The 72089-nt window shown below is 42.1% G+C and overlaps 1 protein-coding gene across 4 annotated transcripts; it reads right to left on the reverse strand.

The window, feature by feature from the left end:
* Positions 1–1399: 1399 nt before the first annotated feature.
* On the reverse strand, positions 1400–35012 carry LOC112261709 (protein kinase C eta type). 4 transcript variants are annotated; one of them, XM_024437281.2, is made up of 14 exons: positions 34962–35012; positions 25214–25277; positions 18821–18974; positions 18608–18642; positions 18118–18200; positions 17295–17424; positions 17045–17178; positions 15508–15642; positions 15236–15409; positions 13908–14062; positions 10510–10648; positions 9647–9835; positions 2309–2455; positions 1400–1985 (listed from the first exon to the last, which is right to left on the reverse strand). In XM_024437281.2, the coding sequence occupies exons 1-14, from the start codon at positions 34995–34997 to the stop codon at positions 1839–1841; spliced, it is 1722 nt and encodes a 573-aa protein (XP_024293049.2). In that variant the 5' UTR covers positions 34998–35012; the 3' UTR covers positions 1400–1838. The 4 variants fall into 4 exon arrangements, with proteins under 4 accessions (XP_024293049.2, XP_042185942.1, XP_024293050.2 ...); XM_042330008.1 differs by having other exon boundaries at positions 34976–34994; XM_024437282.2 differs by lacking the exon at positions 34962–35012 and adding an exon at positions 34587–34610.
* Positions 35013–72089: the final 37077 nt, after the last annotated feature.

Raw genomic sequence — 72089 nt, forward strand, 5'->3', positions numbered from 1 at the left:
TCTGACTTCTCTGCCACCAGTTCCACACTGGATGATGAATTCACCTCTCAGCAGGATAATAACCTAAACCACAAGGTCAAATCTACACTGGAGTTGCTTACCAAGAAGAAAGTGAATCTTCCTCAGTGGTTGAGTTACAGTTTTGACTTAAATTTACTTGAAAATCTATGGCAAGACTATAAAATGGTTGTCTAGCAATAATCAACAACAAATTTGTCAGAGCTTGAAGAAATGAGAAAATAATTTAAAAAATGGGCAAATATTGCACAATCCAGGTGTGCAAAGCCCTTGGAGACTTACCCAGAAACACTCACAGCTGTAATCACTGCCAAAGGTGATTCTACATAGTATTGACTTATGGGTGTGTATACTTACGTAAATTAGATATTTCTGTATTTCATTATTTTTTTTTAAATTGCTACAACTTTGTCATTATGGCGCATTGTGTGTAGATGGGTGGGGAAAAACATACATTTACACATTTTTCAATTCAGGCTAGAACACAAAAAAGGGGTATGAATATGGTTATGAATACTTTCTGAAGGCACTGTAAGTCAACGGACATTGGAGAAAATTTTCCATCACCTTCATGGTTTTACAGCCTTGAAAACAGCTTTCACTGTGCTGGCAGCCTGCAGCCTGTCTACCAGCATGTCTGCCCACAAACAAGGAATGTCTCATTGCAGATAAATTCTGTGAGTGTGTGAGAAAGGGTGGGTCTGGGGGGGAAATGAATAAATAGTATTCATTTAACTGTTGAAGGACTGTGATCACATAGAACAGCTCTGAATCAGCAGTTCATTCAATTCAGAAGAAATGTTGCATCATCTCGCACTGTTGACCAATGACAAAAGATTCCTTCAGAAAATTAGGTATAAAAACATTCTCATTAGAACATGCTTTCATAAACCATCTTAAATGCAGAGAACAAAGCTTTAGCAATGTACCATTTTGACAGGGCACAGGGTGAGATGTATTCTTAAAAAGCAGAGACAAAACAAGTGGTAAGACAATGTCTTCCTCTCTCCCTTCCTCTTCTCTCTCTCCACATACCGCATCCCTGTGTTTGAGTTTAGGGGGAAAGTGTCTGACATGTATCTGCTCGAATGAGTGAGTGAGTGAGTGAGTGAGTGAGTGAGTGTGTGTGTTTGAGTGTGTGTTCTCCGTAAAGGACTTACGTCACTGAGAAACTATTTCACACAGCCCCCTCTGCAGTCCTTCCAGTATTAACGAGCAGCTCAGTTGTTCTGGGAAACCTTTGCAGTGATAATTACGTTACCCTTTACTCTGCCATCGTTTGTGCTAGAGTCACAGGCAGTTTGGATGAATAATGATCCCAGCATTGAACAAAAGGTATGCCAAATTAATAAAAGACACACACAGACACACACACTTCCCATTAGTTCAAAAAGTGCTTGTATTCATCTTGAAGTACCTGTAGGCAAATTCATCTTTCCATATCAGGGGACAAATTGCCATTAAAATTGCTTTGCATTGCCGTCAGATACTGTAAGAGCATTACTATGCATTAATACACAAGGTTACAAGTCAAGACTGTCCCATGTTTTCCAAAGATGAAGGGAAGGATCGTCGAAAAACAACATCTGACTAAAATCTGGCCTCATTGAGTAACCTCTCTCTCTCTCTCTCCACAGAGAACCAGACAGTCATATACCACAGTGACGAGGGCTGAGTCTAAACTGCCTTTCAAAATTAGAGATACAGGCTAAGGCAGTGCCAAACAGTCAACTGTGCCAGTGAACTAGCCAGAGCTAGACACATTGTGATCCTGTATGGCTCCAGTCATCTGGAGGTGCAGGGGGGTCACACAGGGCCTCCTAGTCATCCAGCAGCTCAGGAGAGGTGAAAGAGAAGTTGTGGAACTCGTCCTGGTTGACAGAGGGAAGGAGATCCTCAATGGGCGTCAGGGTGGGCTCCTCCTGGGTGAAGTCTGGGTCAAAGTTGTTCACGTCCTCTGCAGTTTTCTGGAGTGTTGGTTACACAGCATAGGGGGTAATGTTACAATAACACAAAAGATGGGTGAGAGGTTCTATAAAGAATTTGGGGTAACTGCCAACAGATACCACCTTCATAACCCAGGTCACTACTTACCATAATACAATGAATAAGAGAGGAAACTGGGTGTGCATTGTAAATGGTACAATAAGACAGAAGGAGGTATTACAATTCAACAGTAGTGTCTACTGTAAACAGTTAGTATTGACATCATTGTGTAATTTGTCAGGTGCATCAGGTGTGTGTGTGTCTTACGATGCAGGGTTGTGTATCAGGTGTGTGAGTGTCTTACGATGCGGGGTTTGAAGGGCGGCTCCTGCTCCCTGCAGTTCAGCTTGTCCCAGTTGATTCCAGTGAAGAAGACGTGGTTAGTCACAGCGTTCTCCCCACCCTCCGTCGCCACGCAGCCTAGACGCCGGGCAGGGTTCTTAGTCAGGAACTGAGGAGAGCACAGAAATATAACTGCATATGAGAAGTGAATAAAAGTACAATAAAATTATATAAATGTGTGTTAATGAAAGGGTGCAATAATATATCATTTGAGTGTGGCTTATAATTAGACTTTTGAGAATTGCATCAGCTCTGGTTCGAACTTGAATAACATCCCATCCACCTCCCTGACACACACATACACACAAAGGTCCAGTAGCACCTTCTTTTCCAGCTCATCTTGGCATCTGGCAAGACACAAATGTGTTTTGAAAATTCTATTAATCTTAAATGTGAGCCAACAAAACCAAGCAACCATTTCCTGGACTTAAGACGTGGACCTATCACATTCTTCTGTCCAACATCTGAAGTTGGAGTGTAAGAGCATTTGAGGGGAATTAACAGTAAAAGAAAACACAACAAACCAACATTAAAAACACATTTCCCAAAGGAGCGATTCCAGACGAACAAATGAATGTATATTGGCCAGCCTTGTGTTGGCGGAGGAGTCTGAACACACACCTTAGGGCTAGCAGTGGCATTCCCACTCAGCCAAAACTAATGAGCAGCCCTCTCTCTCCCCCAGGATGAATGAGACCAGATTCACCCCCATTCCACCTTAACATTAATAGGTCTTGTCACACCAGACCTAAACACAGTTAACGAACAGAGACTAGACCAGAATTAAAGCAATATCTAATCTAAGTAACAATCTTAATCACCCCAGTGCCATCTTGTTATTTTCCACCTGAACAAAGCAGCTCACAGTGAAAGAGGAAAAGAGAGAAGATGTAGAGAAAGGAGGAGACAAGCAGAGGCTAGGAGAGCATAGTAGAGGATCAAAGGAAATGGGTCAGTCAGTTCATGATGAGCCAGAGAGAATTGCACTATGTAATTCTGTCCTCCTCAACTGACCACAAAGTTGAAATTGGGCAATCCTATTTGAGTCTATCATATTTTCCACTAGCTCTACCGGGGCTGTGCGATCCATCCACTCTGCCAGGCCTAAGAACTAAACTCTGCAGAGAGACACCATGCAGGGAAAAAGCCAACTATATCAAATAGAGAGATATGCAAAGTAAGGCTTCACGGATCTACCCGAACCCGATATCTGACCCGACATTTTGTCGTTATCCTATGATCCTGGGCCGGATCCTGCTCAGTGGTCACGAACCTCAGATCTCTGTGAAAATATGTGAAATACTGACCCGGGATCTGAGGTCGGTATTATATTTGAAGAGTTCCTAACTTCCGAAACAACATTAACAAAAATTTCACACATTGACATTTTATTCTCTCAAAGGACTACATCTTTCATCAAACCAAATGTGTCAATATTATTTTGCAACAAAACATCATATTCACTTTATGAAAATGAGCCACTGTATGTCAGTGACGTGGGGTAAAATAGGCTACTTGTTGTAGGAGAGGAAGAGGACGACGCAGAGGGAAAGAGTGATAGCCCGTCGATATAAAGTGAGTTAATGAACCATTGAGACATTCTTTATTGATGTGAAGAAGAAAATGAATGAAAGAGTACAAGGAGGAAAACCCGACTGGGAAATCCTCTGTATGGGCCTCATTTATGCACATTGTGGATACGGAGGGGAAAAGACGGCCGCCCATATTTTCAAGACCTGAGCTATTTAATTTATTTATTAAATTTACTAGTTATTTAGGTTAGCTAAGTAATTTGTTTAGGCTATCTTGCTATTTTATTTGAGTATTGTCTTTGTTTAAAATAACAGTTGGTTAACTAATGTTGAATGACTCAAGTCAAGTGTGATATTTGTCAGCAAAGACGAGTGACTCATTCATGTGCTAGTTGTGGCTTTCATCTAAAATAAATAAGTTATTCTATAATACAAAGTATTGATACATTCTTTCTGATCGTCTTTAATAAAGAACATTTTTGACCAAGTTAATGGCGCCGGACAGGATGTCTGCCGTTTTAAGGGCTCCTAACCAACTGTGCTATTTTGTTAGTTTTTTTGCGGTGTTTGTAACATGTTATGAACATAAAGTTGCTGCTACCGTCTCTTATGACCAAAAAGAGCTTCTGGACATCTGAACAGTGATTACTCACCTCAAACTGGACAATGATTTTCTTTAATGAGTCTGACAAAGGATATACTGCTTTCCGGAGAACAGGTCCACATCCCTGTCATTTGCGTGAAGAAAAGGTGGAGATACCGAGGGAGAAGGTCGGGGTGCCTTGTTAGGATTCGAAGGCGAGTGAGTAAATCGACATTACCATCGGTTCTATTAGCCAATGTGCAATCACTGGAAAACAAACTTGATGATCTACGGTCAAGACTATCCTACCAACGGGACCTACCAAAGGGACAAAAACGGTAATATCTTATGTTTCACAGAGTCGTGACTGAATGACGACACGGATAATATAGAGCTGGCCGGTTTTTCTATGTATCGCCAGGGCAGAGTAGCTACGTCTGGTAAGAGGGGAGGGGGTGTGTGTCTATTTGTCAATAACTGCTGGTGGGCGATGTCTAACGCTAAAGATTTCTTGAGGTATTGCTCACCTGAGGTAGAATACCTCATGATAAACTGTAGACCAACCACACTATCTACCAAGAGAGTTCTCATCTGTATTATTCGTAGCCATCCACATACCATCACAAACCGATGCTGGCACTAAGACCGCACTCAAAGTGCTGTATAAGGCCATAAGCAAACATGAAAACGCACATCAAGAAGCGGTGCACCTAGTGGCCGGGGACTTGAATGCAGGAAAACTTAAATCTGTTTGACCTCATTTTGACCAGCTTGTCACATGTGCAACCAGAGGGAAAAAAATCAATCTAGACCCCCTTTACCCCACACTCAGAGACGCATACAAAGCTCTCCCTCGCCCTCCATTTAGCAAATCTAACCATAACTCTATCCTCCTGATTCCTGCTTACAAGCAAAAACTAAAGCAGGAAGCACCAGTGACTCGCTCAATACGGAAGTGGTCCGATGATGTCCGATGATGCTACAGGACTGTTTTTCTAGCACAGACTGGAATATGTTCCGTGATTCATCCAATAACATTGAGGAGTATACCACCTCAGTCACCAGCAATAAGTGTATTGAGGACATCGTCCCCACAGTGACCGTACGTACATATCCCAACATCGACGGGGCTGAAGTGGAGTGGGTCGAGAATTTCAAGTTCCTTGGTGTTCACATCAACAACAAACTATCATGGTCAAAACACACCAATACAGTCATGAAGAGAGCACGACAACACCTTTTCCCCCTCAGAAGACTGAAACAACTTGGCATTGGTCCCCAGATCCTCAAAAGGTTCTACAGCTGCACCATCGAGAGCATCCTGACCGGTTGCATCACCGCCTGGTATGGCAACTGCTCGGTATCTGACCGTTAGGCGCTAGAGGGTAGTGCGTACGATCCAATACATCACTAGGGCCAAGCTTCCTGCCATCCAGGACCTCTATACCAGACGGTGTCAGAGGAAGGCCCAAAAAATTGTCAAAGACTCCAGTCACCCGAGTCATAGACTGTTCTCTCTGCTACTGTACGGCAAGCGGTGCTGGAGCTCCAAGTCTAGGTCCAAAAGGCTCCTTAACAGCTTCTACCCCAAAGCTATAAGACTGCTGAACAATTCATCAAATGGACACCCAGACTATTTACATTGACACCCCCCACCCCACCTTTGTTTTTACACTGCTGCTACTAACTGTTGATCATAAATTAATAGTCACTTTACCCCTACCTACACGTACAAATTACCTTGACAAACCTGTACCCCCCCATATTTACTCGGTACCGGTACCCCCTGTATATAGCGTCGTTATTGTTATGCAATTCTACTGTGTCACTTTTTATTTTTACTTTATTTAGTAAATATTTTATTAACTCTAATTCTTGAACTGCGCTATTGGTCATTTCACAGTAAGGTCTACACCTGTTGTATTTGGCGCATGTGATAAATAACATTTGATTTGCTCATGTTGTGTGTGTGTGTGTGGTAGACTGATCGCCAAAGGTTTATCTGCAGAACACATAGTAGCCTAATATTGAAGGGCTGCCGATTTAATTATTGTGTATGGCATGGATAGGTATAAGAAATCAGGACAACTTGTCTATTCAATTATTAATATTTTATTAACTCTCCAGAGGGAAGGACTACACAGCCGTAGCGTGGATGACTTTTCTATCAAACCCGCATCCAAACCAATCTCAGGCTGTATAGGCTAATTCTGTAGGCCTAAAGGATATATCTACATTTCATTTAGAAAAAAAAATTATTCGGCAAATATAATGAGTTAGACTCGAGTTAAAGAAATAGCCGACTAAAATATGTCTTACCACACAGAACTCACAAGGCATCTCAAATAGGATTGCCCAATTTCAACTTTGTGGTCGGTTGAGGAGGACAGAATTACAGAGTGCAATTCTCTCTGGCTCATCATGAACTGACTGACCCATTTCCTTTGATCCTCGACTCTTCTCTCCAATCCAAAAATAGCGTTGTCATAGCGGGAATAGTAACCTAGACCTACAGATCCTAATTCTTGGAAATCACACGGGAATGCAGATGGGAGACTTTCGTTGCCTATTCAAAATGTATTTTGAATTTGAAGCTTACTGGTCAAACAGGCCTAACTTTCATCTAAATCAATGTTGATCAAAAAAGTTAAATAGGCTAGATTGTAATGTTGCTCAGTAAAAGAATAGGCCTACATAATATTAGGTTACAGGCAAAAGTGAACTATTCGCTGCTTTGTCTGGCACGCAATGATCATCACATAAAAAAATCATCCTTCTCAAATATTTGATCAACACAAATAAGGAAAACATTTCTGAAAACCTCAATGTTCTCCATCTAACTATAGGGATATAATTGTGAAAATACCAAACTGCAATTATTTTAGATACAACTGAAAATGCACATTAAAGTACACTACCAGACATGTCAATTTTTTTGCTGGATTGCGCGGCAATAAAGCTGCATTTTTTTTTTTTACAGACGGGTGGATGCAATTCTCTCTCAGCTCGGACATGTTTTGGGTCAGATCTGGCCCACCTCGGATCCCAATTTGATATATTTTTCCCCTGTCGGAACGGGAAGGAATTTAGCGGATCCAATTCGGTTCGGATCTCAATTTTGGGATCCAAGAAAACCTCTAATGCAAAGCAACAAGACACCAAAATACATTTACCCTGCTCTTATTTGAGAGTCAAATATGAGGTGGGACAATGTCCACCTCAGCATCTCAACTGTCAAACACCAAACAGTGTGCTCTCTGTTTGAGTCGGGGGGGGTATTTATAGCCAGAGCAGCAGCGGCGCAGCAGACTGTGCCTTAATATAGTTAGGTAAGAGGACAGGGCCAACACAACAGCTGGCTGAGTGAGGGAGCACTGTGTGTGAGGCTGGTCATACACTAAGACCCATGTGATCTGTTATACACATAGCTACAGCGCTCCACTGACCAAAAACTATCCCCAAACCTCTGCCCTGTGTGATCGCTCTAACCTGAGGGTTTATCAGTGGTGGAAAAGGTAGCCAATTGTCATACTTGGGTAAAAGTATAGATACCTTAATAGATAGTTACACATGTAAAAGTGAAAGTCACCCAGTAAAATACTACATGAGTAAAAGTCTAAAAGTATTTGGTTCTAAATATAATTCAGTATCAAAAGTAAATGTAATTGCTAAAATATACTTAAGTATCAAAAGTCAAAGTATAAATAATTTCAAATTCCTTATATTAAGCAAAGCAGACGGCACCATTTTCTTGTTTTAAAAATGTACGGATAGTCAGGGGTACGCTCCAACATTCTGACATCATTTACAAACGATGCATGTGTGTTTAGTGAGTCGGCCAGATCAAAAGCAGCAGGGATGACCATGTGTTCTCTTGATAAGCAGCAGGGATGACCATGTGTTCTCTTGATAAGCAGCAGGGATGACCATGTGTTCTCTTGATAAGCAGCAGGGATGACCATGTATTCTCTTGATAAGCAGCAGGGATGACCATGTGTTCTCTTGATAAGCAGCAGGGATGACCATGTGTTCTCTTGATAAGCAGCAGGGATGACCATGTGTTCTCTTGATAAGCAGCAGGGATGACCATGTGTTCTCTTGATAAGCAGCAGGGATGACCATGTGTTCTCTTGATAAGCAGCAGGGATGACCATGTGTTCTCTTGATAAGCAGCAGGGATGACCATGTGTTCTCTTGATAAGCAGCAGGGATGACCATGTGTTCTCTTGATAAGCAGCAGGGATGACACCAACATAAAGTGCCTTAATAGGATATTGATATTGATACTTTTGTACCTGTTTCCTCTAGCATCTTCACATGGTCTTTTGCTGTTTTTCTGGGATTGATTTGCACCTTTCGCACCAAAGTACGTTCATCTCTAGGAGACGGAACGCATCTCCTTCCTGAGCGGTATGACGGCTGCGTGGTCCCATGGTGTTTATAATTGTGTACTATTGTTTGTACAGATGAACGTGGTACCTTCAGGCATTTGGAAATTGCTCCCAAGGATGCACCAGACTTGTTGAGGTCTACAATTTTTTTCTGAGGTCTTGGCTGATTACCTTTGATTTTGCCATAACGTCAAGCAAAGAGGCACTGAGTTTGAAGGTAGGCCTTGAAACACATCCACAGGTACACCTCCAATTGACTCAAATTATGTCAATTAGCCTATCAGAAGCTTCTAAAGCCATGACATCATTTTCTGGAATTTTCCAAGCTGTTTAAATGCACAGTCAACTTAGTGTATATAAACTTCTGACCACTAGAATTGTGATACAGAGAATTATAAGTGAAATAGTCTGTCTGTAAACAATTGTTGGAAAAATTACTTATGTCATGCACAAAGTAGATGTCCTAACTGACTTGCCAAAACTATAGTTTGTTAACAAGAAATGTGTGGAGTGGTTGAAAAACTAGTTTTAATGACTCCAACCTAAGTGTATGTAAACTTCCGACTTCAACTGGAGCTAATTAAATTAACTCAGAAAACCACAACTGTGTGGATGAAAGTACATGCTTTTAATATACTTTGTGTCCTTCACTTACTCAAGGGTTTCCTTTATTTTGGCAGTCACCTGTACATTCTCTGACATAAACACTATAAAGACCTCTGTAACATGAACAACATTGACTCTTATTGACATTCAGGAAAGATTGATGAGCTCCGCATTGAGGATAGACTTACAGCTTTCAGGATATTGACTGCCTCAGCACTCAGCCAGGATGCATAGCTGATCTCCTCATTCAAGATGGACTCAAACAGGTCGTCCTCATTCTCTGCCTCAAAGGGGGCGTGGCCAGACAGCATCTCATAGAGCAGCACGCCGAGAGACCACCAGTCCACAGACGGCCCGTACTGCATCTCCTGAAGGATCTGGGTACCCAGAAAAACATCACATAAAACCACATTACACACCACAGCAAAGAACCTGTACTGTACTTCATCGCCTGGAGTTTTTGTGCTGGAGTATTACAGAAGGTAACATCAGAAACCACTAAGCCAAGACCGGTTACTGGGTTTAGCTGCTCTTCATTGGGATACACTGAGGACTGAGTGTTGGGGATGGCAATGAAGCCCTTCATAAATCCAGACTTGTGCGCTTCAGTCATAAAAATGTAACTATATGCTTCCCCTACAAACCCATGCACACTCCAATACACACATTCATATTCATATTCACAAAGGACCCCTCTCTTGGTACATTTGGTGGTGGGGATTTTATGTTGGCAAACAGAGCCTGTGAGAGGCAGATGGGGCTTTCCTGACAGAACTGAAACGGTGGTAGGTGGCCAATCCAACACAGGTGTGTTACCTAACTACTAACCACCAGAGAGGCTGGACTAGAGGACCAGTGGTCACAGTGTTGGTATTCAGAGTGGTGGGGTGATGTAGTGGGGCTGGGACTTCGGATGACTCCTATAAAGAATGTGAACTCTAATGACCTTAGACAGATTTATGGGAAACTGATGCTTCATGATTACCATTGGGGTAAAGAATGGTATCTTAGTTCAGAGGAAGGGGTGTATGAGTGGAGGGGGTAAACTGACCTCTGGGGCGATGTAGTCAGGAGTCCCGCAGAAGGTGCCTGTGGCCACACCTTCAAACATGCCCTCCTTGCACATGCCGAAATCAGCCAGCTTACAGTGTCCGTCCTTATCAAGGAGCACATTGTCCAGCTTCAGATCCCTGGAAAACACAACAGCACAAACATTCACACAAATACCTCATTACAGACATCTCCTGACCTGTAGACGCCACAGCTAAACCCATAAATCTGTACTTTACATTTTTTGGGGGCAACTATTTCACTTCCAGTATGTTCCCCATTATCAGCGAGTCAGCAAATGCTGCTATATTACATTTTGTGACTGCTAAACTGTCCCACGCCAACCCCGTTGAAAGTTGTTGCTAAAAATAAGTCTTTGCGGTGAAAGAGTGTGGTGAGTATAGGCCACATGAGGACAGTGACCACCTGTAGGACCAGGAGACATGGAGAATAGAGCTGAACAGAGAGCTACAGTACTGGCAGCAGAGAGAAGTCTGTCACATTCATGACAGAGCCTAATGGGGCTGGGGGGGTGTGCTGCAGTGTCAATATTGACCTGTCAAAATGGGAAATAAATGGAAATGAATGTGCTCGTCGCCCTAGTATCTTTGAAGGTTGTCTAGCGTTTTTGAATTAGCACTACTATAAGGTAGGAGCAGAGCAGAGCAATAAGTTGTTTCCTACATAATAAATCATCCCCAGTCACACTAAGTTGTCTCTGTCTTTGTCTATAATGCCCCCCCATTGAGGCCTTTGGAGCCTTGGCAGTCTGAAAAACAGATTAACCAAGCCAATAGCATTAATCTAAGATCAGGTGACACAGCAGTGATGTCATGTCACCAAGGTGATCGACTGGCATAGCTGAGTGAGCAGGTAAAGGTGAGGTAATGATCTGACAAATCATTTAAGTGTGTGAGAGAGGGGGAGAAAGAGATAAAGACAGTGTGCCAGGTTAAGCCACGCACGCACGCACACACACACTACTGGAAGGAGAGTGTGGTTGGTTTAAGCTGGTTTGTCCTGACTTACCATAAACTCATTGTGTAATACTGATTCACTTCCTCATGGTGCCTCCTCCTTACGGCAAAACAAACAACACAGGCCAAGTGAGGGCAGCTCTCTTTTCAACCAAACACTAATGTCATGGGAATTCAACCCAGGAGTATACATTTCCCTACATGTTATAGGGCAGGGGTAGGCAACTCCTACCCTACGAGGTCCGGAGCCTGCTGGTTTTCTGTTCTACCTGATAATGAATTGTACACACCTGGTGTCCCGAGGTCTAAATCAGTCCCTGATTAGAGGGGAACAATGAAAAGATGCAATGGAACTGGCTTTGAGGTCCAGAGTTGAGTTTGAGGGTCATAGGGCATCATGAAGCTTCAGTACAACATCAACACCGACAAGCAGCCCCGCAAGAGTTTGTTTTCCATAGAAACAACAGATAGCTGTGAGGGAGCCAGGTGTTTTTTTTAGGCTTGAGTCTAATGAAGCACTGTTCTACTCAGAGTGACCCTCTACTTAATCACAAACCTTGCCTGCTTCCTGTCCTCTGGTTTATCTCAGTGTTTTATCTCCAAGCCAACTGCAGTCTCTATCTCATCCACTCACTTCCTCTTCATCACTTCCTGTGAGAGGCATGGCTGGGTGGGTAGGGAATTAACATAGACAATATACATTAGACCTTTGTCTGTGAGATGTAGGTCATAGTGAAGGTGTGGTCATGACCTTGAGGACAAACAGTCATGCTGATTTGCTGAGAATCACATCTACAACTGGTGATTGGGAAACAGCTGCAGCCGAAGAGGAACAAAGTGCTTCACTAGAATACTGTGAGGGGGAAGTTCTAGGAGAGGGAGAAGTTAGTGATGTACACCCAGGCCATTTTTACATATTAATGGTTACCCAGCTAGCACATAATGTTCTGAGAACCATATGTTTCTTAGAGCGTGGTTGTCCTATGGTTATTCTATCGTCCCACAACTTTCTGGGAATGGAGCAGGACAGTTGATTGGCTTTGGAACATTCTCTGCACATTTAAGGAACTTGACAAAATAACGTAATTTTCTTGGTACTTCATTAAATTTCCTAAAAGTTCAAAACATGGTTACATTTAGTTACAGTTTTGGCAATGTGTTATGAATGTTCTCCAACTGATTTGATATGGTGAATGTTCTCAAATAGTTCAGAGAACGTTAAGAAACAACATTCTCCTGGGGGAATGTCAATACTTCAGCATAACAGAAGATCATAGGTTAGAATCTCACTGATGCCTTGCCACAATAACAAAATGTGTCTACATGATAATTGCCTAAGCTAATTAATTTCCATGTGTCCTATGTGTGCTTGGAGTACAAAACAGTTAACCTGAGCAAGCAGTGTTATATAGTCCTATTGAAACATTCAGTGAAAGTTCATCTAGAATTTCCATTCTCAGGATGTTAATAAAACCAGGAAAACATTTAGGGAACCATAGTAAAACATTCTCAGAATCTCCTGTATGTATGATCCCAGAACAAGCAACATTTTCACAGAAATTCTCAGAACAGTAAAACTGAACGTTTTTTAAATGGTCAGGAAACTTATGGCTTAGTTCCCAGAACCAAAAACTTACGTTCCCTCAACTTCCAAGGAACCAAATGTGTTTGCTGGGTAGTTAGTTTGTGTGCGGTTCTGGTCTTCAAACGTGAGAATGACTAACAGCACAGTCAGCAAACATAAAGAGATTACGATCTAATCATAATACATTCGAGACAAACACTAAAACTAATGTGTTCTCCAAAAGGGTACGCTGGTGGTCTGTAACATGTTGACATTAGGTACTATTAGCTCTGGTCTTCGATTCAAGACTATATTAATGGATTAAAATTGAGGTTAAAGCACTTTTGCAAAAACAATTATTATTATTATTTTATTGCCACTGATAGGCTGATAATATTAGCCCTTTACCTCAGGGTGAAAGAGCACAAGGAAGAGATAGTTGAGACACGATAAAGACATTACTTTACATAATACACTTGGGCTACATCTGGGGCCATGAGCTGAGAAGTCAGCACGAGGTCTTTAGTACTGTTATAGAGCAAGACCTGGAGTACTAGGGTTAGGCTATTTCCAGGAAAGGACGTTAGCTCGTCACGTGAAGCTAGCAGTCATGCTATGTGGCGCTGACACGGAGGGCTATCTAAATATAAACTCAACATTTAGTGTAGCCGCTCACATGATGCTGCCACCTTTATCAACATGAGGCTTGACAGAGACCTTTGTGTTGGCCATCACAGTAAGTTGACAACAGCCCCGTAAAAAGACTAGATGGATTAGAACCAGTCAAAGGCCACCTTGGCATCACTCCAACTAAATGTTAGCTGTCTCTATATAAGAGCATGTGATTGTGTGTCAGACCTGTAGACGATGCCCTTGCTGTGCAGGAACATAAGTGCAGAGGTGATCTCGGCGGTGTAGAAGCGAGCGCGGCACTCCTCAAACTTTCTGGACTTCTGGATGTGGAACATGAGGTCGCCTCCATTGACAAACTCCATCACAAAGAACAGGCGGTCCTGGAACACAGGGACAACGGCTCCTTTCTCAAATACACAACAATGAAACCCCACTACCTCCACAACAGCTCGAGGACATACCAATTCCTCGTGTCAAGGAGGTAATGGTGTCTAATACTCATACATTTCATGAGCCCATATAGCAGATTCATGCAGCCATCACTGCAGAGCCACAACTCCATGATACGAATGAGAAAATACACTGTGCAAATACATCCATCCTTTTTTCTCATTACAGGTTAGACACCCGCATGTTCCAGAACATGAGCAGGAAAACACACTTCCCTGTGGAACACGAAGTGCAGTACTGTCTGGGTCATAAATGTCCCAGACATGACTAGCCAGCACATGGTAGAACAGACCCTGTGAACACTAGCTAGGTAGAGAGTCTATAGAGTTTCGATTGACCTTACTATGATCATCTCCTAAACATGTCTTACATTGACTTCATGTCATTGGAAAGATATTATCAAGTGGAATAAAAAACATAAGCTGGCGCACACCCAGGAAAAATGATTTTATCTAGAGGTGGTGACTAACAGCGAATAAACTATAAGCGACTCTCTTTATTTGTTATAACTTATAAGATATTAACTAGTAACACAACTGCATTAGAGTCATGGTTATGAATGGTGTGGAAAGGCTCTGTGAGAGTGCAGGTGCAATTAGACCTGAAGCAAGTCAATTTACCCCCTCTAATAACAAAGGAAAAAGACAGCAAACTATTAAGTTAAGATAGATTGGGGTCTAGGGGCAGTTAAGAATAAGAAAGCTGTGTATAGGAGCCAGGGCAAAATGAGATAATAGTGGGCTGATCAAACACAAGGGGTGTGATATGAAGTGGTAGCCTGAGGAACAGGCAGTAGGGGTATAGGAAGGAGTAAAGGTAGTTCACTTTTAGTAACAGAGGAAGGGAATGGGCTGTATCATGGATCCATCACTCAACGCTGCTCTATTCTGATCCAAAGTGAAGTAGGCCAGCGAGGGTTCACACAGCTAAAGCAGATTAGGCTCCTGGGTGGGAGAATAGCTCTGTCATGCAGAGGGTCATTCACACTGTGCTGCATTCCCACTCAGATAACGTCAGGGCACTGCTGCCCTCAACAGGACACTCTAGGCATTACAGCTACAGACTTGCCAGTGCGTGTGCGTGGGTGTGTGTGTGACTCTTACCGGTGTCTGAAAGCAGCAGTAGAGCTGAGTGAGGTACGGGTGGGAGCTGGCCAGTGACAGCACTCTCTTCTCTGTCATGGTGCACTCAACATCATCGTCCTGCAGAATTATGTCCTTCTTCAGCACCTTCACTGCAAACACCCGCTCACCGCTGTTCAACCGAGCCAGCATCACCTGAAATAGGAACACAGCACACACATGTTAATTACCGGTACCAAACTCTAGACCATCACACAGTCCATGGTGGTATTGCTCTATGGTGGATGTCTCACCTTGCCGAAGCTACCCTTCCCCAGCACCTGTAGGAAGGTGAAGTCAGAGATGCCCAGATGTCTGGTCTGCTGCTGAGGGGTTTCACTCTCTCTCCTCACACTGAGGGCCCGCTCCTGGCCCTGCACTCCAGTGGACTGGTGAACAACAGGATGAGCATTTAACTACTGAGTATGTTCATATTGGTATGTATGTATGTATGTACGTACAGTGGCTTCGAAAAGTATTCATACACCTTGACTTATTTTGTTGTGTTACAGCCTGAATTCAAAATGGATTAATTTTTTCTCACCAATCTCACCAATTTTCTCACCATTTTTTCTCACCAATCTACACACACTACCACATAATGAAAAAGTGAAAACATGATTACCAAAATGTTTGCACATTTATTGAAAATGAAATACTGAAATATCTAATTGACATATGTATTCACACCCGAGTCAATACTGTGTAGAAGTACTTTTGGCAGCAATTACAGCTGTGAGTCTTTCTAGGTAAGTCTCTAAGAGCTTTCCACACCTGGATTGTGCAACATTTGCCCATTGTTCTTTAAAAGAAAACAATCTTCAAGCTCTGTCAAATTGGTTGTTGATCATTGCTAGACCACCATTTCCAGATATTGCCATAGATTTTCAGTATGCTTGAAAACATGGAGAGTGGTACTCAGTAATGTGTTGTATTGGATTTGCCCCAAACATAACACTTTATATTCAGGACAAAAAGTGAATTACTTTGCCACATTGTTTGCAGTATTACTTTAGTGCCTTGTAGCAAACAGGATGCATGTTTTGGAATATTTGTATTCTATACAGGCAATCTTCTTTCCCATCTGTCAATTGGGTTAGTATTGTGGGCTAACTACAATGTTGTTGATCAATCCTCAGTTTCCTTCTATCACTCCCACTAAACTCTGTAACTGTTTTAAAGTCACCATTGGCCTCGTGAAATCCTTAACTGGGTTTCCTTCCTCTCCAGTAACTGAGTTAGGAAGGACACCTGTACCTTTCTAATGACTGGGTGTATTGATATACCATCCAAAGCGTAATTAAAAACATTACCATTATTTTTTTGTTGTTGTTGACCCATCGAACAATAAGTGCCGTTCTTTGTGAAGCATTGGAAATCCTCCCTGGTCTTTGTGGTTGAATCTGTGTATGAAATTCCCTGCTCGACTGAGGGACCTTACAGATAACTTATTACATTTTAAATTCAGGGTGTAACACAACTAAATGCAAAAAAGGTCAAGGGGTGTGAATACTTTCTGAAGGCACTGTATGTATGTATGTATGTATGTATGTATGTATGTATGTATGTATGTATGTATGTATGTATGTATGTATGTATGTATGTATGTATGTATGTATGTATGTATGTATGTATGTATGTATGTATGTATGTATGTATGTATGTATGTATGTATGTATGTATGTATGTATGTATGTATGTATGTATGTATGTATGTATGTATGTATGTATGTATGTATGTATGTATGTATATATATGTATGTCTTAATCTCTCTCTCCTCTCTCTCCTACCAGCGAATTGCGTTTGGAGAACCCCCCGGCCTGCAGGCCCATCTCTGCCAACTTGTTGGCCAGCTCCACACTGTTGACTCCACAGCTGGGTGCTACGTTGCCCTTACAGCGGATGTGCACGTTCATCTTACAGCCTGCAGAGGACAGACACACAATACACAGGAAGTACAGGTTAATAAGCCGTGCAGATTTCTACCTGTCCATAAACATCAGAGAGAAAGAGAGAGTATGAGAAATGAAAGAATCTTACTCTTGCAGTGTAGACCCTGTCTGACAAGGCCCCACAGTAGAGAACCACAGTGGTCACAGAAGGTGGGAGCCTTAAAGTTGTGGATGTTGAACTTGTGAGGGACGTTGATACTGAAGCCTTGGTTGGTGGTCTGTGAATGAGATTTCATCAGTATGTCACCCCATTGACCTAGGCTTGCTCAAGCAAACCATCATATGGCATCATAATTCATTAGCAAGTAATTATGCTACTTCTCAAAACATAAATGTTTTTCTTCACATACCAGTATATTAATAAGTCAAGTGTTAATAAGTCAATCTGTTTAGTTCCTATTTTTCTTCAGTGGTATGGTTTGTTCATATGTGTAGTAGACCGGGACATGAAACTTGAATGTTCAGTTTGAGACAAGTTCCCTAAAATGTCTTTAGTGTACTTGCAGAATATGTGTGATAATACTCAGTAGCTTGATGTTGTTGGCCCACACCTTTCTGCCTCACTGAACAGCTCAACACAAACAGCATCCTGGGCAGGGTCCCTGATAAACACACAGCTGCTGAATACATGTATGTTCATCATACGTCTAAGGTCTATCAGCTGTAACACAATGCACCTGTAGATCAGCCTATTTTGACTCTGGAATCCCCTGACATTTTTCACAGTGTATTTCAGGTAAAAAGACAACATTTTGTCTTTGCATTGTCAGAACACATTCCATTGATGAGGGGGTGGTTTTTTGGAGAATGCATGCAGGTGTGGGTGTCATAGTGATGACATGACAGAGCTGTTACAGCATTACTGTAGGGGATTAGGGATATGGTGATGAAGGTAAAATGGCTGGTCTCACCGGCTCCTTGACATGCTTCTTCATACGTGGACACACTGTGACAACCAACTGATGACATCGCTTGTGAACCACACACGTGCATACTGGGAAACAGACAGACAGAATGAAAACATGGAAACTAAACAGCAAACAATCAAACCATGTCTGTCGCTGATCCTTTCATTTAAAGAAAGAAACTCTGACAAAGGCTTCTTCCTGCTGAAACGTTGGTGATTCTAATCAATTGTTTGAGAGAAAGAGCACGATGCCAAATTATCTTAATGAAAGTGAACTTTAAACAGAGTGTTTGTGAGATGGAGGCCAGGCACCGTAAGTTGAGATGGAGGTTGGGTTCAGCAACTCTATAATAAAAGAGGTGTGAGAGCTCAGTCTCTGTGGAGTAGCACTTACTTCCTGTCTGAGTGGGCGGGTGGTCACAGAATGGTGTGAAGGAGAAAAGAGAGACAGAAAGCAGAAAGAAAGACCCAACAAAGGAAACCGTGTCAATTACCTTGGCATTGGTAGCCCTGCTTCCCAATCACACCCCTGTAACCAAAGACCTGACAATCAGAAATCATGCAAGGCATAATGTTTACATAATAAATAGATTGTAATGGGCTGTTTCTATTATACACAATTGACATTACAGTCACAGTTGGTGAACCACGTTAGATGAACTCTCTGAGGTAAGGGCAGTGGAGTGTGTGTGTGTGTGTGCCCTTACCAGATGAACTCTTTGCAGTGGAAGCAGAAGGTGGGCTGCCGTAGGAAGGTGGACATGAACTTGTGTCCGTTGACCTGATGGATCTTGCGTTTCACGGCCCCTTGCCTCTTCCTGTTGAACTGCTTGAACACCTTGGCCTTCCCCGTGGCGTCATCTGAGAACACAATGGGATGGAGGTCAGACAGACATGTTGAAATGAGTACACAACAAGCATATCACGGATGGTACGCGTGTGTGTGTGTGTATGTCTGGAGTCGTTTTTAAACGGACATTTTATTTGTGAGGTGCTGAAACCACAAGTATACAACAAAAACGTGCATGATGTGGAGTCCCAACACCTTAGAGAGAGAGAGAGATGGTGGTGTATTACAGCGAGTACGGCATTCAACTGTCAGATATTGACTGCTTTTGGTTGATTTGCTCGCCACAGCAACAAAAAAAAATAGTTATTTCTATTTAATGAACTAGGATATAAGACAACATGTCACTTGGTGCACCCCTAAGTGACACCATCCAGTCAGCCACTATCGTGGACCATCATTAAAGCTGAGCAGACGTAATGCGAGGGGAGTTTCCAAAGGGAAAGTACAGATCAGTGAGTTGTGGGCAGGTCTTGGTAGTTCCTGTATGAAGTCCCAGTTTGCCAACACTACTCATGGTCAAAAGCAGCCCTCCTACAGTGCTGAACCTTAACCCTGCATTTCCTTCCACATCACAATAACCCCCATAACAGTGTTGTGGCAACGCTAAACACATAGCAGAATAGAACAACACAGAAGAGTTAGGGTATGAGACGGAACATACAGCAATGCTGGGCAGTCACAAACAAACAAACACAGCAGCTAAATACAAACAGCAGCTAAACACAAACACACTAAGTTTGTTCACTGGGAAAACATACACATTCTACATGCTTATTGGAGCAGAGTTTGAAAACCAGTCAGAAGTTACAGCAGATAAAAAGGGAACTTGAGGGTGAGAGTTTGCTAAACACCACAGTAATTCAATGGATGGACCTTCTCTAAAGCATTCACGACCTATCCCAACCGTACACGTATCAGGGATCTTTAAAACAGATGTTTATGAGTTATATGATGATAAAGTGAGAGAAATGTGCAGCGCTCAGTGCAGTTATGATTTATACAGTGTATCGGTCAGATGCAGTTTAGATAAGGTCTTGATGATTTTCAGTGGTGAATTAACTATAACAGTGTACTGTACAAACTGCTAGAGGGGTTGTTCCTACTCAAAAAGCACAAGAAAGAGGACTGACACCCACCACTTCAGATTGTTCTGAAATCAATTATGTTGTTAGAAACAGATACGATTAGCATTCCTGCAACATAATTTTGTTGAAATATAATTTTATCTTTGAGAAATTAAGCTCATTATTTGCATCCAAATTGGCCATTTTAATTGATAGGATTCATATAATATTCTATAAATAAAGTACCTAACACCCGATTTGGACCAAACATTTTTTTCCCTAACAAGGAGAAGGACCTGAGGAATCCAAAACAATGGTCAAAGGCCAGCGACGGACTCTCCCCACCCCTCACCAATGCCATTCCAACAACCAGTATACAGCATCAATTTTCTATGTAGTATGAAGCTGCGGCTCAGAGTATTGTTTCTTCATCCTATGTAATATATTCTCAGTGAATTTGGTGAATTTTCTTTCCCCTTGTTCAGAGAAATTAGTAATTGAAGTTGTTAGGTTTATATCCCATCCTACATCCTGATATTACCAGGTTCTGACCACTAGATGGTGGTGTTCCATTTAAATGATTTAAATGATTTTCCAATCGTTTCATTCTGAACAGAAACATCCTTTTTTTCATTCCGTTCCACTGTTACGACCAGCAAAATAAAGTTCTGAACCAGTTCAAACCACAGAAAAAGGAACAATTTAGATAGTTCCTTTCTGTTCCTTTTTACATTTAGCTCAACATTAAATTGCTTCAATGGATAGAGAAGCTTGCTATGGAGCGGGCAAACGATGTACAGTTGAAGTCGGAAGTTTACATACACTTAGGTTGGAGTCATTAAAACTCGTTTTTCTACCACTCCACAAATTTCTTGTTAACCAACTATAGTTTGGCAAGTCAGTTAGGACATCTACTTTGTGCATGACAAGTTATTTTTCCAACAATTGCTTACAGACAGATTATTTAACTTATAATTCACTGTATCACAATACCAGTGGGTCAGACGTTTACATACACTAAGTTGACTGTGCCATTAAACAGCTTGGAAAAATCCAGAGAATTATGCCATGGCTTTAGAAGCTTCTGATAGGCTCATTTGAGTCAATTGGAGGTGTACCTGTGGATGTATTTCAAGGCCTACCTTCAAACCCAGTGCCTCTATGCTTGACATCATGGCAAAATCAAAAGAAATCAGCCAAGACCTCAGAAAAAAGTCTGGTTCATCCTTGGGAGCAACTTCCAAACGCCTGAAGGTACCACGTTCATCTGTACAAACAATAGTATGCATGTACAAACACCATGGGAGCACGCAGCCGTCATACCGCTCAGGAAGGAGACGCGTTCTGTCTCCTAGAAATGAACCTATTTTTGTGCGAAAAGTGCAAATCAATCCCAGAACAACAGCAAAGGACCTTGTGAAGATGCTGGAGGAAACAGGTTACAAAAGTATCAATATCCACAGTAAAACGAGTCCTATATCAATATAACCTGAAAGGCCGCTCAGCAAGGAAGAAGCCACGGCTCCAAAACCGCCATAAACAAAGCTAGACTACGGTTTGCAACTGCACATGGAGACAAAGATTGTAGTTTTTGGAGAAATGTCCTCTGGTCTGATGAAACAAAAATAGAACTTTGGCCATAATGACCATCGTTATGTTTGGAGGGAAACGGGGGAAGCTTGCAAGCCGAAGAACACCATCCCAACCGTGAAACACGGGGGTGGCAGCATCGTGTTGTGGGGGTGCTTTGCTGCAGGAGGGACTGGTGCACTTCACAAAGTAGATGGCATCATGAGGCAGGAAAATTATGTGGATATATTGAAGCAGCATCTCAAGACATCAGTCAGAAAGTTAAAGCTTGGTCGCAAATGGGTCTTCCAAATGGACAATGACCCCAAGCATACTCCAAAGTTGTGGCAAAATGGCTTAAGGACAACAAAGTCAATGTATTGGAGTGGCCATCACAAAGCCCTGACCTCAATCCTATAAAAAAATTGTGGGCAGAACTGAAAAAGCATGTGTGAGCAAGGAGGCCTACAAACCTGACTCAGTTATACCAGCTCTGTCAGGAGGAATGGGACAAAATTCACCCAACTTATTGTGGGAAGCCTGTGGAAGGCTACCCGAAACGTTTGACCCAAGTTAAACCATTTAAAGGCAATGCTACCAAATACTAATTGAGTGTATGTACACTTCTGACCCACTGGGAATATGATGAAATAAAAGCTGAAATAAAAGCTGAAATAAATAATTCTCTACTATTATTCTGACATTTCACATTCTTAAAATAAAGTGGTGATCCTAACTGACCTAAGGGCAGGGAATTTTTACTAGGATTAAATGTCAGGAATTGTGAAAAACTGAGTTTAAATGTATTTGGCTAAGGTGTATGTACACTTCCGACTTCAACTGTATATGCATTGGACAGACAAGTGTAGTGTAGGGTGCAACATGCGATTGAAATTTTGTGGTGAGGAGGGCGCTGGGCATCTTGTTGCTATGACATCTATTATCTGAGTTAGGCCCACAGAATTATACCTACAGAGGAACGTCTTCTGTGAAGGAATGTCTTTGAACTTCAGAAAGTTGGCTTAACTAAAGCTGGACCAGAGCTAGCCCTTGATAATGACTCAGTTCTATTAAATTACACATAATGTTGCTTAGAGTTTGAGAGCTAGACCAGAGCTAGCTAACAAGCTAGCTAACACGCTTGTGTGTACAGAGCGGCACCAGAATTAAAATAAAAACAAGTTTTACTTTTTTGTACTTAATAAATCCAATGTGAAATGTTATATTATACTTAACTAGCAATGAAAAAGTAAATCCATTGTTCTCAAATTAAAAATCTCTCTCCCTAATTTCTGAATATCGCCTGTAATGTCAGTAGCTACAGTAGACTATGCATGCTTTAGAGGGAGGGCAGGGAACAGGTTGCCTACACACTCACACTCTGGCAAGATTCTCAGCTGGCAGGCTTTGCATAGGCGCTTTGTTGCGTTTTCTTGTGGGACTAGGGGAAAAAAGGACGTTATTAACCGGTTCCCATGCTTTTAATATAACGGCCCTGTTCCGGAACAGTATAGATCACTTTCGTTCTTAGTTTTCGTTCTGTTCCTCCAAAAAAAAAAAAAAATCTGATTTTCGGTTCCCTGAATCCAACCCCTGCCAATAAGCAGTCTATTGACAAGGTATGTCAGCAACCCATGCTTTGGTTTTGTTGGCCACTGTTTCAAATGCTAACTTTGGGCTTTTTCCACCTTTTGTTGTGTTACAAAGTGGGATTAAATGCATTTAATTTTTTTTAAATTGCCAAAAATCTACACAAAACTCTGAAAAAGTGGAAGATTTTTAAAAATATTTTAATAAATAAATAAGACAGTAATATATCTTGATTAGATAAGTATTCCACCCCCTAAATCAATACATTTGAATCACCTTTGGCAGTGATTACAGCTGTGAGTCTTTCTGGGTACTGTAAGTCTCTAAGAGCTTTCCACATCTGGATTGTGCAATATTTACCCATTATTCTTTTCAAAATTCTTCAAGCTCTAACAAATTGGTTGTTGATCTTTGCTAGACAACCATTTTCACGTCTTGTCAAAACTGTAACTCAGCCACTCACAACCATTCACTGTCTTCTTGGTAAGCAGTTTAGATTTGGCCTTGTGATTTAGGTTATTGTCCTGCTGAAAGGTGAATTAATCTCCCAGTGTCTGGTGGAAAGTACACTGAACCAGGTTTTCCTCTAGGATTTTGCCTGTACTTGACTCCATTCCATTTATTTTTTTATCCTGAAAAACTCCTTAGTCCTTAACGATTACAAGTATACCCATAGTTTTCTCCTATCACATTTATTAAACTCTGTAACTCTTAAAAGGCACCATTGGCCTCATGGTGAAATCCCTGAGCGGTTTCCTTCCTCTCTGGGAACTGAGTTATCTTTGTGGTGACTGGGTGTATTGATACACCATCCAAAGTGTAATTAATAACTTCACCATGCTCAAAGGGATATTCAATGTCTGCTTTTTTTATGTACCTATCTACCAATATGTGCCCTTCTTTGCAAGGCATTGGAAAACCTCCCTAGTATTTTAATCTGTGTTTGAAATTCACTGCTCGATTGAGGGACCTTACAGAAAATTGTTTATGTAGGGTACAGAGATGATGAAGTCATTCAAAAAAAATCACCTTTAAAACGAATCACCTAATAGTAGGAATGGCACCATCTAGTGGTCAAAACCTGGTAATATCAGGATGTAGAATGGGACATAAAGCTAACAACTTCAATAACCAATTTCTCTGAGCAGAAAAAAAAACATCAACAATTTCACAGAGAATGCATAAGATAAGATGAAGAAACAATACTCCGAGCAGCAGCCCAATACTACTTGTCAAGCACAGAGAACTGATACTGTATACTCATTGTTGGGTTGGGATGGCCGTGGGATGGGGGGGTACGTGGGTGGTTTTTGACAATTTATTTAGATTACTCGTGTCTACTACTGTTAGAAAAAACATTTGGTCCAAATCGGATATTAGGTACTATATTTATTGAATATTATATGAATCCTACAAATAGCAACAACAAAAAATTATCAGAGGTCAAATTATATTTCAACAAAATAATATTGTAGGAATGCTAATCTTTTCTGTTTCTAACTACAGAAACGTTTTCGGAAAAATCTGAGATGTCTTGCTGAAATTAAATGGAACGACCCGGAGGGGAGTATGTCTGTCAGACAGAGAACAGAGGATAAAATATGAATGATTAAAGAAACAATGTTCTATCGGAAAGGAAACAAAGAAGTCGATAAGATTCCCATCAGTCAAAGCACCTGCAGTATGACTTACAGTAAGCCAGTCACACGACACGCATGCATGAACGCACACACAAACAGGTTTCTGTGATGCTGAATATCTGTGTCTGACAGCCTGTAAGTAATCAGCTGCATCAGGGGCTGTGTTAAAGCAGACAGACAATTAACTTTAGAGGGGGGAGGGACTTACTGTACATTATGTCAAACAGAACAAAGTGTTACTGAATATTTAAGGACTTGAAAGAATGTGTGCCATCTTAGTGTAAGAAAAATAAAAAGATACGAACAGAGAGGGAGGGAGATGGCAATACTATCTATGGATGAAATAGATAGATGGTTGGTGTGATATACACAATGAAAAATCCTTACCATCAATGAAGGAGCCATTGAGTGTTATGAGGATGAACACCTTGCCCTCTGGCTCCAGGTCCACCTGCACACAAACATAGGAGACTAGACATTAGACGAGACTACTCAATGAGTAAAAGCTAACCATGTGACTCCCAACCAACCAGGTAACTCCCAAACCAACATATGTAATGCAATATAACCTATATTTATTGTAGGGGAGATGGGGGTAAGTTGAGCCAAAGGGGTAAGTTGAGACACTATTTTTTTTCTAGGAAACCATACACAAATATTTAGGAAGAGACCGTCATTTCACGGAGGAAAAAAAACACATGGGAAAAGTGAGTTAACAGCTTTTCACCAAGTCAAATTAATTTATTGTGTTAGAGGTTTCATGATGCTGGTATCTAAATCAAAGTAGATCATTTTAAGATTGTGTTATACATCAGTCTGGGTCTCAAAGCTTCAATATGAGGTCCTAAACCTAGCATGAAAGTGCATCCTTGAAGTTGTGTGGGTTAAATGTTTGCCTTGGGGTAAGTTGTGCCATTGCAAGTTGAGCAAATAGATTTGTTTTTGTTTCCCAGGCGTAATGCAAGGCATTATCGCTGGGATATGAGGTAACAATAAAAGTGTACAAAAAAAGTACAAAGTGTTTGTTACAGTAGGTGTTAATAAGCCTAGTGACTGTGTTAAATTGTGTTTGGGAAATAAAGATAGACATGGTTTTTAAAAGGTAGTGGAACTATTTCTTCAGTAGAGGAATTTGTAGGTGACTTAACTTACCCTGTCCGGCGCTCAATTTACCCCATACCCGGGGTATGTTGTGCCAAGATACCTCTCTTTTTGGACAAGCTTGTTGTCAAAACTGTACGGTTTACATGAATTGTGATTATTTCCAGGGATACACAACATCCTGAAATACAGTATGTGTAAATATCTTCGTCAGAAAGAATAAAATCTTTCCCTTGACAGAGTGACTCAATGTAAAACATGGCTCAATTTACCCCACTCTCCCCTATGCAAGGTGTAGGGGGAGCGTGTTATAGGTATGTAAATGTGTGTAGACATGATGTTAGATCCTTGTTTAACATACCGGTATGTAGCGTGTAGGTGCGTGTGTTGTGAATGGTTGAGTGTGTATGTAATGTGGGGAGAATGTGAGCAATGTGGAAGAGAGACTAGAGAGCCAGTCCAGCTTGTTTAGCTAGCTTCAGTAAATGACACCCTGCTTCACTCAAAATAACATCTATCTCACACAGACATAGGCATTAGCATAAAGAAGACATACAGCCAGAGACAGACAATAGACATAAGACACAGTCAGAAACCTGAAGAGCTCCACTGCTGCAGAGGCCATGCACTAACCACTTCATTGAAACTGGGGTTACTTACAGCAAACTACAGACACTGTTCTAGTCAGACAGACCCCCCCCAATGGAAAATCTTGACAACCCACGACAAAAGTGACATGACTGGGCTGATACTGCAAGATCATCTCCATCCTGATTAAGTCATCTCTACCAGCCTGTCTCTCCATTCAATATTCTTGGTCAGTTATATCATTCTGTATTGCTATGAGGAGGGCATATCTCTAACATAACACATTCTACTGCTGAGGCTCAAACATAAGGACATGTAAAACCCCAGACTAAGTACACCATCAGATGTAAGATCATGATAATTCCACCTCTCTCTTTAACATGGCATCACCCTCCACACATCTTTCCTTTCCTGAGCACACACACCCTCATAAACTATTAGCCTGCTGTCACCCATTACTGTCCTGTTCTCTTTCTCTGAGAACGCTGGACCTGTGTCTTCAGGGAATCAACCGAGGCAAACAGAACTCCAGAATCAGATGAAGACAGAAGAGTTCAGACTAAATCAGGCTTTGATGCTGACACGACCATACTAAATTTAAAAAGCAGGAACTTTGTATGACTGAGTACCACATGGCAGTAAGGGGAAGTAATGTTTTTTCCGGGGGAGGAGCGATAGTTTCTGACAAACATTTACAGTTAAACTGAGTCTATTCCATCCACTTCTGCTTAAAAGCAGAGACAAGACTGTCAAGATGAACCTGAAGGATGGTTCAACACAGAACACTAATGAAGTCATCACAGGTGTAAAATTGTGGGTCTTAGTGGAATCTTCCCTCCAGTGTTAAGGCTGTGAGTGGGGTGTGAGAGGAGTGGGTGGATGGCACATACTGTAAGGCTGAGCCGCAGGCCCATGAGACAACAGATATGACTGCATGCTTCTATTTTGAGCTGCTCTCTTGAGGTTAAAGCCTCATACTGCTACTTGTTTAGATAAAGAAACCTATCCACCCATGTGTATGTGTGTGCGTGAGCCCTTAGATCAAAGACACTGAAATTTTGTGTTTAATATGCAACATTGTACTGATTAGAGAGGAACACCGATGAGAAAGTGCTGTCCTTGGCTCTGAACCAAGAGAAGCTATAAAACAAGGGAGATGAGATGAGATGGGAAAAGACTTGGGAGCTTTTGAGCATAAAGCAGACGGTGGGAAACCTTCAACAACAGTGGTGTGGGCGTGTGGAGGCCTGTGCCCTACTCTACACGTCATAGGTATAGGGCCCCAAGCACTTCATCTGAGAGTTAACGAAGCAAAACAAGTCTTAGTTCAGATCTTGAGCTGGAAGAAACGCACACCTGTTTAGGTTTTGGCTAGCGGAGTAGAACATTTGAAAAAGAAAAGGAGAGGTGCACGCGCTAGGAGCTCAGATACAATCATTTACTAACCAACATTTCGACAGCCAAGCTGTCTTCATCAGGGTATAATAACACCGCGGGTCACGTCGCTATATCGGCAGTGAACACGTCACCCTGGTCTCACAGTTCAGATCTATCAGATGAGTATTTTCAAGGCTGCATCTCGTAAGAGTGTGAAGCCAGGCTATGCACACATTTCTGCCAAACCTCACAGACACACCCACTGTACTTGACTCTGGCCTTCATTGGTTGGTTCCTGGTGGAAGCTTTACAAAAACAATCTAGCTCAGATTCTACTTTTCAAGAGGAGTGAGCTGTCTGTTAACAGCTTTTGGGCACCATGACACAGATTTGTTTTTGAGTATGGCAGACCACTGTATTGCATGACCATGCGAGATAATAAGAAGGCCAGATAGCCACTGGAGGGCGTTGAGTCTCAAGGCGCACATACGTTACCAGATCGACCTGTCCCAGGCATGTACAAGTTCAGGTTACACACCAATCACATTTTTGTTTACTCCTCTAGGACCTGAAAGTAAACCAGATGAGCGAAACTGTTGCAGAGGGAAATTCTCTCTCCAGTGACAGACAAATTCCAAACCAGTAGTAGCCTACTATGGTATACAGAGGGTGTAACCTCGAAAGCAACACACATCAACCAAAGACAAACGTGAAGAGTAATACCAGCTCTTGATACCATCAGATTAACATCTGTATATGACATGCCCTAAGATAGGGTATTATCATACTTCAGCTTGTTTGTACATGCAAGTCACAGGAATTAGATTAGTTGTGGTTTCCAGCATACTTTACAATGCAATACTTAACATGACAGATGCATAGTTAGCATGACAGAGGCATGTGTGGTTATTATTGTTATCTATCAACAATGACAAGCCACCGGGGTCTGACAACTTGGATGCAAAATTACTGAGGATAATAGCAGACAATATTGCAACTCCTATTTGCCATATCTTTAATTTAAGGCCTACTAGAAAGTGTGTGCCTTCAGGCCTGGAGGGAAGCAAAGGTCATTCAGCTACCTTAGAATAGTAAAGCCCCCTTTACTGGCTCTAACAGCCGACCAATTAGCCTGTTTCCAACCCTTAGTAAAATTTTAGAAAAAAATTGTGTTTGACCAGATACAATGCTATTTTATAGTAAACAAATTTACAACAGACTTTCAGCATGCTTATAGGGAAGGACATTCAACAAGTACAGAACTTACACAAATTACTGATGAATGGCTGAAAAAAATTGATGATAAAAATATTGTGGGGACTGTTTGTTAGACTTCAGTGCAGCTTTTGACATTATCGATCATAGTCCGCTGCTTGAAAAACGTATGTGTTATGGCTTTACACCCCCTGCTATATTGTGGATAAAGAGTTACCTGTCTAACAGAACACAGAGGGTGTTCTTTAATGGAAACCTCGCCAACATAATCAATTTAGAATCAGGATTTTCCCAGGGCAGCTGTCTAGGCCCCTTACTTTTTTCAATCTTTACTAACCACATGCCACTGGCTTTGAGACAGTGTCTATGTATGCAGATGACTCAACACTATACACGTAAGCTACTACAGCGACTGAAATGACTGCAACACGTAAGAGCTGCAATTAGTTTCAGAATGGGTGGCAAGGAATAAGTTAGTCCTAAATATTTCAAAAACTAAAAGCATTGTATTTAGGACAAATCATCCACGAAACACTGTACTTCAACTAAAATCTTGTAATGAATAATGTGGAAATTTAGCAAGTTAAGGTGACTTAACTGCTTGGAGTAATCCTGAATTGTAAATTGTCATGGTCAAAACATATTGATACAAAAGTAGCTAAGATGGGGAGAAGTCTGTCCATAATAAAGCGCTGCTCTGCCTTCTTAACAACACTATCAACAAAGCAGGCACGACAGGCCCTAGTTGTGTCACACCTGGACTACTGTTCAGTCGTGTCATCATGTGCAATTGGCTCGGAACAGGGCAGCACGGATGACCCTTAAATGTAGACGGGGAGCTAACAACGATATGCATGTCAATCTCTTGACTTCATCACTAGTTGTTTTTGTAAGAAGCGTTGACAAGCTGAATGCACTGAGGTGTCTGTTACAAGCTGAATGCACTGAGGTGTCTGTTAAACTACTAGCACACAGCTTGGACAGCCATGCATACCCCACAAGACATGCCACCAGAGGTCTCTTCACAATCCCCAAGTCAAGAACAGACTATGGGAGGTGCACTTTACAACATACAGCCATGACTGCATGGAACTCTATTCCACATCAGGTAACTCATGCAAGCAGTAGAATCAGATGTAAAAACAGACAAAAACATCTTTATGGAACAGCGGGGACTGAAGAGACACACACACACATACTCACACACACGCTAGAACACGCACTCTACACAAACGTACATTGTAATATTGTTCTATGGTGGTATTATACATGTTGTATTGTAGATATGTAGTGGATGATGCAGGTCGACCAGAAGAATCTTGTGTTCCATGGCTCCTGGCATCAGTTTATCAACATACAGTACATTATGGAATGTGTATGGGGCTTTTCTATAAACTAGGGTACCAGTGAGGATTTCCTACACTGAACAACTTGTTACAACTGTTGATAAATCACTGATAATAATCTGCCAACCTTTTTCATGTAATTACATTAAGATATAAGGGGCATCATAGCCATGGTCAATAAAATTCACAAGTTTTTTAACCCTTTATCGTGGTTGGTGTCTTGAAAAATCGTGTTTTGTGACATAAAACAGGACCTTTTCTGTCCTTGCATTTACGGCATGTAAATTGTTATATCATATTAAGCATTAATAAGTTAAATAAGACATTCAACTTGAACCCCTAAGAATCCTGGATCTCACTTTCAGACAGATCTTAGAAATGCAGTGCAACTACATTTACATCTATTATTGGGTGCAAAGAGTTTACAGGCACACAAATCGAAAATAATGTAGGCTATACATTTCAAAATCGAATGCTTCTAACCAAAAGAGTCACCTTACCTTAATACTTAGAACCTAAACTGATACTGTCATTGACGTGGTTCTTCAATAATTATGCAAAATACTTGTTGGATGAACATTTGGTGTGCAGCTGATTAGTTAAGCCATGATATTTGCACACATCATCATCTGATCCAGGAAGGAATTTTCCAATTGAGAGTCAAGTGATGAACAGCTGTTGTGATGGTGCATGCGATGAAACAACAGCCCAAGTGCTGGAGAAAAAAAAGGTGTTTCTGAGGAATGTCCAGAATATGCTGTGGAAGACAGTTGTGCCTTATTCCACATTGGATCTAATATCCTTAGCAACTGACATTGATCCTCTGTTGTTGTCTGCTTGATAAACAGTAGTGTCTTCTTAGATTTAAAAGAAAAAGCATCAGGTTATACTTATGAGTTCATGTTTCTCAGTCAGCTTCATATGTTTTTGTGCCTCGGATTGGACACCAAGTCTACTGCTTGCACCCAACGCTATTCCTATTCATTATTCTGGATATAATGACAACAAATGACATAGTCTAGTGGGCTTCTTCACAACTTGATCTGGTAATGAAATAACATGACAAATACATTTTGGTTTCTATGTTACACCTGCAATATGCAAGGACCTTGAAGTAGCCTAAGCTACTGTACTTTAACTTGAATTTGGAGCTCAGAAATTCAAGTAGGCTACTGGAATAGGCCTACCTTGAAAATCAGACATTTCCTCAATATGGTGCTTGAAAAGTTATTGTAATTACTGGTCGCTTATATTAATCTGTGAATTCATTTTTTTTTAACCCTTTATATGTGAGAAATGAGGTCACTCATTTGTTTCCCACCGGTTCATTTGAAGGGTGTTGCGCTACTCCGCTGTGGTAAAACCACGTGTGGTTATTATGACGACATCTAATGTTGGCTTCAAGTTGGCATTCCATATAAATAGGGGAACTGTTTTTTTTGGGGAACTGGTATTGGGGCACTTTCTCATTATAAAAACAGCGATGGTGAGGTTAAGGCTACCACTATCCATGGCCTGCGTCAGCCACATAGGCTACAGTCAGGCAATGTCCACATTATTCTCACATATTTTAGAATGTAATAATAATTTGAGTATCAATACATTGACAAATATTAATTTTCACAGTCTGCTGCCTCAGTTTGTATGATGGAAATTTGCATATACTCCAGAATGTTATGAAGAGTGATCAGATGAATTGCAATTAATTGCAAAGTCCCTCTTTGCCATGCAAATGAACTGAATCCCCCCCAAAATGTCCACTGCATTTCAGCCCTTCCACAAAAGGACCAGCTGACATCATGTCAGTGATTCTCTCATTAACACAGGTGTGAGTGTTGACGAGGACAAGGCAGGAGATCACTCTGTCATGCTGATTGAGTTCGAATAACAGACTGGAAGCTTCAAAAGGAGGGTGGTGCTTGGAATCATTGTTCTTCCTCTGTCAACCATGGTTACCTGTACGGAAACACGTGCCGTCATCATTGCATTGCACAAAAAGGGCTTCAAAGGCAAGGATATTGCTGCCAGTAGGATTGCACCTAAATCAACCATTTATCGGCTCATCAAGAACTTCAAGGAGAGCGGTTCAATTGTTGTGAAGAAGGCTTCAGGGCGTCCAAGAAAGTCCAGCAAGCGCCAGGACCGTCTCCTAAAGTTGATCCAGCTGCGGGATCGGGGCACCACCAGTACAGAGCTTGCTCAGGAATGGCAGCAGGCAGGTGTGAGTGCATCTGAATGCACAGTGAGGCGAAGACTTTGAGGATGGCCTGGTGTCAAGAAGGGCAGCAAAGAAGCCACTTCTCTCCAGGAAAAACATCAGGGACAGACTGTTATTCTGCAAAAGGTACAGGGATTGGACTGCTGAGGACTGGGGTAATGTCATTTTCTCTTATGAATCCCCTTTCCGATTGTTTGGGGCATTTGGAAAAAAGCATGTCCGGGGAAGACAAGGTGAGCGCTACCATCAGTCCTGTGTCATGCCAACAGTAAAGCATCCTGAGACCATTTATGTGTGGGGTTGCTTCTCAGCCAAGGGAGTGGGCTCACTCACAATTTTGCCTAAGAACGCAGAAGACCTAAGAATGAAACACAAATTCTGACAAACTCCAAGCATTGATTATGCAAGAATGGGCTGCCATCAGTCAGGATGTGGCCCAGAAGTTAATTGACAGCATGCCAGGGCGGATTGCAGAGGTCTTGAAAAAGAAGTGTCAACGCTGCAAATATTCACTCTTTGCATCAACTTCATGTAATTGTCAATAAAAGCCTTTGACACTTATGAAATGCTTGTAATTATACTTCAGTATTCCATAGTAACATCTGACAAAAATATCTAAAGACACCGAAAGCAGCAAATTTTGTGGAAATTTGCATTTGTGTCATTCTCAAAACTTTTGGCCACGACTGTAGTACTAGGCCTATCTTGTTGTATAAGTGGAGTTACGGGCCAATTTGTATATATATTCACTTTTATTCCTCTAAGTACACATGTGGAACTGCATGAAAATCATTTTTATTTCAAACCATTTAGAAATGTTGTGACATGGGACCAATTATTTACAGGAATACCTGTAAATGCAAAATCCCCAAAAGTTCCAAGGGAACTACTAAAGAGTTTAAAAAAAGCAAGATCTGTGTATTTCGACTCCCTTTAATGACTGTATGTGTCTTACAGTCTGACTATATTAATTAAGCTTTTATCCCGAATTGCCAAGAGGATAAAAGTGTGTCAGTCAGGCAAGCATGTCAACCACATCCCTAACCATCCTCACAGTGCCAACTGCCCAGGACTTAGCTACTCACCCATCCTTCAAAAGTCTCTTCTGTGTTCAAGGTTTTCATCAGGTCCTCAAATTGAAATGTGCAGTTAGCAACAAAATCGTCATACCCTATGGGTGCATCGTGAAATACAGCCAACTCTATATGCTTGCCGTCGTTGACATTGAGGCAGAACTCTTCGTTGTAAGTTGGCATATTGGTTTTCTGCTTTGTATGCGTCTGTCCAATTTTGTACTCGTCCACCTTTATCACAATGTAAGGGTCCAAAGTGGGAGCTGTTTTGTTGAACATTGTAGAATGGCGAAGGGAAAAAGTAGTTGGTTTGAGGTCCAACGCCTCACCAATTCTAAGCTTTAGATACCCGTTGAACTTCATAATATTGTTCCTCTAAAAAAAAAAAAAACGTCTACAACCTCAAAGTAAAAACAATATACTTAACTAAAATTAAAAATACGCTATGGATTTAACATGCATGCAAAGCATTCTTATTTGCTGATATAATTTCTAAAGAATACACATCAATATCGTTGACTGAATTGGAGTCCAATGTTGCGTCCTAAAGCGATTCGAACGCGTTGCTCTTGTCATTTGCCATCTTCAGGTGATGCGTTCTCACAGTGCTCTTGACCCTTGGTCCTGAGCACTTTCCTGGTCAAATGTGTGTCCTTGCCTTCCGAAACACCCCAGCTGAAGTAAACTAAAACAGAAAGCTCGGCACGTCTCGAATAACGACCTTCTTCAAAGAAGTTCCGTAAAAAGGAAGTAGCATACCAGAAGTAGCAACAATGATTTCCCTGTAAAGTTTCTTCTTTCTCAGTGTGTTTACATTTTGTTCTGACAAATTTGATTGCTACCTGCATGCAACTGTAAAAGGTCTTGCCAATATGTGTTAGAGATTGTAGTCTCCTCGGTTACTGTCAATGATTAATATAATACTGTTAGAAAGTACATTACGACTATAACTACCATGGTGCACCGCTGTGCTTACGGTTGCCTCAAAGCATGCAGGTATCAAAATGACTCACCTGTCCTGAGCAGATATAGTGCCTTCAGAAAGTATTCATACCCATTGACTTATTCCACATTTTGTTGTTACATCCTGAATTCAACATGTATTAAATATATTATTTTTTCTCTCCCATCCATCTAGACACAATACCCCATAATAGGAAGTGAAAACATGTTTTTAGAAATGTTTGCAAATGTATTAAATTAGATGTATAATTTACATAAGTATTCACACCCCTGAGTCGTGTTAGAATCATCGTTGGCAGCGAGTCTTTCTGGGTAACGTTAAATCCAAACATAACGCTTTGTATTCATGACATGAAGTTCATTTATTCGATTTTTTTTCAGTTTTGCGTTAGTGCCGTATTGCAAACAGGATGTTTGTTTTGCAATATTTTTATTCTGTACAGGCTTCCTTCTTTTCACTCTGTCATTTAGGTTAGTATTGTCGAGTAACTACGTTGTTGATCCATCTTCAGTTTTCTCTTATCACAGCCATTAATCTCTGTAGCTATTTTAAAGTCGCAATTGGCCTCATGGTGAAACGGATATTCAATTATCTGTTTATTTGTACCCATCAACCAAAAACCTCCCTAGTCTTTGTGGTTGAATCTGTGTTTGAAATTCACTGCTTGACTGAGGGACCTTACAGAAATTGTATGTTTGGCGAACAGAGATGAGGTAGTCTTTCAAAAATCATGTTAAACACTCATTGCATACATTAGCTTTTAATTAAATTAATTTGTAATAATTTCGAAAAACATAATTCCACTTTGACATTATTGGGTATTGTCTGTAGGCCAGTGACACAAAATCTCAATTGAATTCATTTTAAATTCAGGCTGTAACAATAAAATGTGGAATACTTTCTGAAGGCATTGTAAATAAATAATCAAATAGCACCCTCTTGTGATGAACAGAGAGTGTGAATAACTCGAGCTACACATTCTTAATTAAACTTCACACTTAGCTTGCAGGCTCCATTCTGAGTATTTAGCTATCTAGTCTCAGTAGTTCATCCCTGAGGTCTTTTGTACAGTTCTTGTGTGAGAAAAATCCTAGCTCACCTGGCACAGCTGTGAAGATCTAAACGCACATGGCCATGAGCTGCAAGACATAGGATAAACAACGAGGCTTTTAATGTGAATTAAAAGGATGGGAGATGTGGAGTTGATTTATGCTGAGTTCTAATAATGAAAAGGCATGAGAGTTTTCTTCTGAGAGCCTCAGAGGACCTATAACCTATAAAAGTCACCAGCAACCACAAATTATGACCTTGAAACTCATGTATTGGTCCTAACTCCCCTCCAGTCTTAACCCTACTTGCACCCTCTGTCTCTGAATATCTTCATCTGACACACTCACTCTCCCTCTGCCCTCATTTCCAAACTCCCTTGACCCCACTCTCTGTGGGTCTCCATTTTTTTCACATTTGGTGCAAACTGTCATTCTTTTCTCTCTCTTGTTCTCTCTATTTCTCTCCCCTCTGTCTATCTCTCTCTATGTGGTGTGCTTTAGGGGAGTTTAGTCCATCCATAAATGTCATGATCAAAGTCTGGTTGTTATTAGTGTTAGACATGACCTCTCACCCTTCTCTGCCAAATGTCAGCGCCCCACATCTCTCTCTTTCAGCTGCTTCAAATAAAGAGGCCACATCCCAGGGAAGAGAGGTGGTCGTAAAAGGCAAAGCTTTTAACACAGCTCTTACACATCTCAGGGATAAAGGCTGTCATAAACAACAGCTTTTACCTGCCCTTATAAAAAGAGGAGAGTGATGAGATAAAAGTGACAGATAGGATAGTGTGGGTTCATCTGTTTCACAATGATCACCACAGAATGACTAACCTGAATACAGATGTATTTGTATATTGTAGGTGTCAGTGTGTTCAGTCAGACATAAAAACATTACAGAAAGAGATATGTCTTCATTTTTTTATTTAACCAAGCAAGTCAGTTAAGAACATATTCTTATTTACAATGACGGCCTACACTAGCCAAACCCGGACAACACTGAGCCAATTGTGCGCCACCCTATAGAACTCCCAATCACAGTCGGTTGTGATACAGCCTGGATTCGAACTAGGGTGTCTGTAGTGAAGCCTTAAGCACTGAGATGCAGTGCCTTAGACCACTGCACCACTCAAGAGTTCATTGAAATGGCATTCAGGGACAAAAATGTGCTAATACATCATGGTGGTCTTTAACAATCCCTTGTGAAAATGTTCATTTCAGGTATTCACATTCAATTCATCCATTGTCTGTGAGTAACCATTCCTCACTTTCATTATTTCCATGAAATATTGGTTTTCATTGCATGGTTTGTGGAGCATTACACCTTTCTGTCCAGCAGAGGGCAGGCTAAGACTGCTGTTGAACTCAAGTGTTGATTTGATAGCCATCTTCCTCTGTTTCACTGGTGACATCCATGGCAAGCATTTTTACGATCATGGAGGATGATTTGTTTGGTCTCCCTGTTTTCCCAACTGTTCCTGTCTCTCTCTCCCCCCTACTTTTCATCCCTTTCCACACTCTCCTCTCTACAGCTGTTGCCTAGCCCAAATCAAGAGTTATCACACACTACAGACATGTGAACTCAAACGCATGTTCTGGTGTGTACTCCACAAACACACAAAAACGGCATGTTAACGTTCTTGTACACATTAACAGAGAAGCAGCTACCACAACTCAGCTGTATCACAGTGTAGGGTATTCATTGGAATGACTAAAGTAACTGCCACCTGTAGTGCTTCCACATTTCCTTTCACCGTCCACAGATTTCCACTTCTGTAACCCGGGACAGCTCTATTCTCTGGCTCCCTGCCCAGGTACACTCTATAGCTGCAGCTAATGAACCATAGCATTGGTGCTAAACAAGACAACAGGGAATATGGGTAATATGGGCCAGGTATGGTGAGCTCCATTCCCAGCCCTCTGTATGTGAGTGTTGACCCCGGTAAGGAAAGGCCCAAGGGGCTAGGATACAAACACCATGCCTCCCACATCAACCCCCTCAACCCGAACCCAATTACCTCCATCACATATAGGGGCATTGCCTCAACACCATACCCCATCAGCCCCCTCATGTTTGATAAGACTAGAGAGAACTGAAGTCCTGAATACAGAATCAAATGTTATGTCACATGTTTTGTAAACAAGAGATGGAGACTAACAGTGAAATGCTTACGGATCATTTTCCAACAATGCAGAGTTTTTTTAACGTGTTTTTATTTAACCTTTATTTAACTAGGAAAGTCAGTTAAGAGTTAAGAGTTAAAGATAAAGTTTTTAAAAATATAATAGAAAGTGGTACGAGGAATAAGTACACAGTGAATAACAATAAGTAAAATTAACATGGCTATATACAGTACAGGGAGTACCGGTACCAAGTTGATGTGCAGGGGTACGAGGTAATTGAGGTAGCTATGTACATATAGGTAGGGGTAAAGTGACTAGGAAACAGGATAGATAATAGACTGAGCTGTAATAGCAGTGTATGTGGAGCAGTAGCTTATGCGGTGTGTGTGTGTGGCGTCAAATGTATGTGTGCGCATGTTATGTGTGTGTGGGCGTATGTAGTGTGTGTTTGTGTGTAAGTATGTGTGAGAACCAGGCCAAATAAGCTGATATGTAATCCACCATCAGTGTCACTCTTTCCTATTCACTGTCCTCACAGGGCTATAAACAGAGATAAAGCTATATGATAAACCAGATTATAAACTGGGTGGTTTGAGCCCTGAATGATGATTGTCTAAAAACCGTGGTCTATCAGACTGTATACCCTGGGTATGAATAAATATTTATTTTTACTGTTCAAATTGCGTTTGTAATCCGTTTATAATAGCAATAAGGCACCTCAGGGTTTGTGGTATATGGCCATGTACTCCACGTTGTGTCGTGCATAAGAACAGCCTTTATCCGTGGTATATTGGCCATATACACCACACCCCCTCGTGCCTTATTGCTTAAGTAAACCCTATAAAAAGCTAATTTGGTTGAATGCAACTTGGGGTCAACATTGGACGACAGTAACATTTATTTTGGGGATAATTTGTTCTTGTAAGAACATACTTTGCAGAACTAAGTCAATGTATGTTTGCCCTCCTCTAGCTTTTGCACCTCTTAGTTTGCTTCTTCACCTGCAAAATAAAACAAGCAGTCCTTTAGATGAAATGAGGGGAGAACCAGCATGCCATAAATCAGTCGTAAAAGCTGATTTGGTGCTAAGTGTTCCTTTATTTACATGCGCATATTTCATACCAGCCCTCTGCCACTGGGAAATGTGACACCTTCATATTTGCAGGTTTAGAATGGATGGAGAGAGACAGAGAAAGTTTGTCCCAATCAGGGTGCATTTGACTTCACTATCCTACTTTATCATTCCTTCCAACCTTTTTGGAGTAGGGTCAGAGAGCGAGTTCTGTGTTTTCTATTTCAGGTTTATTATGGGGAGACATGCAGACTGTGTGTGAATAGTACTATAGTAGATGTAATAACATAAGTTATGGGGGTGAGAGAAGACAGGATATGGAAATCTAGACTGGTAGACAGAGAGATGTAGAGGAAGGGAAGGAAGGAGAACGCGAGAGAGAATGAGGTTGTGAAAAGCAGAGGAATGTGTGAATGTGAGACTGGGCCGTCCTGTGTGGGACAGCAGAGCGGAGCGGGGGAGTGGGGTTCTATGTCACAGCTCCTCCTGGGTAATTGGCTCCAGATGCGGGGTAGCGTGGCCTCTGCGCCAGCGAGGCGTCATTGCCGCATTAAGGGCTCAGTGTAGGGCTGAGGGGATCGGGGGGAGAGGCGTGCACCCCCCCTTCCCAAAAACAGAGTCTGCTCAAATCCCCATACTGTGCTGCTGACCATTGCGCTCCCCTTTTTAGCCGATCTCCCCCACCTCCCCGTCTAAATCAGCTATGAGCTGTTGGAGGCCAACACTCTGCTCTAAATGTAGTAAACAAATCATTGTTCTCTCCTGCTCTAGTGTTTCTGTGGAGTTATATGGAATTATCTTGACCTCTTTCTTCTTAAACTATAGTACGCACTACACATTCCCTAGCAGGAGTTTGTGTGTTTGTCACTATGGAGACCGCATTGTTTGAATCAGTTTATCCTACGTTATTGTGCTGCTATTGTGTCAACCAAAACTGCAGTGAGAAAGAGAAAAGTGATCAACATGGAACTTAATTCTACTGCCAAGGCTTCAAAGACATGCTGTTGACATTTGGTTGGCGTTAAGCGGTGAACTCAGCATTGTCTATCTGTTTCAGTGATTGATAAAGCACTTGAAAGGACAAATAGGGGAAGTGCACTTTATCGAGCAGAGCCCTGACATCTAGTGGTGAAGGCCCTGCTACATTCTAGTCAGTATAATAAGGATGAAGACCACTACACAGAGCCCTTCAACCACAACAGCCACAAAGAAAATGACAATTGCAGAAGATTGCTGTGTGATTGGTGTGTTTTCAAGCTCTTTACACAAGACACTGCCTGTTGCACTGTGAGAAAATAATGTTGGCTTCTTTCAGCTTTACCTTCTTCCATGTAGGCTTTTGTGATCAGCGTATGTCACTCACTTAACAAAGAGGTAGTTTTGAAAAGCTCTGTGGCCATGAATCTTCCATAAATTACACCGCAGGAGCCTGCTGGCAAACTCACATACACAGTTAACTGAAAGTGCTAATTCTTCACCCTATAGTGTGTGTGCGCGTATAGGTGTGTGTGTGTATACTGTATGTGTGTGAAGTGCACATGTGTGCGGGTGCATGTGTGAAGTGATTAATATGATTGGAGTGGTGTGAATGAGGGGACATCTGTGGTGTTAAGAGTCCTCAGAGTGAGGAATATTCTTAGTGTGACGTGAAAAGCATGGCTAGTGATAGACCATGTAAATCGATTGGGGTTAAAGAAGTGGTCTGTGGGATGGAAAGGAGCAAGGAGTGGTTAGAGGGAGCAGGCTGACATAGTGACGATGAAAAAACCCTTCATATCTGTTGGCACTGTCACATAACATTACAGATCTATTATAGTATTTACAAGTGGATTCCGACTGCTCTCATGTCTGCACGACATTCCCCAACCATAATGTTCAAATAAAGAAAAACATCTCACATGGCCACTAGGAAAAAGTTTAATACTAAAACATATTACAAGACTCCCTCTCAGCACTGACTTTGAATAGGTTGTTCAGGTTGTAATGGTAAACAGTAAGCAGATGTTTTACAGGCCTTGGATCTGCTACAGTGCCAGATGGCGCCTGTACTGAGCCTATACTGATGGCTCCTCATCTGTTGCACAGGACCAGGAAGTGGGGCACTCAAGAAGAGGTTCTGCTCTCTCTCATGGCCACGCTCTCAGAGCCAACCACTGATCATCCTGGCTGCTACCACACACCCAGTTACACCAGGACCACCTGAGGAAACTTGGACTGTCTGTCCATTCATCTGTCTGGCCAGGACCGGTCTCTTCCTACTGGGAGGACCAGAGGCCATTATACTGTGTCCCTGTGGGCTTACCCTGTATCGTGACTCAGTTCTGGGAATAGGAATTCACTGAACGGGAGTACACAGAACAGTTCTGAATTCTCAGACTTGAGAATATATTTTAATAAGGTGTGTGCACACACACAAACAGAAGGGTCAATGTAGGGACATTGAATAAGAACTGGTGGTGGTACCCCGCGTCCTGATCAACAACAGAAAACAATTTAAGAATCCACCCGACACCTCTAAGCATAATATGAGAGCTGTGGCTGCCAGCGGGGGTTTAATTTAAGCCCAGAGTCCCCTCCCCACTCCATCTTTCCTCCCTGGGAGATGGTGTTGTCATTCTGCTGGACACAGGCCCAGGGTGGGAGCTAGTTTGGCAAAACAATAAAACACTCCCTCCCTCTGCTGAGGACACATGCCCCTGGTCTACATTAACATACAGCTCCAACTCAGGGAAAAGCAAGGAGAAAACTCCTGCATTTGGTTACATCTCTCTTCCGTAGTTTACGTAAACGAAGCACGCCATGTCAACAAGCAGTGGTAGAGATGTGGAGTTAAGTTGTCAAACACTAGATGGTGCAGTGATTGAGGAATATTGGTAGCTTACGGTATACTGGTTTCCTTGGGAACATAAGACACGGCCATCAGTGTAGTGATGTTCCTGATTATCACCATTTCAGTGGAAACCTGTGTGCTGACCAACCGACAACAGTGATGACAGATAGCTATAATCTATAACACTCCATATCTGTTACTGGTTAACAAACCTGTGTCTTTGCTGAAATGCTTTTCAGAAAAGCCTCTTTGCAACCTAAATCATCGGAGGGAAATCACACAAGCAGACAAATTATTACTTTTCTGTTTGGATGTCACACATCTGTGTAGTTATGGGCAAAATGAGAGCATAGGTGTCATGCCCATAGGGGGCATGTGCCCCCTCAGATTTTCCTGTTTTTAAAATGTTCAGGTGTAATATGAATTACATATTTAAGCCCACGTTTTATCATAATTATATATAAAAAGATCTGTCAGCAGTATTTTGAGGGGGGGGGCGCACACAGACTGGAGCAGGCAAAGAGTACCCCCTGGAGCAAAGATATGCTTGGCAGGACACTAGATACTCTAGTGTGTGCAGACAGTATCATCAGTGGAGGAGGCAAAGGAGTGTAGAGTGGCAGACGTACTGTAGCGTTTTAGCTGCCGGTGATGGGCGGGACTCACAGGAGGTACAGTTGAAGTCAGAAGTTTATATACACCTCAGCCAAATACATTTAAACTCGGTTTTTCACAATTCCTGACATTTAATCCTAGTAAAAATTCTCTGTATTAGGCCAGTTAGGATCACCACTGTATATTAAGAATGTGAAATGTCAGAATAATCATAGAGAGAATGATTTATTTCATCTTTCATCACATTCCCAGTGGGTCAGAAGTTTACATACACTCAATTAGTATTTGGTAGCATTGCCTTTAAAATTGTTTAAAACTTGGGTCAAACGTTTAGGGTAGTCTTCCACAAGCTTCCCACAATAAATTGGGTGAATTTTGGCCCATTCCTCCTGACAGAGCTGGTGTAACTGAGTCAAGTTTGTAGGCCTCCTTGCTCGCACACACTTTTTCAGCTCTGCCCACACATTTTCTATAGGATTGAGGTCAGGGAAGTACACTTGGAAGTACACTTGGGGTCATTGTCCATTTGGAAGACCCATTTGCGACCAAGCTTTAACTGATGTCTTGAGATGTTGCTTCAATATATCCACATCATTTTCTCTCCGCATGACGCCATCTATATGGTGAAGTGCACCAGTCCCTCCTGGAGAAAAGCACCCCCACAACATGATGCTGCCACCCCGTGATTCAAGGTTGGGATGGTGTTCTTCGGCTTGCAAGCCTCCCCCTTTTTCCTCCAAACATAACGATGGTCATTATGGCCAAACAGTTCTATTTTTGTTTCATCAGACCAGAGGACATTTCTCCAAAAAGTACGATCTTTGTCCCCATGTGCAGTTGCAAACCGTAGTCTGGCTTTTTTATGGCGGTTTTGGAGCCGTGGCTTCTTCCTGCTGAGCGGCCTTTCAGGTTATGTTAATATAGGACTCGTTTTACTGTGGATAAAGATACTTTTGTACCTGTTTCCTCCAGCATCTTCACAAGGTCCTTTGCTGTTGTTCTGGGATTGAGTTGCACTTTTCGCACCAAAGCACATTCATCTCTAGGAGACAGAACACGTCTCCTTCTTGAGCAGTACGACGGCTGCGTGGTCCCATGGTGTTTATACTTGCATGCTATTGTTTGTACAGATGAACATGGTACTTCAGGCGTTTGCTCCCAAGGAACCAGACTTGTGGAGGTCTACAATTTTTTTTCTGAGGTCTTGGCTGATTTCTTTTGATTTTCCCATGATGTCAAGCAAAGAGGCACTGAGTTTGAAGGTAGGCCTTGAAATACATCCACAGGTACACCTCCAATTGACTCAAATGATGTCAATTATCTTATCAGAAGCTTCTAAAGCCATGACATAATTTTCTGGAATTTTCCAAGCTGTTTAAAGGCACAGTGAACTTATACTGTAAACCTAAAATTACTTAAGTCATGCACAAAGTAGATGTCCTAACCGACTTGCCAAAACTATAGTTTGTTAACAAGAAATTTGTGGTGGTTGAAAAAAGAGTTTTAATGACTCCAACCTATGTGTATGTAAACTTCCGACTTCAACTGTGTGTGTGTGTGTGTGTGTGTATGTGTATATGTATATATATACACACACACACACACACACACACACAACCATTCAAAACTTTGGGGTCACTTAGACATTTTTTGTCCATTTAAAATAACATCAAATTGATCAGAAATACAGTGTAGACATTGTTAATGTTGTAAGTGACTATTGTAGCTGGAAACGGCAGATTTTTTATTGAACATCTACATAGGCGTACAGAGGCCCATTATCAGCAACCATCATTCCTGTGTTACAATGGCACATTGTGTTAGCTAATTCAAGTTTATAATTTTAAAAGGCAAACTGATCATTAGAAAACATAATTGCAAAAGAGTTAGCACAGATGAAAACTGTTGTTCTGATTAAAGAAGCAATAAAACTGTCATTCTGTAGACTAGTTGAGTATCTGGAGCATCAGCATTTGTAAGTTCGATTAGAGGCTCAAAATGGCCAGAAACAAAGCCCTGTCTCCTGAAACTCGTCAGTCTATTCTTGTTCTGAGAAAGGAAGGCTATTCCATGCGAGAAATTGCCAAGAAACTGAAGATCTCGTACAACGCTGTGTACTACTCCCTTCACAGAACAGCGTAAACTGGCTCTAACCAAAATAGAAAGGGGAGCGGGAGGCCCCGAGGCACAACTGAGCAAGAGGACAAGTACATTAGTGTGTCTAGTTTGAGAAACAGACACCTCACAAGTCCCCAACTGGCAGCTTCATTAAATAGTACCTCAAAACACCAGTCTTAACGTCAACAGTGAAGAGGCAACTCCAGGATGCGGTTCTTCTAGGCAGAGTTGCAAAGAAAAAGCCATATCTCAGACTGGCCAATAAAAATAAAAAATGATGGGCAAAAGATCACAGACACTGGGCAGAGGAACTCTGCCTAGAAGGCCAGCATCCCGGAGTAGCCTCTTCACTGTTGACATTGAGGCTGGTGTTTTGTGTGGGTACTATTTAATGAAGCTGCCAGTTGAGGACTTGTGGGGTGTCTGTTTCTCAAACTAGACACTCTAATGTACTCTTATTGGATTTGAATTAACAGGTGTCTTGTTAAAAGTTAGTTTGTGGAATTTCTTTCCCTAATGCGTTTGAGTCAATCAGCTGTGTCCATATTATGTGAAGAACAGCTCAAATAAGCAAAGAGAAATGACAGTCCATCATTACTTAAAGACATGAAGGTCAGCCAATGCAGAAAATGAAAAACTTTGAAAGTTTCTTCAAGTGCAGTCGCAAAAGCCATCAAGTGCTATGAAACTGGCTCTCATGTGGACCACCACAGGAAAGGAAGACCCAGAGTTAGCTCTGTTGCAGAGGATAAGTTCATTAGAGTTACCAGCCTCAGAAATTGCAGCCAAAGTAAATGCTTCAGAGTTCAGATATTTCAACATCAACTGTACAGAGGAGACTGCGTGAATCAGGCCTTCATAGTCAAATTGCTGCAAAAAAAACACTACTACAGGACACCAATAAGAAGAAGAGACTTGCTTGGCCAAGAAACACATGAACTGGACATTAGACCCGTGGGAATCTGTCCTTTGGTCTGAGTCCAAATTGGAGAGTTTTGGTTCCAACTGCTGTGTCTTTGTGAGATGCAGAGTAGGCGAACGGATGATCTCCGCATGTGTGGTTCCATCGTGAAGCATGGAGGTGTCTGTGTGCTTTGCTGGTGACACTGTCTGTGATGTATTTATAATTCAAGGCACACTTAATCCCACATGGTTACCACAGCATTCTGCAGAGATACACCATCCCATCTGGTTTGCGCTTAGTGGGACTATCATTTGTTTTTCAACAGGACAATGACCCAACACACCTCCAGGCTGTGTAAGGGCTATTTGACTGAGAAGGAGAGTGATGGAGTAATGCATCAATCAAATTGATTTATAAAGCCCTTCTTACATCAGCTGATGTCAAAGTGCTGTACAGAAACCCAGCCTATAAACCCAAACAGCAAGCAATGCAGATGTAGAAGCACGGTGGCTAGGAAAAACAGTGGTTGTAGAGGGTGCAACAGGTCAGCACCTCAGGAGTAGATGTCAGTTGGCTTTTCAGAGCCGATCATTCAGAGTATCTGCTGTCTCTAGAGAGTTTAAAACAGCAGGGACAAGGTAGCACTTCCAGTGAATAGGCAGTGGTTCCATAGCCGCAGGCAGAACAGTTGAAACTGGAGCAGCAGCACGACCAGGTGGACTGGGGACAGCAAGGAGTCATCAGGCCAGGTTGTCCTGAGGCATGGTCCTAGGGCTCAGGTCCTCTGAGTGAGAGTGAAAATACTTAAATTCACACAGGACACCGGATAAGACAGGAGAAATACTCCAGATATAACAGACTGACCCTAGCCCCCCCCCGACACAAACTATTGCAGCATAGATACTGGAGGCTGAGACAGGAGGGGGTCGAGACACACTGTGGCCCCGTCCAACGATACCCCCGGACAGGGCCAAACAGGCAGGATATAACCCCACCCACTTTGCCAAAGCACAGCCCCCACACCACTAGAGGGATATCTTCAACCACCAGCTTACCATCCTGAGACAAGGCCGAGTATAGCCCACAAAGATAACCCCCACGGCGCCAACCTGGACAGCAAGATCACGTCAGTGACTCAACCCACTCAAGAGACGCACCCTTCCTCAGGACGGCATGGAAGAGCACCAGTAAGCCAGTGACTCAGTAAGCCCCTGTAATAGGGTTAGAGGCAGAAATTCCCAGTGGAGAGAGGGTTACCGGCCAGGCAGAGACAGCAAGGGCAGTTTGTTGCTCCAGTGCCTTTGTTCACCTTCACACTCCTGGGCCAGACTACACTCAATCATTGGAGCTACTGAAGAGATGAGTCTTCAATAAAGACTTAAAGTTTGAGACCGAGTCTGCGTCTTTTACATGGGTAGGCAGACCATTTCATAAAAATGGAGCTCTATAGGAGAAAGCCCTGCCTCCAGCTGTTTGCTTAGAAATTATAGGGACAGTAAGGATCTAAATCTTAATTGAATCAATTTTAAATTCAGGCTGTAACAACAAAATGTAGAAAACGTTGAGGGGTGTGGATACTTTCTGAAGGCACTATACAGGCAGTGGGTTTTGGAGATATCATATGGCCTGCATCAGATGACCTGGCCTCCACAATCACCCAACCTCAAACCAATTGAGATGGTTTGGGATGAGTCTGACCAGAGTGAAGGAAAAGCAGCCAACAAGTGTTCAGCAAATGTTCAGCATATGTTCAGCATATATCTCCTTCAAGACTGTTGGAAAAGCATTCCAGGTGAAGCTGGTTGAGAGAATGCCAAGTGTGTGCAAAGGCAAAGGGTGGCTACTTTGAAGAATCAAATATATTTTGATTTGTTTAACACATGATTCCAATTGTGTTATTTCACAGTTGTCGTCTTAAGTATTATTCTACAAGGTAGAAAATCGTAAAAATTAAGAAAACCCTTGAATGAGTAGGTGTGTCCAAACTTTCTGGTATACATCTATGTACACAGTGCATTCGGAAAGTATTCAGACCCCTTGACTTTTTCCACATTTTGTTACAGCCTTATTCTAAAATTGATTAAATTGTTTTTTCCCCCTCAAAATCTATACACAATACCCAATAATGACAAAGCAAAAACAGGTTTGTATTTTTTTGTTTTGTTTCAAATGTGGCAGGCTGGGCGCAATGCATGCTGACACAGTGGCCAGGTGTAGTGTTTCCTCTGACACATTGGTGCAGCTGGCTTCCGGTTTAAGCGGAAATTGTGTTAAGCAGTGTGGCTTGGCTGGGTTGTGTTTCGGAGGATGCACAGCTCTCTCGACCTTCGCCTCTCCGAGTCCGTACGGGAGTTGCAGCGATGAGGCAAGACTGACCAATTGGATACCACGAAATTAGGGATAAAAAGGGGTAAAAGTAATTTTAAAAAATTAAAAATTAAAAAGATGGAGACCAATGTGTTCTTGGGGACCTTCAATGCTGCAGAAATATTTTGGTACCTTTCCCCAGATATGTGCCTTTCCAAATCCAATCAAGTTAGACTCCAATCAAGTTGTAGAAACATCAGGTATTTCAGTTACATTAGCTAAAATTCCTAAACCTTTTTTCGCTTTCTCATTATGGGGTATTGTGTGTTGATTGCCGAGGAAATTGTTTTATTTAATCCATTTTAGTATAAGGCTGTAACGTCAAGGCGTCTGAATACTTTCCAAAGGCACTGTATATGAGAGCCAAACTAGCAAAAATTTACCAGAATACTCCAGGAATGACTCACATCCCTGACGATAGCAGATCTCCCATGTTATTTTTCATAGCCAGCAGGCGGTCTGCCTGTTCTAGGAACGTCCTGCGGGGTATGGGGGAGACCAGGGAGATTTCCTGGATTAGGGAGCCTCCTAACCCCTGGTTGGGGGTGTGAGGAGAGGGCGGTCTCCTGCTCTGCTTTGGGAGGGAAGTGGGGACCAGTCAGTGAGCCTAATTCCTCAGATTAGAAGCGGCAGTTCAGCGACCAGAGGTTCCAGAGGGTGCCGAGAGAATCTAAACAGCATCATGATTGGAAACGTACTGGGCATTTGGCTTTTATTAGCTACAGACAGGACCCCCAGCCCTACACTGCAGAGTTTGTCCCAACATCAATAATATGGCTGTCAGTCAAACACACACACGCACATACAACATGCTCGAGTGATTATCATTCCACAGTAGAAGAGATCACAACAGTCCTCAAAAGACCAAAGTCAATTATACAAATCAATGTTTTATTTAACTTTAACCTTTTATTTAACATTTTACAGTACAATAAATGAATCATATAATGAAATAGTTGATAAGCATTTTAATGACTTTTCTTCTATGGATACCGGAGGTGCGGTATAGAGGAAGGTATAGTATATTCACTCAATATATCAGCACAACATTCAGTAACTGGGCAGTCTTATGCTTTCAGAGTCTGGATGCAGTGATCTTGTGGTCTTACCACTGGCCTGTTTGGTGGTCATAGCGTCCTGGTTTGCTGCCAAATATGATTTATCTGGCAGCATTTTCCCTTTAGGCTCCATGGAGCAGGTACATGGCTTGTCTGGTCATGTGGTCCTGTTCAGGGGTTCTCTGCCTAGGTGACCACGATGACAGACTGAGCAGTCCCACAAACAGGCTGAAGATCAGCAGAAACAGAGCCTGGGGGCACAAGGAAATGACATCATCGTAGTGATACAGTGCAGTCACAGGTTAGTCATGATCATGACATCGCCAGCAGATATGAAAACATTGCCATTAAAAAAAAATGTAACATTTTCTTTTGTTTTTTGGGGTCCTTGCAATCTTGTCTTTTCCATGATTTGAGGCTAAACAACTCCAGTATGAGGATGAATTTGGGAAGTGTGCATTTACCACGACAGACTCCAGAGACTTTGAACACATAGTACACCATGCTATACTTAACACCCAAAGCAAACTACAGATTAAAGAACCTAAACATGAGAACATTAACCAACCATTCAAAACCCATTTAGCTAATAAGGTCAAACATTACCAGTAGATGCTAATGGAACAATAAATACCCCCCAAAAGGAAACCCCATAAGTTAAACGACTTAAAACCTACCACAACCCCAAACACAGTCAGCAGCACAGCCAGCAGGATTGTCAGACATTTTAGTTTTTAATTGAACATTTATTTTGAAATGGAGTCAATGCTGAGACCATGGTCTCTTTTCCATCACCAACACATCACTCGGAAGGTTCACGTCGTAGCCTAGCAACAGCTGTGTCCATGTGGCCTGTCAGAGAGATAAAGCAAAGTGAAGGACTGGTCCAATATAACATTTTAGGAGGAGGTAGAGACACCATGGATTTAATAGAGCTTGTAGTGTCAACCAGCTCTCTCTCTCTGTGAGGTGTGTCACTGCCCATTTCATTTAGCATTTTTAAGCGAATTATACACATTTGTCCATGGAGCCAAGATACATTTTTGCAGTTTTAAAACCAATTTCCTGCAATTAAATGGATTTTTCCATGGCATATACTGTGTTCTTTTGCTCAAACATAACAAAACCAATACTGCTTTAAATCATTGTTTTGGGAATTTTCAATTCTCCCTGACTGTCTAGCTTTTATTTTGGTGATTGCTAGTTCTCAAAAATTACATTTAAAAATAATAGTACCATCATAATTTCAACATACTTTATATCTGGTTTTAGTCATTGAAGTTTGAAATGTTTTTCCATTCATGAAAATGAATAATAAATTAGTTTTTTGTATCGTGTTTTTTTTTTTTTTTTACACACAGCCAGCCCAAGGATTACAATGGCAGAAAAATCACTGTTTAGAAGGATGTGTAAGGGCTGCGTCAGTCAGGCAGGCAGGGTACTGACTGGTCCAGCTCACAGTAGATGGGCACCACAGCAGTGTGGCAGAGGAAGGAGAAGGCCATGGTGGGGATGATGTAAGCACTCAAAACACACATCCATCATTCACTACACTGCCGTCATTAACACCGTAGAAACGTATACAGTTACCCAGGGAAAGTAGGGGGAGGGGGGCAGTGTGTGTGTGTGTGTCTAGTAGTAATAGTTGTAGGAGTAATAATAATAGTAGTAGTCATTACCAGCAAAACTGCAGTGTGTGATAATGTAAAGTTGAGGTGAGAAGTTCTGATTTAGTATTTTCGACATATCTATAAATACATGCACACTGCACACAAATAAACACACTTTTGCACTGCCTCCTCTGGCAGCAATATATCATGGTATCTGAATCGTATAACCATGTGTGCCATGTAATTCTGAACGCCCCCCCAGACACACACAGATTAATAGTACAGGCACATTCACACGTGAGTGGCAGCTGCTGGTTGCACTCAGCTCTGGAGCATATGCTATTCCATACACTACACAATCCTGCACTCTTAATGATTGGGAAATGTCACCACTGACAGTGACTAAGAACTACAGACAGATGGTGCCTTTTACTAAAGCTCCAGAAGATCCAGAAAACTGCTTCTGCAACTGTAATAATTGTACTGCACTATTAATTGCAATAAAGCGTATTACAGCTTACAAATATTATACAGTCTTTTACTGACTACATATCCAGGGTTGATGGAGACAAGTTGAGTCAATGCATCAGTGGAGGCTCCTCGGAAGAGGGAGAGGACCATCCTCATCAGTCAATTTCAGAAAATGTTAAACAGTGAAACATTGAAGTCATCCTTTTTTGATAACTATACCACATTTATTCACGTCACTAAATAATTTATTAAAACACTGTTTTGCAATGAAGGTCTACAGTAGCCTCAACAGCACTCTGTAGGGTAGCACCATCGTGTAGCCGAGGTACAGCTAGCTTCCGCAATCCTCTGGGTACACTGACTTCAACACAAAACCTAGGAGGCTCATGGTTCTCACCCCCTTCCATAGAGTTACACAGTAATTATGACAACTTCCGGAGGACGTCCTCCAACCATCCGAGCTCTTGCAGCATGAACTGACATGTTGTCCATCCAATCAAAGGATCAGAGAATAAATAAAGTACTGAAAGCATATGCTACAGCTAGCTAGCACTGCAGTGCATAAAATGTGGTGTGTAGTTGACTCAGAGAAAGACAATAGCTGAACAGTTTAACAAATTCATTTCTTTAAAAAAAATGGAGAAGCAAGAGACATAGATGCAGCTAGCTATTTTAACCTACTCTAATACCTGGCTCAAGAGGGATGCTAGCTGGCTATCCAACACTGGAACTCATCCAAGTCAAGGTAAGCTTTTGGTTTTATAACCACTAGTGAGTGCAACTGCTAAACTGCTCGCTGTACACGGTCCTGTGTGATTGTAGCAGTTTAGTAACACATTAGTTCTAGTAGCTATGTTAATTATGATGTTAGCTAATATGGTGACAACGATGTAGGCTGTGTGTAGCTGTTAGGGGTTATAATATTAAGGTTTGGCTTGGAAGGGTTTTTTCACCTGTTAACAGACAGCTGATGTGTTGTGCACTGAAGTTCACAAGCGAAGGGAAAAGGTGAGAGGCGACTGCATAGATCCAATAAGGAATTATACAACAATCAAAGGGATCATTGCTGTTTGTATGTGGCTGCCATGAAAGTGAACTGTGTTTGCATGTGATCAAGGGCTTATGTTTCTTAAACGGAAGCAAACAGAACAAAACATGGATAAACATACTTGAATTTGTCCAATAGAAATTTGTTTGCAACTGCAGGACTAATGATTGCACCTTAGATCAGCTAGATGCAGACGAGTGTGGAAGGCGGTATTGAATGTGTCAATGTCTGTCACCTTGATTACTCAAATTTCTCTCGACCTCTGCACTTATGTTGTAAAGTTTCATTCATAAGCTAGGTTGTAGCAACCTCATGATGGGTATAGGGAACATTTGAGTATCATGTAGTAGCCGAAACATATCGATGTTACATTCAGCGGAGTGAATGGAATTTGAATGACAGTCATCCAATGTGCTGTAATAGAAATAAGGCCATGGGCATAATGTTGATTTCTACTATCGTCCTCACTCATCATAAAATGGCACTGATGCATACATACCTTACTGGGTGAGAGTTGGGCGTACATTCCAATTCTGAAGGAATTCGATATCTGGAAAAATGTAATTAAATGAATAAATGCAGCAATGTTAATTTCACTCTTGTTCATTTCTAATGTTTCAGAAATGAGAGGAGTTGTAAAGGGTGGTTGGAAATACAAGTGTCTTTGGGGTAGATTGAATTCCATAGTCTTGACTACGGAGGAAACTAAACAACAGCCATTTAAATGGACCCACAGCCATAACTGTATACAAGGAAGCAATAGTGCTGCTGTTATATCCAACAAGGTCAAAGTTCACTTCCTGGCACTGGCAGGGTCGTAAGTACTTCCTCCCCTTCAGGACTGGCACCAGTCACAGTGCAGCATTCTCTGGTATTCGTCAATACATAACTGGCTCAGTCAGCCACCAAAGCCTCCCATTCAGAAACGCAATCTCCAGGATTCCTGCCTAATCCTACAACCAGGACTCGAGGGTAGGTGTTACCAGGGTGGGAAATTTTGGTCTACCAGTCACTGTGGCAGTTAGATACAAAGAATGTATGAAAGAGAAAACCTAGTCAGTTGCAGAACTGAATGCATTGAACTGAAATGTGTCTTCACCATTTAATCCAATCCCTCTGAATCAGAGAGGTGCAGGGGGCTTCCTTAAATCGACGTCCACGTCATCGGTGCCCTGGGAAGTTTTTGTTGGGGGTTAACTGCCTTGCTCAGAAGCAGATTTTTCCATATTTTGCCGGCTTGGATATTCAAACCATCGACCACAGGCCCAACGCTGTTAACCACTAGGCTACCTGCCACCTGAAGTGAAGCTCAGAGCCTACAGGTCACTTTCAGTATTTGGTGTGTGTGATTAGGGCCGTTTGTAATGTGGTTGTTACCTGGTCACATTGCTTGGTAGGGGGCAGGGGATGTACCCATTTCTTGACCACAACCTGTGATAGAAGCAACAGATCAGGTGGATTATGGTGGAAGAGAAACTAGTCAACCTTTAGAGGCATAAGATTTGTACTGAACTCACCACAACTAAGAAGATGAGCATGAAGAGGAGGCTGCTGGTGTAGCCTGGAATCCTGGAGGGTGGAAGGACAAAGATGGTGATACACATGTCTATCATATAGATTTAAGGACAAGTGTGCCAGATGAGACCAAACTGTGCCACTCTCCAATCTTGGGTCAGTAGAGCCAGAGGAACCTCACAAGTCATCAGAATCAGTAACATCCTGCCATCTTCATACCAGGCCACCCTACAGAGAGACAAACAGAGGATGAAGGGGAAGAGAATATTTACTATTGTTATGGATGAAAGTTGATATCTTTAGAAATGTTCCCACTCCACAAGTCTTATGATGAAGACAATGAGGAGTCTCCCTCTCTCCCTGGACCCCTCTTCTCTGCCTGGAAATGAGTCTCCATTTCGTGCTCAAATACAGCCTCATAATATGGTATAAATTAAGGGCTTTAGCTCTCGTAAACCATAACAATTATTTAATTCACATGCAAACGTTCTGTCGCTCTGTCAGATGGGGCAAGATTTCACTCATTGGCTTTTTTCTGAGGGCGAATAATATTTTCCTTTGCCGAGGCAACCTTGGCAGTTTATTCAGGAGGGAGGAGTTGGAGAGGGGGGGACGAAAGGGTGAGTGAAACATGTGGAAGGCATGCTGGCTCACTGGGATCAGGGTCGGTCGGGGTGAGGGGTGGCGGAAAGGAAGTGCTGGCTGCTGTGTTGGGAGGGGAGGAAGGGGACGCAGTGTGGGGTCATGGGGGACTGGCTCCAGGGCTGTTTATGGGGCTCACAGTATCAGCAGCACCTGCTCTGACCATATCAACACCAAATGACTCTTGTTTGGCAGTTTAACAGCTCCTGGGTTACCATAGTGGCCCAAAGTCTCGTCTCTCTGTCTGCACTGGGTGGACAGTCCTTAACTGGATGTCATGTAGACAACCACTTTGATCCCATCTCTCACCCTAACGCCTGCCTCACCTTAAACCTCACCCTTCACTTAACCTAGGACAAATCAGGCCAAACACAGCCTGTATTCTTGTGGGGACGATAGCCACCACAATATATTGGCATTGAGCTTCAATCAATGTTAAATTAAAATCTCCCTACCATATCTAAGCCAATATTGGAGGGATGCAACACACGCTCTGCCTCTCATCATGAGCCGTGCGTCTGTTAACGAGAACCACAAACAGGATTTTTAACAGGATCATTAACATGAGGAAAAATATATATTTTGTTGCGTAGAACTAGCTCAAGATCTAGGCGACGGACAAGACTATAGTGACCATTAGATTTGCCACCTTCGGACTGAATACGTTTGTAGGGTCAACAGTTCTGATTAAATTCATAAATGTAACGCTCTCAAGAACCAACGATGTGCTGCTGTCTTTTTGTAGCATTTCTGACAATGCTAACATCTTTAATGAATGTGGTTTTGTTTTGATTAGCTAGATAGCTAACAAATTTGCATGCTAGCTAGCTAATGTAAAGTTATACCAGCCATAAGAGAAACGTTGGCTAGGTAGCTAAACAACAAGCGAGGAAAGCTAGCTATATTTAGCCAAGTAAGGTTTTTCCATATAAGACTGAAGTCATCATGTGTCAATTGCTGACCTAGACACTTGCATGTAAGCAGAGCACAAACAAATAAGCTAACGTCCTTGGCTGCCGTGATAGCCAGTTAACGTAAGACTAACGTTAGCTAACACGTATGACCAGTTCATGCACCACAATATACAGTATCATACTTTCTTACACAAAACATAGCTAGCTAGCCAACGTTAGTTATGTTAAGTTTAAAACCACCAAACTTTGGGAAACTGCCATGCTGCTAACGTTATTTTGCATTGCTAGGTACAATAGATGAGATTCTTACTACCGGACTAGTTAGTTAGGTAGCCAATGTTACCCCAACAAGACTGTACCACAACTCAAATGTTAATATATCATAGCTACATTCTTCCACAAAACATAGCTAGCTAGCTAAATAACTTCCAAGTAGAGCCCAACCGATATGGGATTTTTTTGGGACCGATACTGATTTTAGGGAGGCTAAAATCAGCGATTACAGATAACGTTATGCCGATGCATGTGGGTTTTTTTTAATAGTTGAAAAAAATATATACACTGCTCAAAAAAATAAAGGGAACACTAAAATAACATCCTAGATCTGAATGAATGAATTATTATTAAATACTTTTCTTTACATAGTTGAATGTGCAGACAACAAAATCACAAAAATTATCAGTGGAAATCAAATTTATCAACCCATGGAGGTCTGGATTTGGAGTCACACTCAAAATTAAAAGTGGAAAACCACACTACAGGCTGATCCAACGTTGATGTAATGTCTTAAAACAAGTCAAAATGAGGCTCTGTAGTGTGTGTGGCATCCACGTGCCTGTATGACCTCCCTACAACGCCTAGACATGCTCCTGATGAGGTGGCGGATGGTCTCCTGAGGGATCTCCTCCCAGACCTGGACTAAAGCATCCGCCAACTCCTGGACAGTCTGTGGTGCAACGTGGCGTTGGTGGATGGAGCGAGACATGATGTCCCAGATGTGCTCAATTGGATTCAGGTCAGGGGAACGGGCGGGCCAGTCCATAGCGTCAATGCCTTCCTCTTGCAGAAACTGCTGACACACTCCAGCCACATGAGGTCTAGCATTGTCTGGCATTAGAAGGAACCCAGGGCCAACCGCACCAGCATAGGGTCTCACAAGGGGTCCAAGGATCTCATCTCGGTACCTAATGGCAGTCAGGCTACCTCTGGCGAGCACATGGAGGGCTGTGCGGCCCCCCAAAGAAATGCCACCCCACACCATGACTGACCCACCGCCAAACCGGTCATGCTGGAGGATGTTGCAGGCAGCAGAACGTTCTCCACGGCGTCTCCAGACTCTGTCACATCCCCCACCTGTGGACATCAGGCCCTCATACCACCCTCATGGAGTCTGTTTCTTACCATTTGAGCAGACACATGCACATTTGTGGCCTGCTGGAGGTCATTTTGCAGAGCTCTGGCAGTGCTCCTCCTTGCAAAGGCGGAGGTAGTGGTCCTGCTGCTGGGTCGTTGCCCTCCTACGGCCTGATCCACGTCTCCTGATGTACTGGCCTGTCTCCTGGTAGTGCCTTCAATGCTCTGGACACTACGCTGACAGACACAGCAAACCTTCTTGCCACAGCTCGTATTGATGTGCCATCCTGGATGAGCTGCACTACCTGAGCCACTTGTGTGGGTTGTAGACTCCGTCTCATGCTACCACTAGAATGAAAGCACCGCCAGCATTCAAAAGTGACCAAAACATCAGCCAGGAAGCATAGGAACTGAGAAGTGGTCTGTGGACCCACCTGCAGAACCACTCCTTTATTGGAGGTGTCTTGCTAATTGCCTATAATTTCCACCTGTTGTCTATTCCGTTTGCACAACAGCATGTGAAATTTATTGTCAGTGTTGCTTCCTAAGTGGACAGTTTGATTTCACAGAAATGTGATTGACTTGGAGTTACATTGTGTTGTTTTAAGTGTTCCCTTTATTTTTTTGAGCAGTGTATAATAAGTCTCACAAATTGTGCGCCAAAGGACTAACAGATACTCTAAATGATGATTTCTTAATACTTAATATTAAGATTTTATTTGTGGTTTACAACACCAACTATCTCCTCTACAAATTCAAAAGTAAATACAAAACACTTGTTCAGTTTACCTTCTTAGACAAATATTTAATAAGTTGTACCCATCAATGACAGTTGATAACAATGCAGAAGTGTTTGTTCTGAAGCAACACAAGCACACTAATAAACAAGGCCTGAACCAATTAAACTGTCTCAAAATAGCACTGTTTAGAAGTTCAAACTGTGTAGTGAAATGCAGTCATTTGTAATGTCATTGTATTGAGTAGATTCACTACAGTGCTTTACAAGAGTCAAGTCATGTAAAGAAACACTATGGCAACCGTGGAATGATGGCTTATTAGGACAAGCACACGCTAGCTGTTCATTACGTGGTGGAAAAGAATCTGACTGAAACCATAATGTAAATTACACTCATTCGATACATTTTGTATTGGCTATATATTTCAACTTCTGCAGGACAAGGCTTGCCAAACTGGTTTTAGTCACACGTTCTAATTAACACCGAACAAAAATATAAAAACGCAACATTGAAAGTGTTCCATGAGCTGAAACAAAAGATCCCAGAAATGTTCCATACACAGAAAAATATTAGTTCTCTCACATTGAGCACAAATTTGTTTAAATCCCTGTTAGGGAGAATTTAACAGGGCAGGCATAAACTACGGACAACGAACACAATTGCGATTTGTATGCACAGAGATACCGTGACGAGATCGAGGCCCATTGTCGTGCCATTCATCAGCAGCCATCACTTCAGCATGATAATGCACGGCCCCATGTTGCAAGGATCTGTACACTATTCCTGGAAGCTCTTCCAAGGCCTGCATACTCACCAGACATGTCACACATTGAGCAAGTTTGGAATGCTCTGGATCGACATGCACCACAGTGTTCCAGTTCCCACCAAAATCCACCAACTTCGCACAGCCATCGAAGAGTGTGACAACATTCACCAGGCCACAATCAACAGCCTGATCAACTATGTGAAAGAGACGTGTTGTGCTGAAGGACAAAGAATGCTGAGTTGCATCCAAAGAACACCATATCTACTGTGAAGCATGGGGGTGGAAACATGCTTCGGGGCTGTTTTTCTGCAAAGGGACCAGGACGACTGATCCGTGTAAAGGAAAGAATGAATGGGGCCAGGTATTGTGAGATTTTGAGTGAAAACCTCCTTTCATAAGCAAGGGCATTGAAGATGAACCGTGGCTGGGTCTTTCAGCATGACAATGATCCCAAACACACCGCCCAGGCAACGAAGGAGTGGCTTCGTAAGAAGCATTTCAAGGTCCTGGAGTGGCCTAGCTAGTCTCCAGATCAACCCCATAGAAAATCTTTGGAGGGAGTTGAAAGTCCGTGTTGCCCAGCAACAGCCCCAAAACATCACTGCTCTAGAGGAGATCTGCATGAAGGAATGGGCCAAAATACCAGCAACAGTGTGTGAAAACCTTGTGAAGACTTACAGAAAACATTTGACCTCTGTCATTGCCAACAAAGGGTATATAACAAAGTATTGAGAAACTTTTGTTATTGACCAAATACTTATTTTCCACCATAATTTGCAAATAAATTCATTAAAAATCCTACAAATGTGATTTTCTGGATTTTATTTGTCATTTTGTCTGTCATAGTTGAAGTGTACCTATGATGAAAATTACAGGCCTCTCATCTTTTTAAGTGGGAGAACTTGCACAATTGGTGGCTGACTAAATACTTTTTTGCCCCACTGTATTTAGCCAATGGTAACTTGTGAAATAGACACCGGCGGGAATGCGGTTTTAACCAATCAGTGTTAGACCCATCTGTTGTATAATGTTGCATAATCACCTTCCAGTGTAAAAACCATGGAAATTAAAAAAAAAAAAACTAAGTGAGAAGTAGGTATTGGTCTGAAGCCGAAAAAGGAAATTCATGAGCACCACAATGCTTATTCCACCCATGCTCTCCCAAGGTTTTCCTGTTGGAGAAGGTTTGAACCCTAAGCAATCTGCCTTAACATAGTTTGAAATACAATACCAACATAGCTATGGGGCGGCAGGTAGCCTGGCGGGTAGGAACGTTGGGCCAGTAACCGAAATGTTGCTGGATCGAATCCCTGAGCTGACCAAGTAAATATCGGTCCTTCTGCCCCTGAGCAAGGCATTTAACCCACTGTTCCCCGGGCACCGATGATGTGGATGTAGATTAAGGCAGCCCGCACCGCTCTGATTCAGAGGAGTTGGGTTAAATGTGGAAGACATTTCAGTTGAATGCATTCAGTTGTACAACTGACCAGGTATCCCCCTTTCCCTAGTAGGTCAAAGCTGTATGCTGGAAAACCATGTGAATTTACTTTCTTTTTCAGCTTCAGACCAATGCCTACTTCTCAGTTAAAACATAGCTTTCTGTTTTTTATATACTTCTGTTCAGTTCAGAGCCGAACCTTTAAGCTGGTTCTACCCACACTACTGCTGACTGACAAAGGGATATCCAAATCGCCACTGGCCATCTCAAGGATATGGATCCACCCTGGTTAGAATACTCAATGGAGAGGGAAAAGGATACTTGAAATACCCATGAAATGTGCCACATTTCATGGTATAACAAGCTGCAGGACAGGACTCCAAGTGTTGGGGATTAGAATAAATCTGGTCAATGCAGCGCAAATACATCCCAGCTGTCCATGACCCTGCCTGGCTCTCGGGGTTCTACATGTGCTCCTAAATTGAAAAAAGTAGGAGCACAGAGATTTAGGAGTAAAATTAAACATATGACGTATTAAATGCCCACACCAGTAGAAATCCACTTCTTTGAGCAGAAAGACCAGAGCTTACCCGTGATGTTGCACAACGAGTTAAGTCAAATCATCATTTTAGTCAAAGTATTATATACAGTATTTTGGATTGGAGTGACAAATCCGAACTGTGAATGCGGTGTCGTTTCCTATGATAGGACATACAAATTATTTTCAGCCTACGTTTTGTTTCAGGGCTGGGTTATTTGAATGTTACCACCCACCAGCATTGCAGCTGTTTCTGATTAATTAACAATGCCAAGTTATTCCTCATCGTAACTGAGATGAGTTGTGTACACTTGGCTACCTGAGCCCCCTCCCCACCTCAATATACACACAATACCCCATAATGACAAAGGAAAACTGTTTTAGAAATGTTTGCTTAATTTATCAAATAAAAAAAAACTGAAATATTTAATTTACATAAGTATTCAAACCCTTTACTCAGTACTTTGTTGAAGCACCTTTGGCAGCGATTACAGAATTTATTCTTCTTGGGTATGACACTACAAGCTTGGCATACCTGTATTTGGAGAGTTTCTCCCATTCTTCTCTGCAGATCCTCTCAAGCTCTGCCAGGTTGGATTGGGAGCAAAGTACAGAGAGATCCTTGATGAAAACCTGCTCCAGAGCACTCAGAACCTCAGAATGGGGCGAAGGTTCACCTTCAAACAGGAAAACGAGATAACTCAGGAGTTTGTCTAACTATATATATGGCGGATTTGCGGCTACAATTCATGGAAGATGCCAAAAACTTTGATATAACAATAGAAGTACAAGATAGGCATGTGGTTTCCATCTTTGGCAAAGTTTTCCCTAAATCAATGCGTATGACAAATCTAGCTCCAGAACCAGCCATAGAGCCAGCTGGCAAATTTGAATATGTTGCAGTTAAAAAAAATACAACAAACACCAATAACAGATAACATTAGCTAACTAGATAAGATTAGCATGCTAGCTAGCTACACTGACATCTGTCAGTGCCCTATTTGTTGATGTTAACCAACTCCATGTGGAAATTTCCATACCAAATTCGTGAAAAAATAAGTAATGTTGGCTTTCGTCATTCTTCAGAGGTGGAACCTGAGTGTGCATTCTCTCTCCAGGACAGGAAATTACGCCGAAATAGTGGCGGCAACTGCCTCTGGTGGGGGTCCTTTAATGATAAAAATTGCCAGCAATCACAAAATACAGGGTTAAGGAGCACCAGAAAATTGATTAAGATGTAGCCTTCATTGAGCCTATATGAATCCTAGCTACTTTTGAAGCTTATCTCCTGAAGAAGCTCTCCATTTTTCTGTGCCACCAAATGTTTGCACACTACTGGTAGAGTTACCACAAAGAATATGATAACGTTCATCTGTGGTTAGCAGGTAATTAGCTAGCTAGCTAATGCTGTAACATTACTGAACAAGGTTAATGGCCCGCAACATGGTTTATGAATGTAAAATGCATTTCCGCCGGTAATATGGGTCATAACATTTGAACAGTTTGAGCTAGAAACCAGCCATTTTTCCTGTAATAATGATGCAGGCATGGCGGTCCCGAATATATGCTCAGTGTATTCTCTATGGCACCCAGAGGCAGTGGTACAGCAAAGTAACCATTACAACAATTATCGGGGTGTTTGTTTTCTTGTAGAGGCACTGGGGCTCTCAAATTAAAATTCCAGGCAGCACAGCAAAATATTAAGGAGACTACTGTAAAATGGTAGCACTGTAGAACCTGGCTGTGTCAGTAGGCTTTAACAAGGACCCATTGACTTATTGTAGGCAGTACATAAATCACTACAGACATAATCCAAAGGCTCCAAAATAGACCACAACTCTTTTACTCTGGGATAAAGATAAATGAGGCTGCAAAGGGAAAATGCTTTTTAATATAAATCAAATGTATTATTTAGTGTTTAATGTGCTTCAATAAGAGTGTGTTAACATCCCAAAGCCACTCATTATCAGCACTGTTTTGTTTCCCTCAGCGTGGGCCATAATTAGAATGGCAGAACTGATATCCCGTTGTATCGCTCTGATTCCGGGGAACATGTGCAAGAGATTTGGGGCGAGGGAGAGCCTCTAATACAAAGCAGCTGTAAGGGGAAGAGTCAGATGTTGACGGATTGGGCCAGCCACAGCTCTCTGCTCAGCTCAGTGTGGCTGATAATAAAATGATAGAAGTAAAAGTTTGGCCTTGGACTTCTCTGTGGGCTGTTTTCAGGGGGTAGGGAGAGTGGAAGGTACATTTACACAGGCAGCTAGGCCCAAATGAAGGACAGGACACTGGGTGCTGATGGGGTCTGATGAATGGTTCTCTCTCAGAGGTACATTTCCTCCACTGCTGCTCCACGTTATACAACACCACACAGGCTTTTCTCTAAGCCCTGCTAAACAGTGTAGCCGTGTATTTTGGTTTGGTGACATATTTCCTAGCGGAATCTCTGATGCCTGGCTAGGTATGGGTAGTTGATTCCAGGTTTTGTAGCCTTGTGGTTAGTATTCTCTTGATCTTATGTCTGTCGTTTGATCCAAATCTGCTCTAATGGCATTTTACCTGTCAGTCAGGTCATATGATTAATGCACCATAGGGAAAGAATGGCATGATTACTAGGATGTTGTGTTTGTTTGAATAAAGGTCTACTTATTTGAATTGATAATGCTGGAAGCTTATGCGTACCGGCTTAGGAAGCTGGCGATGGCTGCAGGAAGCTCGGTTTTCAAGATGAACATGTATGACGACATGGCTGGGGAGGAATATCAACAGAGACGGTCATTAAAAAGAGTGAGTTATTGGAGTGCAAACACATTATTCACACAAAAGCAAATACAGTCAAATATGCTGTTCCAACCACAGGTCAGACAGACAGACAGGTTTAGAATATTAGTCCTCGTCTCTAGCAAGCTGACAGAGGTGGGGCAGCAGACTCTGGGGATCCCCCCAGCTAAGCCTGCTGTCCTGAGTTAGACACTATGCAGATGTTCCCACTGCAGAAGCCCCGTCAGGGCGACCAGAATGGAAAGGGAAGGAATGCTAACCATAATGATCCCTGACGCTAATCCAGGTGTTTCGCCCCCTCACTCCCCCCAAACTCTTCTGACAGCCAATCAGAGGCCGGACTTTAGGTCACTTCCTGTGGGTCAGACTGCCACCCCGAATATGACAGAGCAGGAGAGAGAGGGGCAAAGGGACAGATGGAGCAAATGAAGTGAGGGGAGAAGTGTTTGGATCAGGGTAAGTGAGAGAGAGAGTTAGTCAGTGGCTATGGTAAAGGGAAACAGTGTTAGGGATTAGGTTGGGGAAAGAGGGAGGGCCTGGGCTAGCTGCCTGGGACCAGAACCAGACTGTCCTGGGGCTGGTCTTCCCGTCTCCTTTAAACTAACCTAGACCCTAATCCCAACTGATCCACTAATTGTTTTCATTAGAAAATTCTTCCAATAACACTACTTCCCACACAGACTGACACACCCACTAGGCCCCTATCATGGACTCACACAGCTACACATGAAGTTGAAAGATGAGACTGTGCCTTTAGTGTCGTTTTTCTCACAGGATGTATGAGGGAACCCCAGCATCACATGCCAACAAGTTGTTCAATGTCATTTCAGCAAGCTATGACACCTAGCATCTCAGATTGTTCTGAAATTGCTTCTGTAGTTAGAAACAGATAAGCATTCCTGAAACATTTTTTTATATAATTTCATTTGAGAAATTAAGATAATTGATTGCACCCAAATTGCCCATTTTAATTAATAGGATTCATATAATATTCAATAAATATAGTACACAACATCTGATTTGGATCAAACCTAACAATGATTAAGATGTAAGAAAACCAAATAAATGGTCAAGTCACTCATGGACCACCCAAATCCCACACCAAGCCCACCCAAACAGAATACAGTATCAGTTTTTTACATTTCATTCTTTACTTTTTACCCCTTTTTCATGGTATCCAATTGGTAGTTACAGTCTTGTCTCATTGCTGCAACTCCCGTATGGACTCCGGAGGCGCGAAGGTCGAGAGCCGTGCATCCTCCGAAATACAACCCAGCCAAGCCGCAACTGCTTCTTGACACAACGCCCGCTTAACCCGGAAGCCAGCCACACAAACCCTTTCAGAGGAAACACCGAACACATGGCGACCGTGTCAGCGTGCATTGCACCCAGCCCGCCACAGCAGTCGCTAGAGCACGATGGGACAAGAACATCCCTGCCAAACCCTCCCTTAACCCAGACCACGTTGGACCAATTGTGCGCCGCCCCATGGGTCTTTCGACAATGTTAGACAATACTCCATGCCGCAGTTTCATATTTTTGTCAGTTAAGTCAGCAAGTCAGTTAAGAACAAATTCTTATTTACAATGACGGTCTACTCGGGAGCCCTACTACTTACTTGGTCAAACATAAATAACTTATTTGTGTGCGATCAATTAGCTTAATTTCTCACTGATCAAATTATATTTCAACAAAAGAATGTTTTTTGTCCTCTTCCCTGTGCTCTTTTGAGGTGGAACGACTACAGCTGTTGTCTCTGCCCTGGGCCTGGATTAACTGCAGTTACAGTTTTGGCCCGCTTTATTTAGAGCAGTTACTATGGGGGTGCCAGTAATCTCCCTTCTTGGGACATAATTGCCCAGTGGTATAGCTACAGTGTGATATTCCTGGCTCACACATTCTCTCAGAGCTCACAGACATTATGATAAATACAGAACATGACAACACTTAGCCTGGAGTTTAATCTGAAGTATGTCATGTGGAACACAAAGACCATATTGACAAAGCGTCTCAGAAAAGGTCTTAGGAATCCTGTTAAAACCTGTTTTAAGACAACAACAAAAAAGCTCCCAGCGCAGGGTAGGTTTTTGGATGCCCAGACAAACTGAGCCAGCAATAAATTAAATTCATAAAAGTTTCTTCGCTGGTAATCATGACAGACGGTTTGAGGTACTGCAATGGAAAGATGGTCATGAAGCTCATTGACATTGGTTATACCCATCATTTGCAACAATCAAGATGAGGCGTCGCCAGCTGTGAACTCAGTAGCACGCTTCAGACAATGGTGAATGTGTCTATACATTATATGTAGCAATGGTAAAACTTAGATTTTTTTTGGCCTGACAGGATCACTTTGCCTACTCTTAAATTCTTGCCTAATACAGCGACAATTTTGTTGCTACTTTGGCTCTGTAATCCAGCATTTTGGATTTGAAATGATACAAGGGTTTTTTTCCCGTCCATATCGGGTGAACCGTTTAGAAACTACTGCACTTTTTGTACATAGTCCCCCCATTTTAGGGAACCAAAATTATTGGAACAAATTCACTTAACTGTTGACTACTTTAATACACTTAAGTATTTGGTCCCATATTCCTAGCACACAATGACTGCATCAAACTTGTGACTCTACAAACCTGTTGGATGCATTTGCTGTTTGTTTTGGTTGTTTCAGATTATTTTGCACCCAATATAAATAAATGTTAAATAATGTAGTGTCATTTTGGAGTCACTTTTATTGTAAATAAGAATATAATGTTTCTAAATTAATGTGGATGCTACCATGATTACGGATAATCCTAAATTAATCGTGAATGATGTTGAGTGAGAAAGTTGGAGGCAAAATGCTAACCTCCCCTGTTATTGTAATGGTGAGAGAGTTTAGAATGTCTTAGGAGGTATATACACTGCTCAAAAAAAATAAAAGGGAACACTTAAACAACACAATGTAACTCCAAGTCAATCACACTTCTGTGAAATCAAACTGTCCACTTAGGAAGCAACACTGATTGACAATAAATTTCACATGCTGTTGTGCAAATGGAATAGACAACCGGTGGAAATTATAGGCAATTAGCAAGACACCCCCAATAAAGGAGTGGTTCTGCAGGTGGGGACCACAGACCACTTCTCAGTTCCTATGCTTCCTGGCTGATGTTTTGGTCACTTTTGAATGCTGGCGGTGCTTTCACTCTAGTGGTAGCATGAGACGGAGTCTACAACCCACACAACTGGCTCAGGTAGTTCAGCTCATCCAGGATGGCACATCAATACGAGCTGTGGCAAGAAGGTTTGCTGTGTCTGTCAGCGTAGTGTCCAGAGCATGGAGGCGCTACCAGGAGACAGGCCAGTACATCAGGAGACGTGGAGCAGGCCGTAGGAGGGCAACAACCCAGCAGCAGGACCGCTACCTCCGCCTTTGTGCAAGGAGGAGCAGGAGGAGCACTGCCAGAGCCCTGACCTCCAGCAGGCCACAAATGTGCATGTGTGCATGTGTTTGCTCAAACAGTCAGAAACAGACTCCATGAGGGTGGTATGAGGGCCTGACATCCACAGGTGGGGGTTGTGCTTACAGCCCAACACCGTGCAGGATGTTTGGCATTTGCCAGAGAACACCAAGATTGGCAAATTCGCCACTGGCGCCCTGTGCTCTTCACACATGAAAGCAGGTTCACACTGAGCACGTGACAGAGTCTGGAGACGCAGTGGAGAACGTTCTGCTGCCTGCAACATCCTCCAGCATGACCGGTTTGGCGGTGGGTCAGTCATGGTGTGGGGTGGCATTTCTTAGGGGGGCCGCACAGCCCTCCATGTGCTCGCCAGAGGTAGCCTAACTGCCATTAGGTACTGAGATGAGATCCTCAGACCCCTTGTGAGACCATATGCTGGTGCGGTTGGCCCTGGGTTCCTCCTAATCCAAGACAATGCTAGACCTCATGTGGCTGGAGTGTGTCAGCAGTTCTGACAAGAGGAAGGCATTGATGCTATGGACTGGCCCGCCCGTTCCCCAGACCTGAATCCAATTGAGCACATCTGGGACATCATGTCTCGCTCCATCCACCAATGCCACGTTGCACCACAGACTGTCCAGGAGTTGGCAGATGCTTTAGTCCAGGTCTGGGAGGAGATCCCTCAGGAGACCATCTGCCATCTCATCAGGAGCATGCCCAGGCATTGTAGGAAGGTCATACAGGCACGTGGAGGCCACACACACTACTGAGCCTCATTTTGACTTGTTTTAAAGGACATTACATCAAAGTTGGATCAGCCTGTAGTGTGGTTTTCCACTTTAATTTTGAGTGTGACTCCAAATCCAGACCTCCGTGGGTTGATAAATTTGATTTCCACTGATAATTTGTGTGATTTTGTTGTCAGCACATGTAAAGAAAAGTATTTCATAAGAATATTTCATTCAGATCTAGGATGTGTTATTTTAGTGTTCCCTTTATTTTTTTGAGCAGTGTTTATTTGTTTTACCAATCCCGAGGGTCGTTAAAAATCTGAATTTTGATATTACAGTTATATCAACACACTCATCACTACCGTTTAACGACTATCGCTTTGGCACGGTAGTCACTTGCCCATAATGTTGCATAAAACGTTAGACCTTTCAATAATGTTCATTGAACACAATCAAATGCCTTAATTGCCCAATTCTTATATGCATTCCCAATGTAGGCTTTTTTAAACAACGTGATATGTTAAATAATTGAAAGAAAAATGTGATTATTTATTAGCCTTGTGGTTGTATTTATTTTAGATATCATGTGAAATAGGCCACATGTAAAATCATTGTCAAACGCGCAAGTGATACGGTTGCAGGTCTAGATTATTTATGGATTGATCATATAGAAATATCAATACATTCTTTTAACAACTTTAAAAGCAATTGCGCAAGAATTTGGCACAGGAACCACTGACTCGCTGCCTTTTTCTATTATCAAGACATCTGCTGGTATCCCTTAACTGGTTAGAACAGCTCGAGGTCTCCTAAATATTTGTCGACTAGGTGGGACTCTGATGACTAAAAGAGGCTCCATGCATAGCTTTTATTTGTACCCATAAGAGTAGAAGAAGTAAAATATTCTCAGCACGCAAAACCAATTTTCTGCTCAGACGCTTTGTGGATTACAGGCCCTGACGTAAGCCTACTTTTAGATCATGCATAAAATAGATTCACATGTCCATACATACTTTGCCATGGGCCATATGATGAAACATGATGGGAATCACTTTTACACAGGCAGCCCAATTCTGATATTTTGCCAAATTATGGGCAAAAGCGCTGATCTGACTGGGCAAAAGATCAATTAGTGGAAAAAGATCAGAATTGGGCTGCCTGTGTAAAAGCAGCCTTTGAGTCATGCAGTCTTTTACTGTAAGTGTACAACATATTTCACAAGCACCACAATGCAGACACATTGGTAGTGGAGAAAATACCAAATCAAAACATTAGGCCTTGTGCATAAAAATATAAAATCAAAAGTTGTTGCAATAAGGACATTATCAACAAAAAAGGAGAATTTGTGTACTGTATATTGTGTATGCGTGTACCCTGTGGACACAGTGGGAGGGTGTATTTAACACAGCCCAGAGGCACTTTCATCTCATCAAGAGGGGGCGGGGGTCTGTGAGAGCCCTAAGCCATGCAGTAATTAAGGTAAATTGGCCCATCAGCCTTTGGCAGGGTAGATAAGTGTTTACCCAGAGTGGAGCTAAATGCACCCCTTATAAAAAGGGGGCCAAGCGTGTGGACAGACGCAGGGGGGCATGGCAGTGCATAGGCCCTCACACACTGCTCCATGCTGGGACAACCACAAACATTCCACAGGGCATGGCAATAATAACCCAGTCAGCCCTCCTGCTAATGAGTGAGCAAGAGAAATCATCTCAGCTCCCATCTGTGTGAGAAGTAGGGCTGAGGGAGGAAGGGAGTTAGGTAGGTAGGAGGGGGGCTCCCATTAGGTCTCTCATCATTGTGAAAGGTGGGACTGGGAGGGTCACCATCAGACCAATTAGTGTGTTCCAGCCCTATATGGAAAGAGCCAGAGGGGACAGTGGCTTGGCGTTAAAGGTTATCAGGCCAATGGCCACACAGGGAAGTGGTAGTGGTGAAGGGCGCTTTGTTTTCCAGCAGGAGTCCCAGTTTGACTGCAGTAAACACTAGTCAAACTAGCAGTTACAGGAAATGTGCCCAGGCTTAGCCCCTCCCACTCCCCACCAGAGACCCATCTGATACTCAGAGGCTGTGACATCCCTGAGACTGTAAACAGAGCCACCCACATCCACCTCACAGTGATCTGAGACATGTTACTTTTTAATGGTGCTACTTCATTTCAAAATATGACAGTGGAACTACATCCAAGGGTGCAACATTGAGAACAAAATGTACGAGCAAAGTAGCAAAGCTGACCTTCCCTCAAGTTTTGGATGTGAATTGACTCCAACAAGAATAAACATAATTGAAAGGGGGTTACTTGTATGATAGATTATTTCAAACGTAGATTCTAAATAGATTCCATAACAGTGTTCTGTGTAGTACTGTACTAGGCAAACAGATTTTCACTAATATCAGAATCAATAAATCATAGCATGTTTTAGGGCTATTTCTTACCTGATTAAGGAGAATCCTGTAGATTATAATGTAAAAATTACTTTTCTGATGTTGAATTATACCTTACACTGATTTCATTGTATATCCCACAATTTTAGACAAAATTCAAGCTATATTAGATCAAATGGGGCGGCAGGGTAAGCCTAGTGGTTAGAGCGTTGGGCTAGTAACCGAAAGGTTGCAAGTTCGAATCCCCAAACTGACAAGGTAAAAATCTGTCGTTCTGCCCCTGAACACGGCAGTTAACCCACTGTTCCCGAGGCCATCATTGAAAATAAGAATTTGTTCTTAACTGACTTGCCTAGTTAAATAAAGCTGAAATAAAAAAAATCCAGATAGGAACTATTATTTTAGCAGGTGACCTAATTCACACAAATGATTGACAGACGCCTCCAAAGAGGCTGAAAAATGTAATCCCTACAAATAATTTACAGGACACCTAAAGATCACTATTCCCAACTACAAAAGTCTACTCCTTTTTTCTCCAAGATAGAAAAACTATGAAGTGGAGCGAGATGATAGGAACCCAAAACTCGTCAGAAGCATCATTCACTCTGTTGGCTGTTTTATGAGTTTATGCTAAACAGTGTTATGTTAATGATCACTTTCAACACCAATATTGGCTAAGGAAGTGAGCACGGCAAATAAAATAAAAAATATGTAAATCTGCCTCACCATTCCAAGTAAGAAAAGCTATTCAAGAATCTATTTCCAAAAATGCACTCATCAATTTACTGGTTTAAAACATTCATGATATAGGGATATCGGATCATTCTCTGGTGTCATGCTTAATTACACCAATAGAAAATACTCTTAGTCACAGAATTTGGAGAATGAACAGTGCATCTTCTGGACCCGAAATGTATTCAAATACATGGACTAAATAATAAATGACAAATGTAGACAGATGACAGAAAGCAGACCCCCAATATAGGGGAATGATAATCTCATACTCCACAAAAGTTAAATCAAATTTAGAAACTTCCTTTTAAAACAGTTATTCAAGTTAAATTAAACTACGAAAATCAGTAGAGTCTCCTGCTGATTATAGAAGTTTAATAAATAGTGACAATAAAATAACAAAGCTTATAAGCAATATAATGGCAAAAGTCCTACCAAACTTGATACATACAGTGCATTCGGAAAGTATTCAGACCCCTTGACTTTTTCCAACATTGTTATGTTACAGCCTTGTTCTAAAATTGATTAAATTGTTATTTTTTTCTCATCAATCCACATACCGCATAATGACAAAGCAAAACAGGTTTTTAGAAATGTTTATAATAAAATAAAATAAATACATTTACATAAGTATTCAGACCCTTTACTCAGTGCTTTGTTGAAGCACCTTTGGCAGCGATTATAGCCTCGAGTCTTCTTGGGTATGACGCTACAAGCTTGGCACACCTGTATTTGGAGAATTTCTCCCATTATTTCCTACAGATCCTCTCAAGCTCTGACAGTTTGGATGGGGAGTGTCGCTTGCCAAATATTTCCAGGTCTCTCCAAAGATGTTCAATCGAGTTCAAGTCCGGGCCACTCGAGGACATTCAAAGACGGATTTGGGCCCACTATGTCCATCGATATCCTCTCAAATGGCGTTTTGATTATGGGGAGTGGCACAAACGGGCTTCTAAAAGCTGGTCGGGGAGCTGTTAACTGGCACTCAGCGCACTCTCCACAATGTCGAGCCACCTCAGCCTGAATTCCTGGCCAGTAAAACTTCCTTACAATACGGTCTTGGGTTTTATCGATACTGAGGTGTCTACCCAGAATATGCCCATGAGCTAGGTCTACCCAGTATTACATCATATGGCATCTTTGGGACCACACCGACCTCATAATCCAGCAGCCCGTCCTAGGTTTGTATGCTCATTAAGGCTGTGGGGTACGGGCAGGTATTCCCATGAATGCACGTAACACTGACATCCTGACTTGTATCCAGTTTATGAGTCGGCACTAGGTTTGCAACGACCAGTTAAAATACTGCCGGAATCAAGCAGGGCCGCAACCTCTTTCCCTTCAACCTTCACCATGCACATATGTTAGTTTCTTGGTCTTTCAAGTACAGTGGTTACCACAGGACATGCATACAATATATCAGTTTCTTCTTTTTCCACCGAGGTTACATTGCATTGGCTCTTCTTTAATAGGGCAGTATGCTACAATATGTCCCGATCAATTACAATTGAAACAGAAAACAGGGTCCCAAGTCCCAGTTTCCAGATTTTTCCCGTAGTGTCTTGCCCCCAGTCTGATTCTTTCCTCACGGCCCCACGCTGCTTTCTTCCCCCTCCCAATGCTGGAACAGTCTTACCCAGTCCTCTGGTTCGCCCAGGTTAAGAGAATGGGGATCTTTCTTCCTGTGCCTGCCATACAATACCGTTCAACCAGGGCCACGAGATGGTTGGCGGAAAGTACCTCGTTCTGGCCAACCCATCGTTGAAATTCTCGGGGTAGCCTTCCCTAAAACTAGTCGAGTACGATGGTCTCTGGTCGCAACCATTTCCGTGCCAGGTGAATCAACTTGAACAGCTTTGTTCGCGGGGGGTCAGGTCAATTGGCCCACTGGTGGAAGCGATGTGCCCTCAGGGTATCGGTCACTCCCAGTCTAGTCAGAATCTCTCCTTTTATCGTAATACTGTGCATCTTTCAACTCCAGGTCGAAATACACCTGTGCCTGCCCATTCTAGTTTGGCCACTTCTCCCTCTCTGCTGTCCTTTCGATGGTGAGGTACGCTTCCACATCGTCATGCTTTGTCATTTTTTGAAGGAAATTATTGGCCCGCAGCTGGTAACTGAGCCCCAATTTTGTCCGCTAGCC

This window comes from Oncorhynchus tshawytscha, linkage group LG11 (assembly GCF_018296145.1).
Source record: "Oncorhynchus tshawytscha isolate Ot180627B linkage group LG11, Otsh_v2.0, whole genome shotgun sequence".
NCBI classification, from domain to species: Eukaryota; Metazoa; Chordata; class Actinopteri; order Salmoniformes; family Salmonidae; genus Oncorhynchus; species Oncorhynchus tshawytscha.

Bases quoted from the DNA above. Each gene is read 5' to 3' on its own strand.
- LOC112261709 (XM_024437280.2), bottom strand. From the start codon at position 34,107: ATGAAGTTCAACGGGTATCTAAAGCTTAGAATTGGTGAGGCGTTGGAC. The intron at 18,975-25,213 runs GTAAGGATTTTT...TTGTGTTCTCAG, and splicing joins CAATGGCTCCTTCATTGATG to ATGACGCCACGGGGAAGGCC. The intron at 17,179-17,294 runs GTAAGATTCTTT...TGTCCTCTGCAG, and splicing joins ACAGGGTCTACACTGCAAGA to GCTGTAAGATGAACGTGCAC.